Raw genomic sequence first — 72,089 nt, 5'->3', positions numbered from 1 at the left:
AGGAAAATACTTGTACATGTACACATAATCCCATTCCATCCAGTCATCTTCAGCAGGTTACCCTCTCTATCATCTCTACTCACTCATTAATCTTCATTCTCTCTCTGTCTACTGGTTGCTTCCCTACTATTTACGAACACACCCAAGTCTCCCTTATCTTCAAAAAACCCTCACTTGACCAGTTCATTTCTACTAGTCATTATCCTGCTCTTCTTTTCACAGCTAAATTCCTTGAGAAAGCCATCTATGATTAATGCTTCTGCTTCCTTTCTTCTCACACTTTTCTTAATTTTCTGCTGCCTGGCATTCGACTTCATCATTCCACTAAAACTCTTCTCTCAAAAATTACCAGTGATCTCTTAGTTGCCAAATCTAATGGCCTTTTCACAATCTTCTTCCTTCTAGACTTCTTTGTAGTCTCTGACACTATCAATCATCCTCTTCCTGATTCTCTCTTCTTTCTAGGCTTTCATGACACTGCTCTCTCCTGATTCTTGTCTGATTGCTTTTTCTCAGTCTTCTTTGCTGTATCTTCATCCAGGTCATACACACTGATAAGTGTTCCCCAAGGCTCTATTCCAGGCCTTCTCTTCTCCCTCTGTACTATTTATTTCACTTGATGACTTCATCAGCTCTCCTAGATTCCATACACATTTTATGAAGATGATATTTAGCCCTAACTTATCTCCTGATCTTCCAAATCTCTCACTGATTATTGGACAACTTGAGCTAGATGCCCCATAAACATCTTAAACTCAGCTTGTCCAAAATTGAACTCATTATCCCTCCTCCTCAATCTTCCCCTTCATCCTAACTTTCCTATTACTGTTGAGGACACCACCACCCTCCCAGTTGCCCAGGCTTGCAGCCTAGCTGTCAACCTCAACTCATTCTTTCCCACCACCTCACCACATCCAATCTGTTGCCAATTCCTGTTGATTCTACATTCTCAACATTTCTCATATACACCTTCTCTCCTCAGACACTACCACCAGATGCTTATCACATCACACCTGGACTATGGCAATAGCCTGCTAGTTGATCTCCTTGACTCAAGTCTCTCCCCACTCCAGTACATCCTCAACTCAGCTCTCAAAACGATCTTCCTAAACTGCAGGTCTGACCATGTCACTCCCCTTTTTGATAAATTTCAGTGGTTTTCTATAGCCTTCAGAATCTAATGTAAAACCATCTATATGTTTTTTAAAGCCCATTCACAATCTGGCCCAGTGAAACTGGTCTCCTTGCGGTTCCTTGTAGAATACCCTCCATCCTCCAATCTGTGTATTTTCAGTGGCCATGCCCGTGCCTGGGATATTTTCCCTGCTCACCCCTACCTCCCAGCTTCCCTGGTTTCTTCAGATTTCAGCTACAGTTCCACCTTCTCTAGGAAAACTTTTCTGGTTCCTTTTAATGCTAGTTCTTTCTCCCTGAGATTTCCTCCAACTTATCCCATATAAATCTAGTGTTAACATAGTTGTTTGCACATTGTCTGCCCCATTCGACTACAAACTCCTTGAGGGCAAAGATTATATTTTCCTTTCTTTGTATCCTCAGTGTTTGGCACAGTGCTTGACACACAGTTAATGCTTAATATATACTTGCTGACTTGACTTTCGAGCACTTTAAGACTGCAAAGTCCTATATGTGTCTGCTGTGTTATTTGATTCTCCCAACAATCCTGGGAGGTACTTATGAAGAAATGGAGACTGAGAGAGATTAAGAGACCCATTCAGTGTCACACAGCTAGTAAGTGTTTGGCAAAGAGTTCAAATCCAGGTCTTTTTGACTGGAAGTACAACGCTATCCCAGGCCTGCACAACATTGGCTGAAGGGCCACTTGCAGCCTGCCAGAGGATTTCAGGCAGCCCACAAAACATGTAGAGTATGGGGGCAGCTAGGTGCTGCAGTGGATAGAGCACCGGCCCTGGAGCAGGAGGACCTTATTTCAAATCTGGACTCAGACCAAACACTTGACACTAGCTGTGTGACCCTGGGCAAGTCACTTAACCCCAATTGCCTAAAAATAAAAAAAAATGTGGAGGATGTAAAAGAAAGTTAAGATGTAACAAGTGCTTTGTCCATGCCCCACTTAACCTGCCTTCAACTAGTCACTATTGGGCCCGTCATGTAATTTGGCAGATGGATTGTTGCTGCGCACTCAGAACATAGAGTGTTTAATCCAGAGTGGACAAATAGATACTTGTTTACTTACACGAGAGACACAATATTGTGCTTTGTTTGCAGAGAAGTAATAGCTGTTCTGAAGGAATACAATCTTCATCGCCATTTCAAATCAAAATATCCTGACTTAAGCAAACTGGACACCAATGAAAAACAAATCGAAGGTCCAAATTATTGAAAAACCTCAGTGAGAACAATGGTTTTTAAAGAAAGTAAACTTAGAAAACAAGGTGGCTACTAAGGTTGGTTTTCAGATTTCTAAACAAATCGATTTCAAATCTAATTCCGGAGTATGATAAACTGATTGCTGACAAGAAGTGTAATACATCCCATTAACTAACTGTAAATAGTAAGAAAACCTGAAAAATGTATTAAAACTTATAATTAAACATTAATGTGATTCTGTGATAAATAAAAATTTTAAGTAATAAGTGTAATTAATTGATATTAATTGAAATTTCCCTTTTTTAAAATATAGTTTATTTTCAAAATAGTTTAATCATTAATTATACCTTTACTTGGAAAGAGAGCTGCTAAAAACTTATTTGCAGCCCAAAGAAGTTTAGCCTATTTTAATTTTGGTCCCTACCTACTGCCAAGTTGTGCAGGTCTGCTCTATCCACTATGCCACATAATTCACATTTTAGTTGTTGTTCAATTTTTTCAGTCATGTCTGACTCTTCATGACTCCATTTGGGGTTTGCTTGGCAAAGATAACAAAGTGGTTTGCCATTTTCTTCTCCAGCTTATTTTACAGATTAGGAAACTCAGGCAAACTGGGTTAAGTGGTTTGCCTAGAGTCACACAGCTAGTAAGTGTCTGAGGTAGAATTTGAACTCAGGTCTTCCTGACTCCAGGCCTGGTACTCTCTCCATTTCACCACCTAACTGCCCCAGCTGACATTTACATAGTACTTTAAGATTTGCAAAGCCTTCCCCCCACTACAATGTTGTGAGATAGATAATAAAGTATTATTATCCCTATTTCACAGATGAAGAAACTAAAGCCCAGAAAGGTGACTTGCCCAGGATAGTTAGCAAGTAAGGATTTGCAATTAGGTTTTCCGAATCCAAGTTGAATATACTCTCCACTGCAGCATGCTACTGGCAAAGTATGATGAATAAGAAGTGTCTTATGTGTCTTTCTCTAGCTGGATTATAAACTCTGGGAGGATAATGATTATAATTTATCTTACTTTTAAATCTCCCTCAGTATGGCATAAAGTGATAGACAAGTAATGGGTGCTAAATAACTTCCATGTCTCTGGTCCTCAGTTTCCCCATCCACAAAATGAGTTGGATAGACTAGATGATCTCTAAGGTACTTTCTGGCTCTAAATTCCTATGGTTCAATGACCTTGAGGACTGATTTCACAACCTAAACTTAATGGAAAAATACACCATAGCAATAAACATTAAAAGCTGCAAAACTGTTCATGCCCTTTGACCTGTGATCCCACTCACAGGCTTGGACCCTAAGGATATTATTAAAAAGAAAAAGAATTATCTGTAAAAAAAATATATTAGTAGTGGTTTTATTCATAAAAGCAAAAAAACTGGAAACAAGCAGTTTTGGATTGAGGAATGGTTGGACAAACTGCGAAATCCCAATGTAATAAAATATTATTGCTCTGTAGGAAATGGTAAATATGAAAAATTCAGAGAAATATGGGAAGGTGTATGAATTGAAGCAACATGAAGAAAGTTACATTAGAAAAGTATATACAGTGACTATAACTATGTACAAAACTCCTATAATCCCAATAATAATAGCAACACAAACCAGAAAAAACTATATAGAAGATGAAGAAATCAAGAGCTGGCATGGAAGCAAACAGGATGCTATTATTAATTTAGTAAAGATAACGTAAACATTTTTAACAATTTGGAAACGTCTTGAACTATAAGGTTTTGTGTATGGCCAGTTTTCAAAATTGAAAACAAACAAATGTTTATTAAATATATTTGTTTTTCATTGATGATTGCTAAGTTTAGGATTAAAAGATGGGAGAAAAGAGGGAGGGAAGGATGAAGGAAAGGGAAAGAAGGAAGAAGAAAAACATGAGAAAATGAGAGGAAGGGGTGAGAGTAAGGGAGCAAATAGCAAGAGGAGAGGAAAGGAGGAAAAAAGAGAGGAAAGAAGGAAACAGAGGAAAAGAGGAAGGAATAAGATGAAGGGAGGGAAAGAAAATCTGGTGGAAAAGTACCAGGCATTCTAGTTGGACTAACCCCCTTTCCTCCAGAGGGAGATAGGAGGAGAGGGAGACAGAAATAATTAGAGTAACTGGCAAATCTATAGATAAAACCACAGAGCTCCAAAACAATTATACTAATCTATGTGTATGTCTTTTTCTAACTTGCTCATGATTTCTGTGTTCAAAAATGCCTGAGGTTTGCTTTTCTTAAATGGATAGTAAATGGATAAAAGCCACCAACTCATTTTGTTTACTCCTCATTATAAAACAGAGTAATCTCCAATGCTAAGAGCCTCTCTCAGGTCAATGTGCAGTCCTGGCAGAGCGGAGTGGCCCCTGGCTGGGCCTCACAACTCCCACAGGTCCCAAATTAGGATACCTGGGCATCCTATATCACACGCTTACATATCTTCCGTATAGTCTTTACTTTAACATCAATAAATTATAACTATGTAGATGTTATTATATGCTAGATGATATATATATATATATAGATACAGATATATATGTATGTATGTATGTATGTATATACATGCTAGTAAATGTTTAGTGACTGACTCTCAAAAGAAAAAAAGTAGGCTATACCTTTAAGCTTCCTCAGCTTTATAAACATTTTCTTCATTACTTTCTTAAGTCTAGAAATCATCAAAACAATAAATTAACTCCCAATTTAGAACATTCGCCAGTTTCCAAGGCATGAATGTTCACTCTAAAAATTTAACAATCAGGTCTCAAGAGCCAGTGCAAACTAACTTCAGCAAACCCCAGTTTTGTCTCTTTTCTCTAAATTCAAGTCAATTGTTACAGGTGAGAATTATTGGACACTCTTTCTAGTCAGATAATGAAAAAAAGAAAATAGTAGATGGTCTCTTCTTAGCTAACATCCTAGGCTAGGGGCACAAGGCTTCAAAGATAGCAGCATCAGTCAGTCAACAGCATCAAGTGCCCTAACCTTGAGACATTGTGTACTTCATAAAACAAGATGGGAGGGACTGAAAGAAACTCATCAAAAAAAAGGGGGAAAAAAAGAAAAGAAGGAAAACCTCACAATCTAGTTAGATGGAGAGGGCTATGTGCCCGGAGGCTGAGGATTTGAAACCACATGTGTGTCGTTAAGGGTCATGACTCATTAGCTACACTGCCATACCTTGCATCATTTTTTCCACTGGAGAACAGAGAAAGAGAGCAGCCAAGAAGCTTTGGAGGCTGATCTTTATGCATGTTTCACATGCTCTCTCTACATTTCCCCTTTCTTCAACTTTTGCCTTTCTTACATTCTTCATGTATGAGTTTTTGTGAGTTTCAGAACTACTAATTAACAATTTGCCCTAAAGTGGTGGGGAGAACCCTGTAAGAGACCCAATTCCAGAGCTTCCTACATGCCCCACCAGAGCTTTGTCAGCACTTCCAGTAAATGATTCTGAGTCAATGTTACTTAGACAGTACTTTTAGAAGTGCCGGGCTCCAGAATGAAGCTAGTTCGACTGTGAGGTGTGACAAGCTTGCTGCCTGTGTTTCCACAGGTACAGCAAAGCAGAGCAACACCATCTTTCACTCAATAGAGGGTTTGGATTTTTCGGTGCCCTAATTATGGATGAGGATTGGCCTCACTCTTCCACCCCAGAGGATACAACCATTGTCCAAAGACTCAAGCATTAGACTAAGGTAAACATACCTCACCATTTCTCTATATGATTCTGTAACCAAGTAAGTGTATTTTTATTTGGGGAGCATGGTCAAGACATGTGGACTAGAACATGAAGAAAAAACATTTGTTCTGTTAGCTTTCACGTCAAGCTGATTGTTATGGTATTTCTAAGGTCAGCCTCTAACCCTACACTGGCCCAGTTATTTCTAAGATTCAAAAATGTGGTTATGTCACACTGACCAGTATGCTAACCCAACAAAAAGTATTTTCAGAACTCAATTGGCCAGCATTTTAGAGGTCCCAGCAGGCCTTCATAGCTATTGTAGCAGTATCAGGACACATCGGGTATATCACCCTGGCTGCTATTTCACAACTTAGCTATTAGTTCCTCAAACTACTCTTCCCCAACCCACCCCCCGCCATAACATGGGCTTTAAAGGGGTTGTCTTATTGTTTCTACTTAAGGAATGGGTCTCTAATGGTAAAATTCTAGACCCTCAGGTCCCTAGTTAATAGAAATTTATTAGGGCAGGGGTACTTTCTTAGCACCAGTTTAATCATACTGTGCCTGTGGTGCCCATCTATTTTACTTACTCATAAAACCCTCTCTGAATAGGAGAAAGGGTTCTCCTTTGCCATTGGTCTATGTGTCCAATCATGGAGGTGATATCTAAAAATACCTTGATCTTCTCTAGGAAAGACACACTGAGTATAAAGCTAAAGGTGAGTGTATTAAGAGACTGGCTAGTATTTTAAAGTCAAAGTTTAATGGGAAGAATCCCACCATGAGAGCAATTAGTGCCTATGGAATACCAGTTTCAATGCATATTTATGGCACAGTATAATTGGTGACAATGAATCTAGGATATTTCAAAGCATAACGTAAATGAAGCATGGGGCTCATCACCCCAAGACAGTTATAGAAAAGTGAACACTTCCTCAAGAAAAAAGAAGCAAAGGATTGATAGATGTTATTACAGCAAATGATAAATAGTTTAAAATTTTACAGGAATACTTTGGAATAGTCTTCACAAAGCAAGAGAAAAGGCTGAAAATAGGTATATGCCACTGGATTTGTTGAATGTAACCAAAACTGATTTATCTGTGGATGGCACCTCATGAAAACATAAGATCGAAGAGTAGAATCAAAAAATACTCCATGGGCAACATCTGCATGAACTCAACTAACAATATGTTGTCAAAGAACCAGCAAAAAATAGAAATAGTGAGATTTATGATAGAAATTCATAATCAGGTCATTGCCTCTGGAAATGACAAAATGGTTCTCTTTAAGGATCCCAGACTTGTTGACTGATGCAGATTATTCCAAGAAATGGAGAAAAGTGCATAGCACATCACTATAGGTTGCAGAAATGTGGCATCTACTAGATACCTAGAGAGACATGATCAAGCAGTTAGAATTAGACACCAGAAGCTTGATATCCTTTATAAACTGACAAACAGTTTATAGAATCTCCATCCTATAAATACAAACCTCAAAATATCCTTGAAAATTCAACAAATGAATTGTACTAGAACTGTAGTATCATTAAGACAGAACTCTTGCCTTTAACCACTTGAAAATAACATTGATCCATAAAAAATTTAAGAACAATGTTTTTAACACTTGCCACTGTACCAAATATTTTTAATCTCCAAACTATGTGGAATGAAAAGCTTTCAAAATATAGAGACTTAGCAGAAGAAACCATGTGAGAACAGAAGTAGGCACATATAATCCCCATCATCCTTTTTGCTATGGAAGTTGTTCCAAAGATGCTTTCAGTGACCTATGAAAAGTCAGATTACATCCAAATACTCTTATTCAATAACAAAAACAGTCATTTTATCCACCTAATCAATAGTCAGCAGGCCATTAAATATACAAGCATAATAATAGGACAGTAACTTGCCTTTGAATCTTTTTTTATTAGGTGAAGTAAGAGCAATATGAAATAAAAACAATAATAACAGCAACACATGCAATTTTGAATGCAACTATTATTTTCTTTTAAAATGCAAACATCCCTAGAGAAGACAACACATTATTTCTGTAAAGAGATTTCCCTTTAGGAAATTATGTTTCTTATAAGCCTGTGAAACAATTCCACTATGTGGCAACGATCTACCTATCTCCTTACCCCCAGCTATGAAAGTTGCAATAAGGGGAGGAGGGAATGAACAACACTAAGGGGAAGTTAGAAGAGAAAGGGGCAAAGCAAAAGTAACGGGAATAAATACCTGCCTTTTCCTTTAACAAAGGACAGTTCTCAGAAGCTCTGCATTTCCTGAGCCTGAAGCATCATGTGGATCATACACAAGCCAGATTGACACAAATGGAGAAGGTGGCTCACTAGAACATCTGTACATTGCCCTCTCTGCACTCATATATCCATGATTCTATTTCACTCCCTACTTCCCAAGTGGATTACCACAACAACCTTCTAACTGGTCCACCTCCTTTAAGTCTTCCCTACTCTAATTCATCCTCCACTCAGCTGCTAAGGTGATTTGTCATCCCCCACTCGTGGTGTTCCAATTGGTCCTGATTACCACCAGCATCAAACGTGAACTTCTCTAGTATTTAAACTTCTTTGCAACCTGGACCTTTCCTACTTTCCAATCTTTGTATATTTTGCTCCCTTTAATTCACTCTACAATCCAGCTATACTTGGCCTATTTCAATTCCTTGAACATGACACTCTATCTCTCATCCCCTCCCATTTCATTGGCTTCTCCCCACACTTGGAATGCTCTGCCCCCTCATTTCCTCGTCTTAGTTTCTCTGACTTCCTTTAAGATGCAAATCAAAGTCAGCTTTCTGCAGGAGACCTTTCCCAGTCCCCCACAGCTGCTAATTACCATCCATCTACTCTCTCTCTCTGTCTCTCTGTCTCTCTGTCTCTCTCTGTCTCTCTGTCTCTCTCTCTAGATGGAGAGACAGACAGACAGAGAGAGACAGACAGACAGAGAGACAGAGAGATTTACCTAGTTATTTATATGTTGCCTCCATTAGAATACATACTCCTTGAGGGCAGGGACTAGGGTTTCTTTTTTTGTTTTTTGTTTCTTTATATCCCCAGAAATTAGCATAGTGCCAGTCACACAGTAAGCCTGAATTTGTTGACTCACTGACTGACTAATTTGAAATAATTTGTCCTTTTGTTGATATGGCAAAAGAAGTATGAGTGGGAACTCATAAATTGTGGCTTTGTGTGAAGGTTGACTGAAAGTGTTCTTTGAATCTAATAGCTTTCAGGAGGCCTTTGATTTGAAGTGGGGGTGGGGGACAGCAAATATCAGAATCACCTTAATGGGAATGTTTGTCATATTGTTTTCCTCCATCAGGGCAGTTTGATACAAAGAGGAGGTAGAAGAGGAAGATGTAGCTGTTAAAGAGGAATGAGAAAGGAAGTAGAAAGAGTGGAAAGTCCAAGAAAAAGAGGACATACTGCCTCCACTACCATTTTGCCTAACATGGGCCCCCATTGGGTTTCAACATCCTAGTTAGTGAGTCACAGTATAGCTGTCTCAGCTCTCTCAACCTGGGAAGCCTCAGCACCCAAATCTTAGCCATCCTTCCTCTCTCTCCCTACCACTACCACCATTCTTCAGTTCCGATTTCTCTCTTCTGTGGAGATAAGGAAGACCCAGGGCCTCTTGGTGTGTTTTACATCAAAGTCTGGTGAAGGGTTCTGACAGTCTGGACATCAATGATGTAAATAAACCATTAATCATTCTGTCATTCTATCGAACCCACTCTTTCCAAAGGTCATGAGCTCTCTCCAGGTCACTAATATAAACCACATCTTCCCTTGGCCAATGGAGAACGAGAAGGCAGGGCTAGTGTCAGAGCCCTCTAAGCCTGGCTTACTCCCTGTCTGGATGACACTCCATTACTTTCCTCCTAACAGCATAGGTCATTGTTATGGTCCCCATAGATTGTAAATGGTCAATTAAAAGAGAGGTGGTTGAAATGAATTTTTAAAATGAAGCCACAGCTCTGGCAGCTGCTTCCATTACCTCTAAAGTCTCTTGTCTCCATATTACCTACAATACTAAATGAAAATGAAGAGAGAGAGGCCATGAGGAAACATTAATGACTTTGCCACTGACCAAAATAATCTCTATCTGGCGGATCCAAAAGTCCAAGTTCCAGGAATGAGAGCCCAGAGGAAAAAAAAATGCATGTAATGCCATTCAAGCACAGACCCTTCTGCTTTATAAAATCTGATCCCTGGCAGGATTATGTACTCTAGGAAACAATTTTCTGGATAGCATGCAGAGCTGGAAGTCCCACCTCCTAGATTTTCATAATAGAAGCCTGAGGCTAGAGAGGTAAAGCCAAATGGCCAAGGTCACACAGTTAATAAATAGCTGAATTAGAGTTCACACCCAGGTTTTCTGATTCCAAACTCAGTGCTCTTTCCACTATATTATGTAGTGGGACACCCATTTATTAAATACAAACCACATTGGTAGCACTGTGTTGGGTACTGTTGAACAGAAGAAAAAGTATATAGAAGACACAGTCCCTAGCCTTCAAAGGCAAAGTAATAATAATAATAATAATAATATTAATAATACCACTTCATTTAGCACTTATATAGTGTTCTAAAGTTTGCAAAGTGCTTTACATAGGTTAACTCATTTTATCGTCACATTAACCCTGTGAGGTGGGTGCTGTTATTATCATGATTTTACAGATGAGGAAACAAAGGCACAGGTTAAATGACTTGTCCAGGGTCACTCAGCTAGGAAGTGTCAGAAGTAAAATTCAAACTCAGGCCTTCTTACTAGAAATCTCACATTCTGTCCATCATGCCACTTAGTTGCTTTAAAATCTAGTAGAAATTACAGCAGAAATATGAAAAGTACAATTGGAAATTATAAATAAGCTAAAGAAAATATGGCACCAACCACATCTGAGTGCTGAGTAACAGACAATTCAACAAGGGGTTATTAAGTTGGTATTATGTGCCAGGCACAGTGCTAGATTCTGGGAATACAAAGACAAAAGTGAAATCATTCCTGTCTTCAAGAAGTTTGCATTCTACTGAGGGAGTGGAAATGCAACATGGAAATAGGAAAGCAAAACGCAAAGTAATTTCAAGAGGTGGAGAATATGAATGACTAGGGAGATCAGAAAAAGCCTTGTGTAGGAGATGACACCTAATATGAATCTTGAAAGAAGCTAGGGCTTATAAGATCGACTGCTGAGGACAGAATGCATGGGGAACACCCTGTGTGTAAAGGCACCAAGAAAGAAGATGGAATGCTACTTACAATAAACAGAAAACAGTGCAATTTGAGTGTATTATAAGGAGTAATATGGAAAAAGCTGGCTGGAGCCAGATTGTTTAGGGACTTAAATACCAAAAGAAGGAATTTGTGTTTTATGATAGAACTAATGGGAAGCCACTGAAAAGTCTTGAGCAGAGGAGTGATATAGCCAGACTTGTAATTTGGGAAAATTATTTTGGTAACTGTGTAGAGGATGTATTTACAAGGGAAGAGACTGGTAGCAGAGAGATCAATTAGGCAGCTTTTGCAATAATTTAGGTTAGGAGTGATGAGAGATCAGACCAGTGCCTTGTGAGCTGAGAGAAGGGATGGAGACAAGGAATGTTGTGGAGGTACAGTCGCCAAGACTTTTCAGTTGCTTGGGCTGAAAGGCAGTGAGGCAGAGTGAAATGTCAAGGGTGACTCTGAGGTTGCAAACCTGAATGACTGGAAGGGTGGTAATGCCTTGATGGAAATAAGAAAGTTAAGAAGAGGAATGGGCTTAGGGTAAAAGAAAATGAGTTTTGTTTAGATGCTTTGAGTTTGAGATGCCTATGGGAGGACGTCAGGTAGAGATATCCAGCAGGCAGTTGGTGATAGATTTGGAAGTCATTTGCATAGAAATGATTACTGAATCCTTAGGAGCCGACAAGATTGCTGAGAGAGAAGATATGGAAAAAAAGCTCAAGCCAGGGTTTGGGGACATACCAGCAGATAGGGGGCGAAACATGGTTGATGATAAGCAAAAGCATTAATGAAGAAGTAGTAGGGAAGGTAGTGAGAGAAACTGGAGAGAACTGCATCATGAAGCTCCTAAGAGAAGTATATCCAGGAGGAAGAGGTTGCCAAAACCACCAAAAACATCAGAGAGGCAAAAAAGATGAGGATTGGGAAAAGGTCATTACATTTAACAGTGAAGGGATTATTGCTCATTTAGGAGAAAGCAATTTCAGTGGAATGGTGGGGTTCCAAGGGATTGAGAAGTGAGTGGGAGGTAGAGAAGGGACAAGGAGTTGAGATCTCAGCTTCTGGCTTAGTTATAAAAGAATAGAGAGGTCTAGGACAACAGGTTGAGAGGACAAAGGGCTTTTTTTTTTTAAAGGATGGGAGCAATCTGGGAATATTTGTAAGCAGCATGGAGGAAGCGTCTAGGATAAGGAGAGATTGAAGATCAGAGAGGAGAATGATAAAAGGGGGTAAACCTATGGAGAAGAGGGAATGGGATCAAAAGATCAGGTCCAAGAGTTGGCCTCTGAAAAGAAAAGGATCACATTTTTATCAGAGATAGGAGCCAAGGAAAATGGAATTTGGGATTGGGATTATAGAAAAGTGTTTTGCTATGTAGAATACGAGGATAGAGAGAGAGCTTGGAACACAAGGTTTCTGCTTTTTTTTTTCCTTTTTTTTTCAGGAAAGGAGGAGGGGAATTCCTTTCCTAAGAGGGAGAAGTGTGGTGGTATAGGAGACTTGAAGAGAGAAATAAGGGTTTGAAACAACTCCTGGGGGAAAGAGGAGGGGTAGCATGATGGGAAAGTCCATCAGGGAAGAGTAGAAAAATTGCCACAGAGCAGTACTGCTGAAATTAAGATTATGAAACATAAATTTCTACCAGACCAAGTCAGCAGGACCGTGTGAGCCCTCCAGTGGTGTTCAGTAGCACAGGCGGAGGAGTACGGAAGGCAAATATAAAGGGGGAACGTAGTAGGCTTAGACGAGGCATGAACAGCAAGGACAAGAGAGAAAGGAAATCTGTGGTGTAAAATGGTGTTTTGTTGAATCAGTCAATTATAGGGCCAAGATCTCAAGGGTAGGAAAGTAGATCCAGAGGAGAGGAGTTGAACTGGGTATATTGGAGGGATGGAGACCCAGGAGGTAGTGAAAAGTGAGAGGAAGAGGTTTAGGAGTAGGGTAGAGAAAGGAATGAAAGGATAAGAGGCTGTAGTCAGATGGAAGAATTTCAGAATTGTAGATCACGGAGGCAGAGAAGCTATAATTGATGAGATAAAGGATATAAATGGGGACAGCTAGATGGTGCAGTGGATTGAGCACCAGTCCTGAAGTCAGGAGGACCTGAGTTCAAATCCGGCCTCAGACACACAATATTTCCTCTGTGTGACTCAGGGCAAGTCACTTAACCAGAATTGACTCACCAAAAAAAAAAAAAAGGATACAAACATTGCTGTCTATGGCAAAGGTTGAGTGAAGGCATGGGCCATTGGATCTGGAGTAGGCTGATGAACTTGGAAGCCAGAGAGTTTGAAAGACCCTTGATAAATTATAGTCCCCAAGTAGGAGGGAAGGGGTGGGGCAGAGAAGAAAAGTATACAGTAGGTCAGCTGCTGAACTCCTCAGAAAAAAAGAATGACCTGGGAGGGAGATAGAAAAATTCAAGCAGCATTTGGATAAGGTGATATGACTGGATGGGGGAAACTTCAGAGGAATCACAATTGCTAAGTGATGGCATCCTGAGAGGAGAACGTAGTACTAGAGAAAGTGGCCAGGTATGTATTGTCTACTTTTCATAGACTTCTGTGAGTAAAAGAAGATGTAAGGAGTATGAGATAAAAAAGATCTATGATCATGGGAAATTCATCCACAACAGCATTTATTTCAAACCTTACCACCTTCAGTGTCATCTTTGATATCTCACTCTCATGCACCTCTCTATATCCAGTCTGTGGTCAACTCCTGTCATTTCTACATCACAACTTCTCATAGATGCTGTTCTCTCCACTTACATTGCCACTACGCTGGTCCAGGACTTCATTATGTCATGCCTAGACTATTGCAGGAGCCTTCTAATTGGCCTCCCTGCCTCAAGTCTCTCTCCACTCTACTCCATCCTTTCCTCAGCTGTGCCAAAGTCTGTCCTAAAACACAGGCCTAATCATGTCACTTTCCTACTCAATAAACTCCATTGGCTTCCTATTACCTTCAGGACCAAATATACATTCCTCAGTTTGGCTTTTAAAGCCCTTCCCGGTCCTTCTTACTTTTCCAGTACTCTTCCACTTTAATCCCCACCATCCACTCTACAATCCACCCTACTTGCTGTTCCTTCTACCCCACATAGCATCTCCATCTAGTTTAGAAACAGATTACCTGGCTAGAGACTGAAACATGGACACTGAGACCTTGGAGCAAGTACGGCTAACAAATAAGAAGACAGATTAGGAACTCTGGAGACTAGAAGTCACCAAACCAAGGTTAGGAACAAAGGAGAGGGTGGTCAGGCTTTTGAGTAAAGATCTGGAACCCTGGAGGTCCTGGGGATAATTGCTCTTCAGGCTCACACAATGGAAAGGGTTTGGCCTAGGAAGACAGGTCACCAACTAAGATTTCCTGAAGATTTTACCAAATACCTTACTATACCTTTATCTTCCCACTGGATCCCAGACTAACCCTTGTTTGCTCATCCCATCTACATCCCCTTAGAGTTCTGATAGATTGATGAGAGAGGAGGCACAGATGTTTTCAGGATCCTAAAATAATATTGCTAGGCTGGTCCAGCAAAAGACTTGCATATAATCTCTACTTGGAGCTAAGCATTTAGAGATCACCCATCCCCAAACCTAGTCCAATAAATCTCACTACCCCTCCAGAAACTGTAGTCTGTTTAGTAATCTAGCCCTTGGAAAGGTAATACATATGTGCTGGCTCAAATGGGAAAACTGTTTGACAGGTCCGATAATAACCTATTTGTCATTTTCACTTAGCTTTCTGGAGTGCTGACAGAGCTCTGAACTGCAAAAGGACTTCCAGCTGAAGTTTGGAAGAAATAAGAGCCAAAACAAAATCTGGATTATAATTACCTACAAAGTGAAATTTGGTGGTTATTTTCTAAGGAAATAGAATAAAAAATGTCACATGCAGGAGAACATCAGACATGAAAGGAAAATGCGAAATTCACATGCCTTTCCTGTTTTCCCATGTGCAATGACCAACAAATCAACGTGCTTCCTAACATTTTTGGTAATAAACTTTACTTCCTTGAAAACAAGAGTATGCACATTAAATTAGTCAATGACATCAATTTTGACCAATATCTGGAGAGGCAGCATGGTATGAAGATACTGTTGGCCCTGGCATCAAAATTCACTGGATTCAAAACCATTTCTGACTTCTACCAACCATGCGACCACCAGAAAGCCACTGAATCTCTCTGCCTCAGCTTCCTCATCTCTAAATGAGGCTAACGATCCTTGCACTACCTGCCTCAGAGGGTTGTAAGAAATGTGCTTTGCCAACCTGAAAGTATGGAAGAAGCAGAAATGACAAATATCTTGAAAACTAAGCTCAGCTAGAAAGGTGGCTGGATTTTGTTTAAGACCTGGGTTTTAGAATTGAAAGGGATCTTAGAGCTAAGTTTTCCCATTTGAGTCAGCACATATGTATTACCTTTCCAAGGGCTAGATCACTAAACAGAATACAGTGTCTGGGTTTTTAACCTTTTATGTATCCTGGACACCTTCGAGTTTGGGCTCAAGACAACCAACCTTCATTCCTCTCCTGGCTTTGCTTGTTCTCCAGCTTTGATCCCTCCCCTGCCCAATCTCTTTTCAATAATGGCCTGCCCCCATTAGAATGTAAGCTCCATGAAGTCAGTGCCTATCCTTTTTTCTTGTTGTTTGTGTCTGCAGTGTTTAACAGAGTGCCTGACACGTAAGTGCTTGATAAACCCTTGATGCCTGACTCCTCAGAATAATGTTTTAAAACACATAATATAAGATATATGGGCTTACAAATAAGCCAATTATGTTAAAATATAGTTACCAAAATGGTAACAGGGGTAGCTAGGTGGCACAGTAGATAGAGCACTGGCCTTGGAGTCAGGAGGACCAGACACTTGACACTTACCACCTGTGTGACTCTGGACAAGTCACTTAACCCCCCAATTGCCTTACCAAAAAAAAAAAAATTCATGGACCCCAGAAACCTTTGGTTTAATCTAACCAGCTCATTTTACATATGGGGGAGGGGGGGCCAGAGACATTACCTCCCGCAAGGTCACATGGGTAGGATTTAAGAGTTGACCAGTCAATCATTCAGCATTTATTAAATACCTACTGTGTGGCAAGTACTTTTTTTAAGTGCTGAAGATGCAAGGAAAGGGAAAAACTCAAACAACCCCAGCTCTCAAGCAGCTCACAATCTAGTAAGAGAGACAATATGCAAAAAACTATGTACAAACAGGAAATACATAACCTAAACTGGGGACGGTATCAAGGAAGGCAGTAAGAATTCTGGGCTTTTAATGCCCAAACCAGGCTTATTTTATTAAAGCCACGCTGCTTCCTGTAGAGGTCTACATTTGTCACTTACCATCTATGTGACCTTGGACCAATCACTTTTTCTCTCAGGGCCTCAATTTCCTCCTCTATATAATAAAGATAATATTTCTTTTTTTAAAATTTTTTTTTGAAGATAATAATATTTCTCTCACCATTGTGAGGCTCAAATGGGAGAACTTATAAGAATATTTTATAAACTGTTGAGTCCCCTACAGATGTAACTAATTGTTAAGTCATTAGGAACAAGTAAAAGAAAATTAAGATTTCAGCAGAAAGTCCTCCCTGTTGGGCCACTATGATTGGGCTAATTGCAGTCAAAGTTAGTCCAGAATCAAGAACACGACCAGGAAAATATCAAGCAAAGAAGTAATGTGGAATCAGGGTCGTGGTACCAGGCTATGTGAAGTCAAAACGCAAAAACACCAGAGAATGGAGGCAAGGGGGGTTGAAGATGTGTCCAGGTTCAAGACTCACAGACTAGAATGGGTGAAATTGAGGGGGCAGATCACCAGTAGAGAGAGAAGTGCCAAGAGGTCTTAGATGGATTGTAGTCCATCCTGTTCCACCTGTGTAGTCCCTCTGCTTACACATACACGGTCCTGGCTTAAATCTGGAAATATTAGGTTGGAAAGTCCTAGCTTTCCATCAGTCTGAGAAGTCTGGGGGTTCACAGTTTACTTAAGAAGCAACAAATTAAACCTCTAGTTTAAGGCTAGCATGGTATTGGGCTCCACGGCACAAACGGTATGGTAACAACAGAGTGATTCTGTCTTCATACTTAAGATTGTGTTCATTAGAACGCTGTGGGTTATTTTATTCTCTACAGCAGCAAAAACTGTGAAGAGAGTGCTAGATATGGAGTCAGAGAACCCAGGTTCAAATCCCATCCCTTGCTGGGCAGTGACTTCACCTCCCTAGGCTTCTGTTTCCTCCTGTGTAAAATGAGGGGGCCGGATGAGATGGCCTGAGGTCCCCTCAAGCTCTAGATCAGAGACTTGATGGTTCTGTGCTTAACCTACTGCAAGGGGGTAGCGTCTCAGCTCTGTCACTTACTCTGGGATCTTGGACCAAAAATTAAACCTCTCCAGGTCTCAGTTTCTTCGTCTGTCAAACAATGTGACTTCTCAGTTTCTTTCTGCTTTGAATCAATGATCCCATGATCAACAGAAACACTGAAGAGGTGCAGTAGAAAATAAAAAAAACTTAAAGAGATAAGGTAACTTGGACTGATATGTGAAGGAATAAGATCCTAGATTTTGAGTTGGAAGAGGCCACAGATGCCACATTATACAGGTAAGTCCTTTCATCATCCTCTGAAGTTCAGTCATGGCATGGGGATGGCATTGGATTTTCAAAGTCAATGCCAGCCAAGAACAGATTCTGGGAGGTCCTACCAAGCTAGAAAATTCCCAAGAACAGGTCCCCATGATAAATTCCAAGTCTTTTTGTCTGAGTGCCCCTCTAAATAAGTTCACAAGCTCATCACAAAGGTAGCCACAGACTGATGAATATTTTGGCCATAGCAACTCTCCCTGAACCATTTTCCAAGTTGTAGAAGGGTTGTGATCTGCATCAGTGGAAGGAAGACCTACCCTGATGAAATCACAGATCTTTGAAGTACTGAAGACCATTAGTCACTTGTCTCTAATCACATTGAGATTGAGATCAAAGAGAACAGAAGTATAACGCATCACTATCGCCGTAGACAGAACTGGGCAAGTCCTCAGTGGAATCCCTCGTATAATATCCAGACTCCACTTGAAGAATTTCTAGGGATGGGGAACTTACTACCTCCAGAAGCAACCCATTTCACTTTCAGACAGTTCCAATCATTATTATGTAATGGTAATTATGATGCTTTTCAGCTTTCAATCTATAATCTCTTCTCATCTTATCATGATCCAAAATCCTCATTTTTGCAATTTCCACCCATAGCCCCTGGTTCTGTCTTTTGGGGCCAAGCAGAACACAGCCTGATCTCTCTTCCATGTGACCACCTTTCAAATACTTTGAAGGCAGCTAACATATCCCCTCCTCACCTCCCCCAATCCTTCCCTTGTCCGGGCTGAACATGAGTCTCATGATTACTACAGACCTCATTGGCTGCGTTCAATTCTCATCCATCAGTCATTTATTCAAGATAGTGGCCAAAGTAAGATCGTATGACAAGACAATTTAGCATTAGTCTAGTGCCCTATGTGTTGACCAATACATTTAAAACTTGTAGAAAGGGCTGACCCATACCACCATGCACTCACCGTGTGACTGCATCTCCTTACAACTCTGTCCATAGGCCTAGCATAATGACAATTGTTTGGCTTGCTAATAGTTGCATTCGCATTTTAGCTGTGGTTTGCTCTGGCACCTCTGCATTTTTCCTGTCTGTAGCGCTACCTTCTGACCACAGTGAATGTCAAATTCACTTCTCTCCATGAGGGGCAACTAGCCACAGAATGGGAAGGGAAGCAAGAGTGGAAAGGGCCATCTCTTGGAGCTTCATACACTAGAGAAAATTTAACTTCTTGGCTTCTTTGTATGAACTAGGATTGCAGGACTGGTGTGGAGCCAGTCAGTAGCATGGGCTTGCGACTCCTTGTCACAATCCTTTCCAATTTATGACCTACTACAATCTCAGACGGCAATATTTTGTCGTTTGGGGCAGGGAGAATAGTGAGGTCAGATCAGGATGATTAAGGGAGACATTTCTGGGAAACTACAATACATTTTTCCTTTTGGAGGAGAGAAGGGAATAATGGGATTATTATTTTATTTCTATGTCTATCGAACAAAGGGAGAATGTGGACCAGAATTAAAGCTGCCATTATTATTATAGAGAAGAGCTTCTTTCCAATGCAGCAGAAGCCCCCTGAATGGAAAAGACTTGGGGGAGGGAAGTCTATTTGTTCCTTTAATTTGGCTTTGGGGAGTACCCTCACTATTTATTGTTATTATTCTTTGTGTAAAGGGCAAAAACCTGCTGGGTGTTACATGCAAGGTCATGTTTCGCTGGCTTGACACAAAAGCCATTGGAATCTCCTTTCATATGGTTACTGTCAGAAATACAGTTTTTCTGGCAGTTTAGGCTTGGTAGGTACGTGTTCAAGCAAAGGCAATTCATCATGTGTGGATACAGTACCCAAGTGCCTTGAGCTTGACCACTGAAAACTGAATTAAAGAAAGGGCTGAAGCCCTTATCCAACATTAGGGAATTCTCACTGTTTCTGAACAAAGGAAAGACATTGTATCACTACTAGCTGGTGTCTAAACTCAAAAAGCCAACCCCTCACCTCTGGGCATTTGCACAGATAGCCCCTCATGCTTAGAACATACTCCCTTTTCTTCTCCATCTCTCAACATCATTTCTGCCGTGAAGCCTTTCCTGATCCCCTTAATGGTTTCCCTCTCCTCAAATTTTCCTAGAGCATTGTCTAAATTGAATTCCTTCAAAGGAGTTACTTATCAGCCTTGACCTTGGCTAAATTCATCCCTGTGCCTATACTACAGAGATTTTCTCATTCTTTGTACCCTAGTGCATGGCACTGTTCTTTAACCTTTCTTTGGAACTCCAGCACTTAGCTTAGAGCAGTGTTTGTGCACAGTAGGCACTTGATAAATGCTTGCTGCCTGGTTTGTTGAATTGAAACCCCTTCAACTATTATCAAATGAGGACATCTTTTTTTCTTTAGTTTTGTCTCAGTATTTGACTCTGACCTCTTCTGTTGGTAAGTCTCATCGCTACCATTATATTATCCAAAAAGATGGTTTTGTTTTGTTTTGTTTATTGCTTGTTAGAATGTACACCACAGGCTAATCCTTCAGCAACTCCACAACCCCTCAGGCCCACCAAAATAGGGCAGACATTGATAGAGTTCCTATCCATATCCCCCTAGGGGTGGCTCATGTTATTTTGACTAGAGAGGTTGTTTTAAAACATTTTCACTCTCTATTTCTAGTGCTGTCCCAATCCTATCTACCTGAGCTGTGCGTGCAGTTGTAATTGGTAACTTCACTCACTCACTGTCTCTTATGTTCATGATTTCTTGGCCTATACCAAGTGACAAATGACTCTCCAAAGCCCTGAGCTAACACTTGATGTACCCCCAATGTATCCTAACTCATGGGTCAGACCTCAGTGACTCCTAAGGCCCTGACAAGCTGGTGACTGATTCCTGTTTGGCCCTCATGCTTGAATTGGGCTCGCTGTGGAGTTTGCCTGGTCGCTGTCAGCTACAGGTTGAACTAATTCACTGTGCATGTGCACAGGGCCCTAGCGGAGAGGAAGGGAGGTGATTTCTTACAGCTGCTCTACATGTGTTGCAGCTAAAGCTGCCATCTTAGCAAAGGACTATCTCAGTACTGTTCGTTTCAAGCTAATTCCTAAATGAAGATTTTCCTCTCTATTTGAAAAAGGCAAAATGAAGTTTGGAATTTACTTTCTTACCCTGGGACTCTCAGACTTGCATAATGCTGTGTTAGATTCCAAAGCCACAGGAAAGGAATTGCTTTGGTAGAAATTTTCTTTGAAACCTTTGTTTGCCAGGCTCGGACATGTCATGGCTAACGTCCATTAGCAATCAACAAATTAGGAATTGCATCTGTTTTCTATTTTCACCCTAATAGTTTGTTTATTTAATTTGTGTTTGATACACTCACATTAGGGACTGTTAGCACTTCACCAGATTTCTCTGGAACTTGTTGGCAGGTTTTACCAAGGTGGAAAAGCTTTCGGTACAGGGCTAGCACTATACATCTGTTGGCAGAGGACAACTTAATTGAATTCAGAGAGGATAATTGCCTGGTTGGCAATGGGATGATACATCTTCTTGGCCACAGAAACTCTCACAGATCAAGTCATAGAGAAATTGTGACCTGTATAAATAGAGGGAATACCTACATTGTCAAAATAATAGATCCTAGATGTATGGCAATATAAACATGTCAAGATGATGTTTATTGAAGGGTTATTTTTGCTCTGTGCTAATTGTATTTGAAACACACTTCTACGTTTCTAACAGCCATTATAGAGAGCTGTTGTCATTAATTAAGTAAACAAAGAGAGTCACTGCTGTATAAGGGAAAGAGGATTGGTTTATGGGTTAAGAAATCCGGGTTCGTTAGTCCACTAACTCGGGTAAGTATTTCACTTTGTGCCTCATTTATCTACTTTAAAATGAGAGAATTGGACCAGATGGTCTCTAAAGTCCCTTCCAGTTCTAAAATTCCTTAATTGAAACCATTAGGTTCATTACAAAAATGTGAACACAGGCACAGTTTACTAATTTGCTAATCATGGATGGTCATTAACCATTTGAAGACTTTAGCTATAACACATGTTAGCATATAGAGTGTTGATCTTCATTTAGAAAGAAAATGCTGTCTCGCTATTGTAGGTGAAAAAGACCGTGATGCTGCCCTCACATATGGGAGGACTGATTGTCCCTTAGAACTTGGCTTTCCAGCAGTTCTTTGCAGGACCCCTTATTGTCTGCACATAGGGTGGAGGATATACATGACCCAACAGTTCCCAGGGTGTGGAAATAGCAGCACACTGGTCTGGGCAGTGATGGCTTCATGATGTCTCCATTCTTCTTGTCCTGCTAAAATGATACAGGAGGTTCTCAGAACCTAACACCAAGGACTGGGAATAACTAGCAGGAAGAAGCCCTGATTTTTTAAAATTATTTATTTAATTTTTCATATAAAGCAAGCATTTCCATAACATAGCATAATTTTAAAAAGATGATTACACATAAAACTGCAAATCTATTATGTACAACTTGCTAATCACTCTAGATATATAATAAAGTTATCATGTAAATTTCTTTTTTTCTTCTCTCCATCCCTCCGCTGCCCTAGAGATAGCTACCTTTAGATACAAATGTGTATGTATATGTAAAATCATTCCAGACATACTTTTATTTATCATTTCTTTCTCTATATACAGATAGTGTCTTCATATGTCCTTTGTAGAAGGAAAGAAAAAGCCCTAAGGTAATGTCAACAGCACTAGGCTTAAGAGACAAATGTTCTGGTTTCAAGTCTGCCATTCACTAGCTGTAGGACTTTGGACAAGTCACAAAATAACCAAATGTCATGCTAGCAAGTGACCACGGAAGTCATCCTGCCCGCCTGAACAGGAGTCCCTTGCAGTGATCCCAAGTGGTCATCCAGCCTCTTCATGAAGACCTCCAGTGATGAAGAACCACCTCCCAAGACAGCCCCTTCCACTTTTGGACACTTTCGTTAGGAATTTTTTCTGAGGCTGAAATCTGCCTCTTTTGCAACCTCCACCTTTTGCTCTTAATTCTGCCCTTTGTGGTCAGGCCGGCAAGTCTAATCAAAGAGACATCCTATTACCCCTTTAGTCTCTTCTCTCCAGACTAAAACTTCTACAGTTTGTTCAACCAACCTTTGTTTGGCATGATACTTAGCCTTCTGCATCCTGGTCACTCTACACTTGATATTCTCTAATTACTGTAATTCCCAGAACACCCAGAACTCAACCCAGCATTACCAGAGCTGAGGGCAGCTGGGCTGTCACCCCCTTTGTCCTGGGTGACATGTATTAGCTTTGGAGGCTCTCATGCCACATTGTTGATTCAGCTAAAATCTCCCAATTCTTTTTCATATGACTTTGCAATGCCTCTTGTAATCATGCAATTGATTTTTTTTTTGAGCCCAAGTATAGGGTCTTAATGCAGTTTTAGTTTCAAACTCTTAATGCAGTTTTAAGCTTTAAATGCTATTATAATATAATAATTTAATAGCTATTATACTTAATAACTATTAAAGCTTTAAACTGCACTAAGACTTTTGGGACATCTTGTATAGGATATCATTTGTCTTTAATATTTTGTCTAACTAGTCATTTATAGGTAATTTAAACTCTCAGAGACCTAATATTCTTATCCATAAAGTGGTTTGGTGTTAATAACATCTTCTGTCTATGCAACATGCTAAGAACATTAGGAATATCAAATGAGACCATGTATTTGAAATTGCTTTGATTACTGTAAAGTATAATGCATTATAAGGGGCATTGATATTATTTCTACTATTGATAGTATGTATGTGTGTGTATATATATATGTGTATATATATATATATCACTAGCCTCTTAAATTTACTGTTAAAAATTGCCAAGAGATTTCAGACTGAGTGAATTTTTTTACCCCACCCCAACCCTCCTCTCCTTCTGCTATACCTCCCCAATGGATTGCTTATCTTTATCACCCTCTGACCCTGCTTTCCAATAAACTCCTCTTGCTCTCCAACTGCTTCTATCTGATTAAACCTAGATGAAGGAATTGTTTATCATTGTGTATCATCAGCAAAGACATTGTTCAACCATGTTGTTTTGATGGAAGAGTTATTGAATAATATCATTCTAAAGCCTCTGTTCCCCTTCCTCTCCACTTTCATGTGTGCCGTAGAAAAGCTTTTAACTGATCCTAAATTAGGAGATTCCAGGAAGGAATCAACACTTGAACTTTGCATTTTAAACTCTGGACTGTCTGGGACAGACAACCAGGTGCACTTGTTTACAAAAGTGACGAGCCATCATCAAATGGGGTTGTGCATTTGTGTGGGTTGGTGAGTGGGAAGGCTGAAGGAAAAACAGATTCCCTTTGTCTCCAAAAGGGCCTTTCAATACTGTCCAGACAGTTACTGAATAATCTGTTGGTTCTCAGAGGTGCCAGTCCCTTCTGGCAGAAGAAGAACAAAATTATCTTAGGGAATGGAGAACAGAGTTCTAGCTCTGCAGAGACAAAACACTGGTTTCAAATTCCATGTTAGACTTAAATGCCCTGGGTTCAAATCCCAGCTCCACTGGTTCTGTGACCTTAGGTAAGTCATTTAATCTTCTGAGCCTCTGTTTTTCCTCATCCATAAAGTGAGGGGGGAGGGGAAGGGATTTGTTTTTCAGCTGATGATGCCTTTTCAAAAATTAACCATATGTTAAAGTATGAAAATTTCATAAACCAATGTAGAAATGCCAAAATAGCAAACATTCTTTACTGGTCACAATGCAATAAAAAAAAAACATAATCAATAAAGAAAACTTAGTAGGCAGAGCCAAGATGGCAGACTAAAAGCAGTGACTTGCCTGAGCTGTCCTCCAAACACCTCCAAATACCTGTAAAAAATGGCTCTAAACAAATTCTAGAGCAGCAGAACCCACAAAAAGACAGAGTGAAACAAATTTCCAGCCCAAGACAACCTGGATGGTTGGTTGGAAAGGTCTATTGCACTGAGCTGGGAGAGGAACACAGTTCAGCATGGGTGCTTAGATAAAGACCAGGTCTCAGCAAACCTGGAGCAGGCCTCAGGGGAATGAATCATTGACAGCTGTGGTGGTTTCCAGACTTCTCAACCCACAAACACCAAAGACAATTTAGAAGGTCAATAGGAAAAGTCTGTGACCATGGTGAGAGTGAAACTCGATCCCACCTCCAGTCCCTGCACAGCCCCGGGGTGGTGGCTGCTTCCAGACCTCCTGGCCCACAGACTGAAGGGGAATCGAGTGGCTGATCAGAGAGAGGTTTCAGGGATCTCTTTGCTGGTGCTGAGGCAGGATTCTCTTGCTTTGCCCGTGTTTGGATCTGGGACACAGTTCTAGGTGGCAGTCCTGGGGTGAGGAGAAACGCTGGCATGGTGGAGCTTGTAGTGCGCTCCTCACAGTTTTAAGGCTGAAAAGAGTACTTGTGGTTACTCATAGACCAGAGTACAGGCCAGGAAAGGGGTAAACACCTCACCCTTGATCATATCATCTTGGAAGAAAGGAAAATTTACAGGTCCCTAGAAATATCTCTGAAAACAGCTGCACAAACCCCCCAAAGCTTGGGACAGTACATTCTCCACACTGGAAGCAGACCCCTACCTTAACAAAGAGTTTGTAACTCAGGTAATTGACTGGGATCATGAGCAAACTGCACAAAAAAAGTAAAACCATAGAATCTTTCTTTGGTGACAAAGAAGATCAAAACATACAACCAGAAGAAGACAACAAAGTCAAAGCTGCTACATCTAAAGCCTCCAAGAAAAATATGAATTGGTCCCAGGCCATGGAAGAGCTCAAAAAGGATTTTGAGAAGCAAGTAAGAGAAGTAGAAGAAAAGCTGGGAAGAGAAATGATGCAAGAAAATCATGAAAAACAAGTCAACAGCTTGCTGAAGGAGAAACCAAAAAATACTGAAGAAAATAACACCTTAAAAAATAGCCTAACCCAAATGGCAGCAGAGGTCCAAAAAGCCAATGAGGAGAAGAATGTCTTAAAAAGCAGAATTGGCCAAATGGAAAAGGAAATCCAAAAGCTCACTGAAGAAAACACTTCCTTAAAAATTAGAATGGAGCAAATGGAAGCTAGTGACTTTATGAGAAATCAAGACATTGTAAAACAAAACCAAAATAATGAGAAAAAATAGAAGACATTGGAAAAACAATTGACCTGGAAAATAGATCCAGGAGAGATAATTTAAAAATTATTGAACTATCTGAAAGCCATGATCAAAAAAAGAGCCTTGACATCATCTTTCAAAAAATTATCAAGGAAAACTGCCCTGATATTCTAGAACCAGAGGGCAAAATAGAAATTGAAAGAATCCACCAACCACCTCCTGAAAGAGATCCCCAAAGGAAAACTCCTAGGAATATTGTAGCCAAATTCCAGAGTTCCCAGGTAAAGGAGAAAATATTGCAAAGCAGCCAGAAAGAAACAATTCAAGTATTGTGGAAACACAATCAGGATAACACAAGATTTAGCAGCTTCCACATTAAGGGACTGGAGGGCTTGGAATATAATATTCTGGAGGGCAAAGGAGATAGGATTACAACCAAGAATCACCTACCCAGCAAAACTGAGTATAATCCTTCAGAGGAATAAATGGATATTCAGTGAAATAGAGGACTTTTAAGCATTCTTGATGAAAAGACCAGAGCTGAATAGAAAATTTGACCCTTCAAATACAAGACTCAAGAGAAGCATGAAGAGGTAAACAGGAAAGAGAAATCATAAGGGACTTAATAAGGTTGAACTGTTTACATTCCTGCATGGAAAGATGATATTTGTAACTCATGAGACCTTTGACAGTATTAGGGTAGTTGGAGGGAAAAATTATATATATGTGTAGATAGACAGATACATAGATAGAGGTCACAGGATGAGTTAAAAATGAAGGGGAGATAAAAAAAATTTTAATTTAAAAAAAGAAAATGAAGGGGTGATATCTGGAGAATAAAATTACGGGGTGAGAGGATTATACTGGGAGGAGAAAGGAAGAGGTAGAATGGGGTAAATTATCTCACATAAAACAGACAAGAAAATGCTTTTACAGTGGAGGGGAAGTGGTGGAAAGTGAGAGGGAATGAGTGAATCTTATTCTCATCAGATTTGGCTTAAGGAGGAAATAACATACACACTCAATTGGGTATGGAAATCTATCTTACCCTACAAGAAAATGGCAAGGAAGGGGATAAGAGAACATGAGGATGATAGAGGCAAGGACAGATTGGGGGAGGGAGTAATCAGAAGCAACACTTCTGAAGAGGAACAAGGTCAAAAGAAACAATAGAATAAACGGGGGGCAGGATAGGATGAAGGGAAATACAGTTAGTTTTTCACAACGTGACTATTCTGGAAGTGTTTTGCATGACTACACATGTATAACCTGTATGCAGTTGCTTGCCTTCTCAATGAGAGTGGCTGGGGAGGGAGGGAGGGAGGAAATTTGGAACTCAAAGTTTTAAAAACAAATGTTTAAAAATTGTTTTCACATGCAACTGGAAAATAAGATATACAGGCAATGGGGTATAGAAATCTATCCTGCCCTACAGGAAAATAGAAGGGGAAAGGGATAACAGAAGGTGGGGGAGATAGAAGGGAGGACAGATTAGGGGAAGGAATATTCAGAATGTATGCCATCTTAGAGTGGGGGAGGGACGAGACGGGGAGAAAATCTGGATCTCAAAATCTTGTAGAAGTGAATGTTGAAAACTAAAAATAAATAAATTTAAAATTTTTTTTAATTAAAAAAAGAAAACTTGAAGAAAATATTGAAACTTAATGGAGAATAATTTAATCCTAAAGAATTGGGAAGTCTGGGGCAAATCATAGAATCAATAGATGATTTCATCAAAGAATGCAATAAAAATGAGTCAACACACTGAAATTATGGGGATATAGCAGGTCTTAAAGCAAAGCAGTTCTTTGGGGAGCAGTTCTTAAAGGAAATTTTATATCACTAAATCTTTTCAACAATAAAAGAGAAAAAATAAATCAACAAATTGATTATACATCTAAAAATTTTAGGAAGTCAAGGAAAAACCTCAGAAGCACAAAAGTAGACATTCTGAAAATCAAACAAAAAGGAAAAAATGGTTTAAAATGTTAATTGATGATACTAGGAACTATTTTTTAAAACTAATAAAAATAGATAAGCTATTAGATAATCTCATCCAAAAAAAGAGAGAGGAAAATCAACTTGATAATATTTTTAAAAATAAAAAAGGAACTCACAACAAAAAAAGAAAAAATAAAGAAAATTATTAGAAAATGTGTTGCCTGATTACATGACAATAAAATACTAATAAAATATTTTAATATTTATAAAAATATGTACCTAGACTAACAAAACAAGAAATAGACATTTTAAATAACTCAATGTCAGGAAAAAGAAATTGAATAAGCCATAAAAGATTTTCCAAAGGTTAAAAAAAGGACCAGATGGATTTACAGGTGAATTATGTTGAGTATTCAAAAAACAATTTTAAAATTACATAAATCATTTACAAAATTATTTGAGAGGAAGTATCTTCCCAAACTCATTTTATGAGATAAATTGGTTCTTATACACAAAACAAGGAGAGAAAGAAAACTATATCTCTAATGAATATTAATGAGAAAAATTGAATAATATGTTAGCAAAGAGGCTATGAAAACTTATTAAAAAAACTATTCATTATGATCAGGTTGGAATTATACCAAGATTCAGTGTTGGTTCAAAGTTAGGAAAAATCTAAATATAGTAGACTATATTAATAAAAAAAATTCAAATAACAAAATTATATCACTTTTTCTAGTAAAAGCTTTTGAAAAAAATAACCCCCTTGTATGTTAAAAAGTGGGGGGGGGCATTCCTCAATATGGTAAATAGTATCTATCTAAAATTACAAGCTAATATTCTGTATAATAAACGCTAGAAATCTTTCCAATAAGATTAGATGTGTGTCCACTGTCACCAGTATTATCTGACACTGTTCTGGAAATTCTATCAAAAGCAATAATAAGAAAAAGAAATAAAGGTAATAAGCATGGGCAAAGATAAAAACAAAATTATGACTTTTTTTGCAGCTGACATCATGATTTACTTAGAGAACTCTAAAGTGAACTAAACAATTAATTGAAACAATAACCAGTAGAGTAACAAGATACAAAATAAACCCATTCAAATCATCAGCTTTTCTGCATATTACTCATAAAACCTAGGATAACTATAGAACACATAGAGAAGATTATAAGGGGGGAAATAGATAATTTTGATTATGTAAAATTGAAAATTTTTTGTAAGAACAAAATCAATGTAGTTAGAATTAGATGGGAAACAGTTAACTGGGGGGAAATCTTTGCAGTAAATTTCTTTGACAGTGGTCTTATATCCAAGATATATGCGGAATTGATATAAATAAATAAGAACAAAAGCCATCACCCAAGAGAAGAATGATTCAAGGATATGACAAGGCAGTGCTTAGAATAAGAAAGGGAAGCTATTTTAAAATCAATGTGTATGTGTGGCTGTCTCAATATGGCTGCCTTTCCTCCTACGTGGAGATTTTTAAAAGGGCTAGGGCAGCTAGGTGGTGAAGTGGATAAAATGCCAGGCCTGGAGTCAGGAAGACCTGAGTTCAAATCCAGTCTCAGCACTTACTAGCTGTGTGACCCTGGGCGAGTCATTTAACCCTATTTGCCTCAGTTCCTCATCTGTAAAATAGGCTGAAGAAGGAAACAACAAACTGCTCCAGTGTCTTTGCTAAGAAAACTCCAAATGGGGTCACAAAGAGTCAGATACAACTGAAACAACTGAACAACAACAACAACAACATCAAAACCACCAGCAGTCTAGCTAGGGAAAGAAAAGGTAGGGACCAGAATCACCAAGTCTGGATAATTTCTCCTCCAGTCTCTAAGAGACTCTTCAAGAGGTTTATCAGGTTAGAATTATGTATACTCTGTGTCAAATATCTCTAGTATAGGGATATGGTTTGAGGATGTTCAGAAGGAAATCCTTTTCCATGATAGCTACCAAGAGGAAAAGGAAGCCTTTAGCTTACCTCCCCTAGTTTAACCCCTTCCTACCAAATGCTGGTTAAATAAAAGATAATTCTAGCTGTGTGACCCTGGGCAAGTCACTTAACCCCAATTACTTAAAAAAATAAAAAATAAAAGACCATTATAATTGTTGTTATTAGTTGTGTCTGACTCTCCATGACCCCATTAGGGATTTTCTTGGCAAAGGTACTGGAATGGTTTGCCATTTCCTTCTCCAGCTCATTTTACAGATAAGGAAACTGAGCCAAACAGGGTGAACTGACTTGCCCAGGGTCCCATAGCTAGTAAGTGTCTGAGGTCAGATTTCAACTCATGAAGATGAGTCTTCCTGATTCCACGCCTCATGCTCTCATTATACCACCTAGCTGTCCCACCGTCATGATTACTGAATAGTAAATACACCCATTTATTCAAGCAAAATAGTAAATAGAAGTTGGAAAAATTACTCACATTGAAATAGAGCAAAGAAACATACCAGAGCTTTTCAGCAGGGAATGAGAAAAAGAAAGAACAATCTCATGCCAGTGAAGTCTTGAGTTGTAAACACTAAAGGTCAAGGGACACAACCTCTCTTCACATGTTCATGGCTCTGGGGTTCCAGTTTGGTATTCAAGATTAATTGCTTCATCTCTCTCTGTGTCTGTCTGTCTATCTGTCTCTCCCTTTCCTATACCAATATCTCCTTAGAGTTCCCCACTTTATTGGTTTCTGCAACCAACTGAAATAAGTCTGCTATTTGGCTATACAATGCCACTTTCAATATTTTCTCAACTATTTAAGAACTATATCTTCCCTTGTAGAACTATATCTTCCCTTCCCTATGTAGAATACAGAATGTCTCATTCTGTACCTCCAATTATCTTCTCTCTGCCAAGAGGTAGAAAACACGATTAAACATTAGTCTTCTAGAGCTATGACTGGTTATTACATTGATTATATTTCTTAGGAGCTGTCCCTTCTCCACTTTGCCTGTGTGGGAGTGGGTGTTACACTATCACCATATTGAAAATGTTCCATATTTTAAATGTTCTAAATAATAATAATAGAATACAAACTAAAATAACTCTGAGGTTCTACCTCATACTCATTATTAAATCAGGGGGTATGAGACATCAAATATGGCTAATGTGTGATTTATTTTATATGACTAAGTTGTTACAAGGAAAAGTAAGAGAGCTTTGGAGGTGAGGAGGGTTAGAAGAAGGTAGAGGGGAGTTAGTGACAGGGTTACTTTAAAAGGGGGAGAAGAAAGGAAAAGAGTATTAATGAACCACTAAAAATAAAGAGGAGAAAGCAGAAGAAAATTCAGGAGAGGATGCAGATAAGCAGGAAAGTACTGGAACTACTTGTTAAATTTCAAATATTTAAAAAAAAACACCACCAAGCTGTATGTGGTAAAGAGTCACAATTTCATGCAGTCCTTTTTTCCTTTTATTCTTTTTTTCTTTCTTTAGTAAAAATTAAGAGGAAATGGAACTTGTGGCATTACGGTTTAGATATCACCTGTGAGAAGATTGATGGCAGTTTAACTGTCATTCTGGAGATCCTGTTAATGTCATAGCTTTAGAGACTAATCAATGAGAAGATTGTGAGAACTTTTTAGCTGAGAGAACATATGAGACAGAGTTAAGAGGCTGACAATATCTTTCTTAAGAAATTGAATGCATTATCTCTTATCTTGCAAAGAAATATTATAAAGATAATATCTGAAAGGGCAGCTAGGTGGTGCAGTGGATAGAGCTCCAACCTTGGAGTCAGGAGGACCTGAGTTCAAATCCAGCCTCACATGCTTGACCCTGGCTGTGTGACCCTGGGCAAGTCACTTAACCCCAATTGCTTCACGAAACACACAGACACACACACACACACACACACACACACACACACAAAATAATATCTGAGAATAACATTTTAATGAACTGTCACCTTGAGAAAGATGAATGGTGAGACTGTGTCCAGAGTTGATGGTTATAGGTGTCTCTGGCAGTGATCTTTCTCACTGTGATATATTGTTGAAATCTTAAGTATGTCTTTGTATTATTTGCTACACTATTCATAAATTATATAGTCAATAACATTGATGTTTATTTAAGCCTATGAAACTATGAGGTTTTGATGCAGGAAGAGAAGGGAAAAGCAGTTTCTCCTCTTGTTATTGTTCAGTCATTTCAGTCAGGTCCGATTCTCCACGATGCCATTTGGAGTTTTCTTGGCAAAGACACTGGCATGGTTTGCATTTCCTTCTCCAGCTCATTTTACAGATGAGGAACTGAGACAAACAGGTTAAGTGACTTTTCTAGAGTCACACAGCTAATAAGTGTCTAAGGCCAAATCTGAGCTCAGGGAGATAAATATTCTGACTCCAGGCCTGGCACTCTATCCACCGCACCACCAACTGACCCCATTTTATCTAATGTTTAATGAAATAGACTTTGGGTTTATAGCTATTTGGTTAATTAATGAGCATGTGTATTTCTGTTAATTTATGAATAAGTATCAGAATATATCCTCTTGATAACCTAGTACCTGGGATAAGAATTAAGAGGAAAACTATGCAAGTTGCTATTAAAGAGAGGGGTGGTCACCCCACCTAAGCTACCTGTGGAATGGTTCCTAAAACCTGTTACGCGTAGTTGCCACCAAGGCTTATAGTTTGTTAGCATGACAAGAAATGGTAGGACATTGGAGTGGGATAGCACAAATTGGATGGTGCCTAGGGCCTTTCTTTGGAACAGCACCAAGCAGATAATCCTTAAGAAGAGCAAGCACCCATGTGCCTCAAATTGGCTGTTATGTTGTTGTATAGAACTGTTAAGGGAGAATGCAGGAGCTAGAACCAGGAGGGGCTTGGAGAAACAATGCCATGGTAGTTGCAGTAGACTGGAACTCCTGGGTAATTTTCTCCTTTTGTCTCTCCATCTGTGTGTACAGTTTGTAACTAATCCTCTGGGAGAAGAGGCTAGGTGCATCTCTCTCTCTCTCTCTCTCACATACACACACACACACACACACACACACACACACACACACACACACACACACAAAGAGTGGATTGTCAAGTTTGATTCTAATCTATAACTCGTCTGTTTGAGACTTTGTGTTGTGTTGTTCCACAGTCCATATCATGGCTATAACATTAGGGAACTTGAGTGGTAATAGCCAGGGTCCCATAGTTAGTATAGAGCCACACAACTGACCGTGCTGAGTATATGTACTCCTTTCTCACTGGGCATGCTTACCAGGATACCAGGACCTAAGTATTAGAGTCTGTGACCTGAGTATCCTTTCTTCCAGATATTAGGAAGATAATATTTGAGCAGAGAATTTCAGCTGTCATCCTGAGAAAGTCAATTGAGGCAATATTTCCAGAGCTGAGAGTTAAAGGTGACTGGCTATATTTCTCACTGTCATACATTAATTGGAATATTTAATATGTCTTTGTTATTATTAGCTACACTATTGATACAGTATTTAATCAGTAATATTGAAGTTTGCCTTTTTCTCTTCTCAGAGTCCAAGACCATGCTGGCTTTCCCTTTGTAATACAATATGATAATAAAACAATATGATATGATACAACATGATATGGTGCAATACAATACAATGTAATTCAATACAGTACAAAAAACTATAAATATTCAAAATGGTATCATGGCTAAAAAAAAAAAAGATTACAGCCAGAGTCACCTCTATTCTTCCTTTCTGGAAACAGTCTTACCACTCAGTTCTCTCAGGATATGGCTAAAGTCTCTTCTCAAGGCTCCAAAGTCTAGTCTTTCTTACCTAGTCTCTTCTCACTGACATTATCTACAACTCATTCTCCATATATCTTGTTTACAAATAGTTGTTTGCATCTTGTCTCCCTCATCAGATCCTTGAAGGCAGGCACTGTTTTTGCCTTTGTATTCCCAGAACTTAGTACGGTTCCTGGCAGATGGTTTTGGTTTAATAAATGCAAGTTGACTTGCCTTGACTCTTATCCTGTGCCCACCCCAAGGTCACCAAGTAAAGACCTCATGGTACAGAAGCTGAGAACATGAGTAGTAAGAGCTGAAATAGTGGGGAAATTTTTTCATCTAGTTTACTGAGACTTGAGCTGATCCTTGCAAGTGACCTCCTGAGTTAACTCCTTTAATCTCCAGTACTCCTGGGATGCAGCTCTACTTTTGACTCAGCAGGGTTCCTCCTCTCTCCTGAATAATCCACTCCACTTCATCTTTCCTGTTATTTTCCATATTTTGTATTTCCCATTGAAATGACTAGACTAGACACCGCTCAGTGGCACTCTTGGTGGCATTTAGCTGAGTGTGGTCAAGCAGCAAGAGCAAACATCGTCTGGCAAATAGGAAGCCAGCCCAAGAATACCAAGTATCTCATCCAAGCAACAGACATCCACATTATAATATTATTTCTGGAGCTTTTAGTTTTTATTTAAAACACAAACCAAAAATGGAAAAAGCAGTATTAGCTAGTAAATCATTTGCATCCTAACCTCCCTCTCCATAATAAATATGTACTCTGATCCAGTAGGGCTTTCAACCATAATTCTTCAAAACTGCTCTTGTATCTCCTGATGAACTCTGTAAGCCAGCCCTCTACACATAAGCCAAATTCCATTATAATGACTGTCATCACAATGATAATCTCTTTATAACAAGAAAACGTCCAAGTCCCACACTGAATAGAAATAGATGCAATAAAGTTCCAATACATTGAAAGAAACTGCAGGATAAGGGTAATATAATATGGTCAAAAGTATACTGGATGAAATAAGACTCAGAAGATGTGGATTTTGACCCAGACTCTTCTATCTAATAGCAACGTAACCCTGGTCAAATCACTTAACTGTGCCTTGGAGTTCTTCTCATTTGCAAAACCAAGATATTAATACCTGTTCTGTCAGATTTTTGTTATAAGGATCAAATCATATATGTTAAATTTAGTAAACTTTAAATCACTATACAATATCATTTTTAATATAAAGCAAAGGGATTTGATCTATATATAACCCTTTAGCTCTACAATATAAAAAAAATTTTACTTTCTCAGAATATGTTTCTATCAATTTCAGTTCAATTCCATAAGCATTTATTAAGCATCTATTATCTGCCAGGCACTGTACTAATCATTAGAGAGTCTTTTAGCAGCCTCTGGGAGGACCCAAAACATGGGCTGAGAGAGCCCATAAGTCTCCTTGTAGTAGGGCTGTATACCCAACAAAAGGTACACATTTGGCTGACTATATATTTGTTTACTTCTATTCCAGAGGGTCAGTAAAAGAAATGTTCTACAGATTAGATTTAAAGTTTGAAATAAATAGTGAGGAGTTGAGAATGACACACAGGTTGTAAGTGTGAGTGACTGAGAGGATGGTGGTACCTCAACAATAATAAGGAAGTTTCCAAGGGAAGAGAGTTTTGGGGAAAAGATAATGAGTTCAGTTTTGGAGATGTTGAGTTCAAGACATTTATGGGACATTCGGTTTGAGATATCTAATAGACAGTTGGAGAGGCTAGTCTGGAGGCTAGAAGACAGGTTATGCTTGGATAAATAGATCTGAAAATCATCAGCATGAAGATTGAATCTCAATAACTGAATCCATGGGAGCTAATGAGTTCACAAAGTGAAACAATATAGAGGGAGATGAGAAAAGTACCTAAGGCAGAGTCCTATGGGACACCCACATTTATAAGGCATGACTTAGATGAAAATCTAGGAAAGGAGATAAAGTGGTCAGACAGGTAGGAGGAGAATCAGGAGAGAGCAGTGTCATGGAAACCTAACAAGGAGAGTATCAAGGAAGAAAGGGTGACCAACAGTATCAGAAGTTGCAGAGAGATCAAGAAGGAAGAGTCTTGAGAAAAGGATCATTGGTAACTTTGGAGAGAGCAATTTTAGTTGAATGATGAGTTCAGAAGCCATACTGCAGAGAATTTAAAAGAGAGAGGAAAAGAAATGGAGGCACCAATTACAGATAGCCTTCTCAATGAATTTAGCCATAAAAAGGATGTGAGACATGAGGACAGCAGTTATGGGGCATAGCTATGGGCCAATGGAAAGGAAATCATAGCTTTCAGACCAATGCAGCTTGAACCGCGGGGGTGGGTAGAATCCCTTTTTGAGTTAAGGCATCTGGATGACTTAGTGGGAAAGAAAGAGCTTTGAAGAATGCCAGGACCATCAAAGTGCTCTGTGGCTGCCTGCCAAAGAAAGGTCTTCCCATGTGTTCAACATGTAGAGGACTGTGGTCAGGCATGGATCATTTTAGTTACCCTACACATGGTGGCCTGTACATGATCACTATGACCATGAAAGTCTAAACATGGTCTACACATGACCACCCCTAAACATGTCTGCTCTCAAGAATACCATCTTTTAACACAAAGGATAAATATGTCTATATGCAGCATAAAAGCATAATAGGCACTCTATTAGAAGGCCCTGCTCAATGAACAAGAAGCCAGCTGCACTAATCGGTTAAAGGGTCTGGGTTTAACTCAGGGACCAATAAGGCTCCTAGTGACTTCTAAAAGGAGCAGGTCCACACACTCAGCCTACCAGTCTCTCGCCCATCTTTGCCTCAAATGCAGGCATATTTTTGCCTGCAGTGTCATCCCCTTGCTGTATGGATTTGCATCTTTCCTTGACAATGAATAAAAACCAGGGAGTATTTAAACCTGATACAGTTAGAAGACGGTGTTCCAAAAGGATAACTGGGCTAACACTCAGAATGGGCTTTTAGTCCTGGTTCTGTGGCTGTCTCTCTGTGTGACCTTGGGCAAGCCTTTTAACCCCTTTGACCTTCATTTTCCTTGACCCTTAAATGAGGGAGTTGAAGGAAAAGCTTGTCCCTGAGGTCTCTCTAAGCATTAACATTCTATGATCCCATGTCTGTAAAATGTGAATTGAGCTTAGTGTCCCTTTCTCTCACTCCCCAGCCCTCCTTCCCTGGAATAAAATGTTCTCTAACCTCTAAAAGTTTTCTGTGCCCACTACCAAAAGACTGGAAGGAAAAATCCCTCATGGGCTCAAACTCTTGCCATTATTCAAACACAAACATTGTTTAAATAGGAAATGTTATTGTATATTCTGCTTTCAAAGTGGACTTTATCCCATCCAGATGTTGTTGCTTATATTACTGTCTTCATACAGAGCAACACTGCCGAGTACCTATCCTTTAAGTCACTTTCCTGTTACTCACCACTCAACTTGTCTCCCCAAAAAAAGAGCCTGTTTTTGATATGAAACACTAGTTCCTCGAAGAAGAGCACCTTTTGTCTCTGATGAACTTTTTCCTCATTTACTTCACCCTGCAAAAAAAAAAAGACACCTACCAAAGGACTTCTCTGGAACCACTTATATATATTCCCTTAAAACAGTCACCTTTTTTGAAAAAAGAGAATATAGGAACTTACAAAACAATGAAGAATACTCAAACATTCTTCTTTGTGGGGTCCAGGGTGCTGAATTAGACTCCAGACCATATTGCCTTGTTGTTTTGACAAAGTAAGGAACGTTTAAGCCACCTGCTCATTAAGGAGTCCTACGTCTGGTTTTGTATGGGCAGCAGGATTGGAGGCCACTGGAGAATAAAGGGCCTATGAATAGTGATGCTGCCAAGTCATATGGCCTTAAGCACTTCTCTCCTATACTGTGCCACCATCCTTAATTTATTCAATGAGGCCGTGTTGTCTTTCTTCCTCCTGTAGGTTAGGAAAACACTTACAGTAGGACCTTGAGGAAAAAGTGAGTCCTCTTTTCCCATCTCTTTGGATGGACTATATCGTGCCAAAGGGAGTGTCCTCACTAATAGGGGAAGCTGGAACTGTGCCAAGGAACATTCTATGTACAGATAACACTCTACAGAACGGCCTTACCACCTCTGGTTTCCATGATACTATTTTCTCCTTTTACCTGTCCAGATTCTAACCATTAAAGTCAGTCCAAGGGTGGTGGGGGCATTGTTTCTTAAGGCCTGGGATAAAATAAATGTTACCTAGGAGTAGAAGAGGGACCTCTCTTAATAACAGATCTGTTTATCAGAGTCTTAGCCATCAATTACAGGCTACCCTGACTTTTAGAGGGTGATAGACAGGATAACTAAGCTTCAATGGGACAGGAGGCCTGAGAGGGAGTGGAGAAAGGGGATTGGGCAATCATAAGCATTGATTAGGAAGTTAGATTCCCCAAAAGACACTCTTAGGGAAGATTATTCTTTCAGGCCAAATCTTTTGACAGTAGAAATCTTGGTTCCCCTAAATGGCTGGAAAACAAGGTTCTTTATGGGAAAGAGAAAAGAATACTTTTTGAATATTCTCTGTTTCTTCCTTTAAGGCAGGAATTCTTAATCTGGGGCACATGGAAAGATTTTAGGGGGTCTATGAGCTTATATGGGAGAAAATTAAATCTGTATTTCAATATAATTACTTTCCTTTGTTATCCTATGTATTTTATTTCATGCATTTAAAACCCTTATTCTGATAAGGATCCATAGGCTTCAGCAGACTACCAAAGGGGCTCATGATGCAAAGAAAGCTAAGAATCCCTGCTCTATTAAACAGAGGCAAATGCTTTCTTGTAATTAATAAACAATAAACAACAGCAGGATCTTATGTTGTCTGGACCTTTCAATCAACAAAGTGACTGTAAAAATATGATCTGTGGTTGAGAATCATTTACAAAGGTCTGCTGTTTTTTCCTCATATACTCAATTTTATAAAAGAAAAAATAAGCATCTGTGATAATAGTTATTATACTCTAGACAACCTTTCTAAGATAGTAATGTTGTCTGAGATTTTTCCATTCTTTTGCTATCCTCTCTTCTCCGAAACACCTTGCAAAGCAATCTAACAAAAGAATCAGTGCCGGTTAAGTGCTCCCCATTGGTTTTAACCTTAAGCTTAGAACCATAACAAGGGCAGGGTAAGCAAGAACTTGTCCTAGTGGATGTACTTTCTACCTCCAGCGGTTTTAACAAAGTCTCTACCATAACACCTTGTATATACCATCGCCGGCTCTGCTCACTCACCTGATCACCATCTTCTTCACAGAATAGGGTAGACACTGGGGAATGGACTCGCCTTCCCCTAGCTTGACTGTACCCAGATGTAAGTGGCTCACACCACAGAGCCATGAAGGTAAAGAGTCAGAGCACAATAGTTGCAATGGGAAAACAAAGCCTGTCAGCAGCACAAGTGAGCTCTTTAAATGGTCCCAACCTGCTTCCTTCCCTATTGGAAATTCCCAGATTCTCTCCCTAAGGGCTTTATGTGCTGAAATCTTAGGTAGCTTCCTGATATTGTAATTTTCCCCTTTCCCATTCCCACACATTTGCTTGAGCTGTTAGAATTGCTAGTTCCAGCTGTTAAAGAATATGGCACTGAAGGCCTAATGTACTAAAGGAGGAAGACTGGATGTTTGTCATACCCTTACAATCAGATTGAGAACTAGGCAGGTCATTCTTGGTAATGAGTGAAATGCAGCTGCTTAAGATGTAATATAATTAATTCATGGAATCATAGCCAAATTTACAAGGTTAGGAGTTAGATGGCTCTTTTCCATGGTCTACGATAGCACGCTAACAGTTAACATGCCAGTGTGGGAGGTATACACTGTAGAATGCATGTGCTATTGCCTTGTGTCCAAATGACCCATTTCTTCTCAAAATGATTTCCTTTAAAAACTTTCCAAACTTAGCTGAACATCTGTGGCCCCATTGGACCTATTTTTTCTAAAAATTTGTTTTGTTTTGTTTTACCCCATTGACTATCAAACCTGAGATGCTGTCTGAAGACTAAAGCTTCAAGTGGAAAGAAGGGGGGTGTTTCTAGGACATAAATTTACGTTAAGTAAAAGAAAAGCAAAAAGCAACTTGTTTCTACAACCATTGACAATGGCCGGAGTATACTCCAAAAGAGAGACCTTTTTGCATGTCCTGTCACCAAGGTTCAATAGCTCATTCCCTCTTGGAAAGAGATCTCATCCATCCAGGAGGTCCTTGCTTCTCCGGCTTCATTTATCTGGTAAATTGAAAGGTCTAGGGGGAAAAGCATTGTCAAAGGCCAACATTAGATGTTGTTTTGCTTGACTGTGCATATTTGTGTTAAAAAGGATTTTGTTTTTCTTTTTCCAGTTGGGGGAGAGTGCAGAGTACAGAGGGAGAGAAAATAGATATTTGTTCACTGCAAAAAGAAATAAAATTTTAAAAAGCGCTAACAATCGAATTCTACAAGAAGTTCTGTGAGCTAGAGAAGTTCCTCATCACGTTCTTCCTCACTCCTTGACAATTCAGTGACTCCAAGACCCAGAGACTGTTCTTAAATAATTTTATTGTTAGATTCAAACATTCATTTTGTATAGAATTTTGAAGAAAAAAGACCCTGAAATGTCATCTTTATATTAGCCCCCTACTAAAATAAATGACAACATAGAACTCTCTAAGATAGAGAGTTGTCCGCATCTAACCTGTTTTAAAATCTATTTCTAGGGGCAGCAAGGTGCTGCAGTGGGTAGAGTACCAGACCTGAAGTCAGGAGGACCTGAGTTCAAATCCAACCTCAGACCAAACACTTGACACTTACTAGCTGTGTGACCCTGGGCAAGTCACTTAACCCCAATTGCCCCCCCAAAAAGAAAAAAATATTAAAATCTATTTCTAAGAACTGGAGATATAAAAGGGCCTTTAGAAATCCATTCCAGAATTTAATCACCTCAAAAATTAAAATGTCATCCCTTCTAATTTAAATCATTTTTAGGCACCTGTGAGCCTTTAAGTTTTTGCTCTGTTCACTTTGGGGATACTGAAGCCAAATCTCAGTATCTTGAAGGGTCATTATCTGCCTTTGGAGAAACAGTGTTTAGGAATGGGCTCTTAGAATGGTGAAACTTGGTGAGAAGCAGATCCATGGAAGTCACTGCAACCATTTAGACACTTGGCAATGCTTCTTATCTTAAGGCAGCTAGAGTCAGGAAGACCTGAGTTCAAATCTAGTCTCAGAGGCTAACTGTGTGACCCTGGGTAAGTCATTTAACTTCTGTTTATCTCACTTTCCTCATCTGTAAGATGGGAGTGATAATAACACCTTCCTCCCAAGGTTGTTGTGAGGATCTAATGAGATAATATTGTAAAGTGTTTCCCACAGTGTCCAGTACATAGTGAATACTACATAAATGTTAGCTATTATTATCCTGATATACTGAAAGTATATTGAATTTGGAATCAAAAATCTTGGGCCTGACTCTTGCCTCAGTTTCTTCATCTGTCAAATGAGACTAATAACACCTTCATTACCAACTTCATACGACTTTGAAGAAAATACCCCTGTTAGTCTTCAGCATCATATAATGAGATTCATATAAATTGGACCTTCTACTCCATTCAACTAAACTTCTTCATAGGAATTTTCTTACGTTCCATTTCAGTAGGGTCATTCCTTATCATCTTCATGATCTTATAATACTTGGACTAGTAGATGAAGCAAACTTCCCGGCAGCCAGGACATTAGGAAAGAATTTTAGGTGACAAGAGTTCAGTCTTGGTCTTTTCTGCAGTTTCCAAAAGTACAACTGAAAAAGACATATAGGCATTGATTAGAGAAATGCAAATCAAAACAGCTCTGAGGTACCACATCACACCTATCAGATTGGCCAACATGACAAAACAGGAAGATGATAAACGTTGAAGAAGATGTGGGAATATTGGAACACTAATGTATTGTTGGTGGAGTTGTGAAATGATCCAACCATTTTGGAGAACAATTTGGAACTATGCCCCAAAGGGCTATAAAAATGTGCATACCCTTTGACCCAGCAATAGCACTTCTAGGGCTATATCCCAAAAAGATCATACAAATGGGAAAAGGACCCACATGTACAAAAATATTCATAGCAGCTCTTTTTGTGGTGGCAAAGAATTGGAAATTGAGAGGATGCCCATCAATTGGGGAATGGCTGAGCAAGTTGTGGTATATGAATGTAATGGAATACTATTGTGCTATAAGAAATGATGAACAGGCTGACTTCAGAAAAACCTGGAAAGACTGGTATGGTCTGATGTTGAGTGAAGTGAGCAGAAACAAGAGAATGTTGTACACAATAATACCCACATTGCATGATGACTAATATTGATAAACTTAACCCTTCTCAGCAATACAAGGATCTAAAACATTTCCAGAGGCCTCATGATGTAAAATGCTATCCACATCCAAAGAAAGAACTATGGAAGTTGAACCACTATCTTTTCTTTTTCTCTTCTGTTGAGTTTTGTTTCCTCTTTCTGATGGTTCCTCCTATTGGTTTTAATTTTTACTTACAACTTCACTAATGTGAAAATATGTTTAATAGGAATGTAAATGTATAGCCTATATCAGATTGTGTGCCATCTTGGGGAGGGTGGTAGGGAGGAAGGGGGAGAAAAATTTTAAACTCAAAAGCATATGGAAGTGATTGTTGATAAATCAAAATAAATTAATAAAAAAATAGAAAAAAAAGACATATGGGGAGGTAGAACCAAGATGGCAGAGGAGAGGCAATAACCCAGGTAAACTTTCCTCCAATTCCCCTACAAACTTTGAAATAATGCCTCAAATCAAATTTTGGAGAGGTAGAGCCAACAAAAGGTCAGAGTGGGATGTTTTTCCAGCCTAAGACAACTTAGAAGGTCAGCAGGAGGGGTCTGTGACACCAAGGTGAGGGCTGCCCCAGAGGTACATGTGATGGCAGCACTAACAACTGGCATTGAAGGCTGTTTGACAGCATCAGCAGCAGAAGCTTCAGGAGTTCTCAGCTCAGAGGCAGTAAGGTGGTCAAGACAACTGGCCAGAAAGAGATTACAGGGAACCCTTTGCTGGTACTGGGTGCAGGACCTGACACTAATTGGTAACTCTATTGCCCATACACAGTTCTGGGTCACATTTCCAGGATGGAGAGGAGAGTTTGTGGTCAGTCACAAGGAAGAAGGGGCCCTGGGCACAGTTTCAAGGCAGCGAGGTGTTAGCACTTGCTGCTACAGTAGAGCAGGGAACCCTGTCATAGTTCCAGGGCCAAGAGGAGCACTAGTGCTTGCAGCTTCAGGGGAACAGGTATCCTTCCAGTTAAAGATTAGAGCATAGACCAGGAGAGGAGTAATCATGCCTCTCCACAGATCATACTATCTTGTAAACATGGAAAACTTGCAGAACTAGGTCTGAAAACAGCAGCACAAAAAAGCCTGAAGCTTGGGATGGCACCTCTCCATCCCCAGGTAAATAGAGCCCAATTCTAACATAAAGTTCAAAGTCAAGAAATAAGCTGGAAACATGAGCAAATTACAACAACAAAAACTTGACCATAAAAAGCAACTATGGTAGCAGACATACTCAGAAAAAGATAACAATGTGAAAACAACTACAAAGTCTCAAAGAAAAATGTTAATGGAACCCAAGCCCAACAAGAATTCCTGGAAAAGTTAAAAAAAGATAAGAGTCATAGAGGGGAAAAAATGGGGAAAGAAATTAGTGATGCAAGAAAATTATGAAAAGAGAATTAACAACTTGGTAAAAGAAGGCACCAAAAAAAATACTGAAGAAAACAATGCCTTAAAAACTAGAATTGGCCTAATGGCAAAAAAGAGTCAGAAAAATTCACTGAAGAAAAGAAACCCTTAAAAAGCAGAATTGGCCAAATGGAAGTAAACATACAAAATCTCACTGAAGAAAATAATTCCTTAAAAATTAAAATTAGGCAAGTGATAGATAATGACTTCATAAGACATCAAAGTAAAAAAAAATAGAAGAAAATATAAAATATCTCATCAGAAAAACAACTAACCCAGAAAATAGATTAAGGAGAGATAATTTTAAAATTATTGGACTACCTGAAAGCCATGATCAATAAAAGAGTCTAGATGTCATATTTCAAGAAATTATAAAGGGGAACTGCCCTGATATCTTAGATTGAGTGGGTAAAATAGAAATTGAAAGAATCCACTGATCACCTTCTGAAAGAGATCCTAAAATGACCCAGAATCTTATAGCCACATCTAAGAACTCCCAGAAAGAGGGCCTCATATGTACCAATTAGTGTATGAAGAGGTATCATAGAATAATAGGAAACAAGATTTAGATCTGGTAGGGGTTGTAGAAGTGCTTTAATCCAAACCTCCCATTTTACAGATGAGAAAACTGAGGCCCAGAGAGCTGACTTACCCAAAATCACACAAAGAACAAATGGCAGAATTGAGGCAGCCAGCCAAATAGAGGGGGGGAAATCATCCTGGTCTTTGGCATTTGAAGAGCCAGATCCCCTTCTCCAAGATCTTTATGAAGATCTGTTAATATTTTATTTTCCCCCAGTCACATGTAAAGACAATTTTTAATATTCATTTTTTTAATTTGAATTCCAAATTTTCTCTCTCTCCCCTCCCTGAGACAGTAAGCAATTTGATATAGCTTATATGTGTTCAATCATGTAAAACATATTACCATATTGGTCATGATGTGAAAAAAGACACAGAGGCGGAGGAGGGGTGGGGTATGACAAGAAAAAAGTACAAAAAGTGAAAAATATTATCTTTTGGTCTGGATTCAGACTCCATTAGTTCTTTCTCTGAAAGTGGATAGTATTTTTCATCATGAGTATTTTGGAATTGTCTTGGATCATTGTATTGCTAAGAAGAGCTAAGTCATTCACAGTTTATCACTGTACAGTTATTATGGTTAACATGTTCTCCTAGTTCTGCTCACTTCACTTTGCATCAGAAGAACTATTTTTTACTATTTTATTTTTTCCCAATTACATGTAAAAACAATTTTAACATTCTTTTTTTCCCTAAATTTTGAGTTCCAAATTCTCTCCCTCCACCCCTCATTGAGAAGGCAAGCAGTTTGATATAGATTATACATGTGTAATCATGCAAAACACATTTGCATATGTCATTCTATGAAAGAAAACACAGACAAAAAAAAGAAAAAAGAAAGAAAGTAAAGAAAAAGTATCTTTGATTTGCATTCAGGCTGTACCAGTTCCTTCTCTGGAGATAGATAGCACCTTTCATCATAAGTCCTACAGAATTATCTTGGATCATTGTATTGCTGAGAATAGCTAAGTTATTCATAGTAGATCATCATATAATATTGCTGTCATTGTGTACAATGTTCTCCTGCTTCTGCTCATTTCACTTTGCATCAAGAACTATTTTTTTAAAATGCCAACTAGGAACTCCTGAAGCAGCCTGGCCTCAATATTATACAAGTGGTACCAGTTAATTTCACTCTTGACAGGGATCAGAATGCTTCCCTGTGACCAAGAACCACCGAGAAAAAAGTGTCCAGAGTGACAGGCAGCTCCAGAGTGGGTCCAAATAGAGAGCAACCTGCAACTACTGAGCTACGACTTGGAAATCTGAAGAAGTTTCTTTGACCAAATGACCAGCTCTGGTAAACAGCTGCTAGAAAAGCTCCCCAAGGAATATCGTCCCCATAAAGTACAGTGCTTCAGGAAAGAGCCTCTTAGGCTGAGTGAGAGCACAGTGGAGACAAACTGGAATTCCAAAACAATAACTCGGAAGTGAAAAGTTCTTACAAATCAAAGATGGCCAGTTTCTTGCTTCCTGACTTCCATAGCAACCCCCCCCCTTCCCTTTTATGTTGGGAGCTCTTTGCTTCTGACACAAAAGAATATCAGGCACCCTGAACAGATAATGTTGGAAGTTGCCCAATTCTCTGATCTTATGCAGCTCCCAGAGTATGTCCTCATGCATAGGAGGACAAGTCTTTGCATGACAGTAAAGTCTTTGCCACTGTGACAATGATAAGGCAAAAGGAGTCCCAGAGGTTGAGTCTGAAAGCACCTTGAAGTCAAGTACAGTCAATCCTCAACATTCAAGTTTAACTTTTGTGACTTCAAGAATTTGGGTGATTTCATTAGTAACCTCATTTTTACTTTTGTATTAGCAACCCTGAACATTTGTGTCTATGCACAGTAGAGAAAAAAAAGAGGGGTGTGATGCGCACAAGTTTATGTCCAGAAAAAGGAAGAAAATATTTGTAAAAGTGTTCAAGAATTTGCTCCAGAAAGTGCCAAAGTAACCTTCCTAGTGCAATGAGGGAACTGAAAAAAATGGGAAAGCAGCTCAGTTTGTGGATAAATGAGATGGTGGTCACCCCACCCACTGCTGGGTTCTAAGGCAGCAGAGGGAGTGCCCTGCCTAACGCCTTATTTCCCATAGGTTCAATACATCAGCATATGCATTTTTGACTTTCATATCATTTTCTAGGAACATCCCATCTGTGAAAAGTTGAGGATTGACTGTATCTCAATCTAGTCATGAAAGTCTAGACCAGGTCAGGCCGAAATCTCTTTGAGCATGGAATATGGATCATCTAATAAAAAAAAAAATAAGCATCAGAGCCAATGTCCATACTAAGTCCAGTCTTCACTGGAGTTTTAAAAACACAACAGGATGCTTTACTTTCCATGTTTGAACAAATATTGTCACCCAGAAATGGTCCTGCAAGTCACTGCTTCTGTGTCAGTGAATCCAACAGATAATTGGGAGCTGTCCAGACACCTTTTTACCATTTTCATTTTGTCTCTCATTTTTGTCTCTCACCCCAAAGTCTCTGCTAGTCAACATTCTGCCCTGCCTTTATTTTGCATAGGTTGTTTAAATGAACATAGTGACAATGTTTGTGCCCAGTTACTAATGAGATATTGCTGGGTGAGAGCTCAAAGAATCCAGGCCTGCCGAAGGTCTGGTAATAAATATGGGGGAAGACCTGGCAGGAGACATAAAAGCATGACAAATCATCAAGTAAGTTTATTGGCTTGTACATTTTATTGTGCAATAACATCCCAGCTTCTAGTTTCAGATGTCAGCAGCTGGTGACAAGGCTACTGATTGATGAGTGAGGACGATGACCACGGGCACCATGGCAGAGACCTTTAATGAAGTACAATGGTTTTACCCTGGACAGCTTCAGGATGCCAGGAGGAAAGTGGATGAAAGTATTTGCATAGCCAAGAACTTGAAATAAATGAGTGTCTAGTGACTGAGGAATGGCTAAGTAAACTGTAATACACACACACACACACACACACACACATTAATATAATGGAATATTCTTATGTAGTAAGAAAGGCTAAATGTAAGGAATTCATAGAAACATGGGAAGACTTGAAAGAACTGATGTAGAGTGAAATGAGTAGAAAGAAGAACATTATGCCTAGTAACTCCAGAACTTAAATTAAAAGTTAAAAATTAAATTAAATTAAAAATTAAAAGAACATGAAAAGCAAACCAAGCTTTGAATACTCTTAATAATCAATACTGTTCCTAAAGAACAGATCATGAAACATAGAGAGTATTATTAATTGGAAACAGAAGATCTGGATTTGCACACCATAGATGCTACTTACTCTGTGTGTGACCTTGGGTCTCAGTTTCTTCATCATCAAAAGAGGCAGATTGGATTGTATCAGGGTTTCTTAACCTTTTTGTGTATCATGGACCCCTTTGGCAATGTGATGAAGCCTATGGACTCCTTCTCAGAATAATGTTTTTACACACATAAAATAAAATACACGAGACTACAAAGAAAATCAATTATATTGAAGTATGGTTACCAGAACTTTTTTAAACTTTTTTAAAATTTATATATATATATATTATATATATATATATATATATATAAAATTTTAATTTAATTTAATTTTAAAATGCACAAACCACAGGTAAAGAACCCTAGACTAGCTAATTTTTAAGGTCTTTTTTGGCTGTGAATCTGTGATACTACCATCCTTTTTACAGAAACAGGACTTTCTAAATGAGGCTTTTCCTGATCTGCATAGTTGTTGGTGCCTCCACCCTGTCCCAGATATGATTTTGTCTTTACTTTGAATATATTTTATATCTATTTACAAAGAATATAAGCATCTAGAGGGCAAGGACTGTTTTACTTTTGTCTTTGTATATTTAGAGCCTAACGTGGTATTCACAACAAGGGAGACCCTTAATAAATGCTTGATGGTTGATCAGTTGGTTAATTGGTTTATACAAAACATACAGGGGCAGCTAGATGGCACAGTGGATAGAGCACCAGCCCTGGAGTCAGGAGGACCTGAGTTCAAATACAGCCTCACTAGCTGTGTGACTCTGGGCAAGTCACTTAACCCCCAATTGTCTCATTAAAAAAAAGTTGTATACATTGTCAGATATATTCACCATGTAGGTTGGGTTTTTTTTTTAATCTGTTTTTCTCTGTTACAAGGGATTTTTCATTTCCCGGACACAGGCAAATCCAAAAATGACTATAATTAAAAAACAACAACAACAACAACAACATCATTAACACTTATTTTAAAAAGAAAGCAGTTGTCAACACAATGATCAATCATGATTGCAGAGGACTGATTATGAAGTACCTCCTGACAGAGAGGGGACAGACTAATATTCAGAACAAGACACATATTTTTGGACATGACCAATATGGGGATTTATTTTACTTGACTATGCTTAATTGTTATAAGGGTCTTGTTTTTTCTTTGTTTCTCCCATGGTTTGAAGTGCGGGGAGAAATACTTGTTAATTTTTAAAATAAAATTTAATTTAAAAAAAGGAATTAGCTCATGACCTCTGGCAAAAACAGGAGAGCCTAACAAAGGTTGAATCTAGGAAATCCCTCACAGCTAAGCAAAACTAGTGAATACATTTTAGACAATTCAAAGTCTTATGACTTAGAGGGCCACTAGGTGGCACAGTGGATAGAGTGACAGGCCTGGAGTGAAGAGGGCCTGAGTTCGAATGTGACCTCAGACACTAGCTCTGTGACCCTGAGCAAGTCACTTGACCTTGTCTCAGTTTCCTCATCTATAAAATGAGCTGGAGAAGAAAATGGCAAAGCACTCCAATATCTTTGCCAAGAAAACCCCAAACGGGGCCATGAAGCATTAGACACGACTGAACAACAAAAATTATATGAAACAGAATGAGAGATGGGGCAACTAAGAGCAAAGGAAGAATTCCAGAATTTTCGTGAATTCCTTTGCCCCTCTCTTTTTTCTTAACCTCACTAATTCTATTTTTTTTTGTTTTATCTCTTAGGGTGCTAAAGGGTAATTCCTGGTGATGGTGGCAGTAATAGAAGTAGTCATAGTAGCAGCAAGGATAATAGTAGTAATAGTAGACCTGCAGATCTGTAGTCAGGAAGACCTGAGTTCAGATATGCCTTGAAACACTAGCTTTGCTGCCCTACGTAAAATCGCTTAACCACTCTCAGCCTCAACTTTCTTATCTGTAAATAGAGGTAATAATAATATCTACTTCCCAGGGTTGTTGTGAGAATAAATGAAACAATATTTATAAAGTGCTTTGCAAACCTGAAAGTGCTATCTAAATGCTATTTATTATTATTATTATTATTATTATTATTATTATTATTATTATTTATTATAGTACAGGACCCTAAATATGAACAGACTTTCTAATACCCTTGGAAAGAATTTGTCCTACTTACAAAGTGGAAAGTCTACATCATCTATTTGTTGTATAGAAGTACTCAAGAGGAGGTTTTGTCAGGAAAAATAGACCATCCATAACCTTTAATTTCACACAAGATCCACAACCAGCTTCTCTTCTTATAGCCTCTGAATTATCCTCCCAGACTCTAGTCTTCCCTCCCTCAATTCATCGTTCACAGAGCTGCCAAATTGATATTCTTAAAACTCAGATATGACCATGTCCCTCCAGCCCCGACCCCCGCCACTGAACAATCCCAAGGGGCTCCCTATTGCCTCTGCCTGGCATATAAAGCCTTTTGCAGTCTGGCTCTCATTTCCCTTTCCAGGCACCATATTATTCTCCTTCATTCACTATTTGTTCCAGTCAGACTGGCCTGGTGGCTCTTTCCTACACATGATATCCCATTTCCTTTCTAGATTACCTTTGCCCAAGGGGTCCCCCACATGTGGAATGAGCGCCATCCTCTTTGTAGAATCTCCTGCTCAAAGGCCACCACCTCCATGATACCTCTCTCGGTCCCCCTTAAAACCACCCCCTCCCTTGAAATCTATATTACTTAATAATTTACTTATCTATATGCACGTATCAGGGGCAGCTAGGTGGCTCAGTGGATAGAGTGCTGGGCCTGCAGTAATGAAGACCTGAGTTCAAATCAAGCTTCAGACACTTACTAGCTATGATCTTAGGCAAGTCACTTAAACCTGTTTGCCTCCATTTCCTCATCTATAAAATGAGCTGGAAAGGGAAATGGCAAACTACTTTAGTATCTTTGCCAAGAAAGCCCCAAAACTAAGAGTCAGATATGACTGAAATGACTAAATAACGACGACAAAAAATAAGTGCATCTACCCCTTCAAGAATGAAACTCCTTGAAGATGACTGATTTTAGTCATTATTCCACTAATGCCCTGAATGCACAGTGCCTTGCACATAGTAGGTGATTAATCAATATTTGTTTAATTGGATTAAATTGACTTTGGGATTGCCAGAACCAAATGCCAAGCCTTCACCTTCCAACCCTGGCTATCTGCTTCTCCAACCTGATAGTCTAGCTGAAAAGAAAGAAAAGTAGCTCAGGCAACATCAACATACATCCCAGGGATGAGGGACTTTTGCTAAGGGGTCACTCTGCATGCGACCCTGAAAAAGTTGACCAAGAGGGAACCTGGAGTATAGGGAGTGAAGAGGGGAGGGGGAGGGAAAATGGGGACACATGTGCCTGATACAATCTGCAAGTCCTTCCTTTAGGTGCCTGTCTTTCCCACACTTTCCCCCCTCTCTGTTGACTTTTAAGTTCAAAGTCAAGCTAGCAAATCTGTTTTGGCAGATGGAGAGCCCACTGCTAATGGCTCTGAGAGGGTCTTGGTGAGCCTCACACTGCTTTGCCTTGCTCAGAGAAAAAGGGATCCTGCTGTTTTCCAGGGACACTGGCTGCTTTGTGCTTCCCATTTATTTATCCAATACTGGAGTGCCGTGAGCTGGAACGTGGAAAACCTTTCCGAATACAGAGAGCTCCGAGCCAGGAAGGATTCTGATGGGGGCCACAAATCAGCAGATGCCTTTGGCAGATTCAATATTCCCATGGCAAGGCCAACTAAACAGTCATTACATTTTATAGGTGCCTGCTTTGGTTTTATTCCTCTTCCTCGATCTATCAGCAGGGCCCCATGAGCGGTAAAACTATTGCAGGTCCAACAGAAGTGGGCCTGGGGCCCAGCCCTACTGGCTTGAATGTGGAGGGAGTCCCTTTAAGGAGAAATATGGTAACTGGCTGGCCTGCAATTGCGTTTCCTGGATGAACCCCTGGGATGCTGCATTTGGGATACTATTAGCAGCCATGTGGCAGCCATGCCCTGCTGGGACTGCTGATGATTGAAATGTGTTCAAACAGTGGTCAGGGGAGAGGTGTGAGGATGAAAAGGAAAGAGATAAGTCTTCCATCAAAATGCCTTTGTTTCACTTAAATATCTCTCCAGATAGGATGTCAGGCACAATTTAACGACTCCAATGAGGGAGTAGTTTTAGGTTCTGTTCCCAGTTTTCCTTGTAGTTGAACACTCTGAACTGGCTCTTTTCCCTTGGATATTTCATACCCCGAGTCTATCTCCAATTACAATAAATGAGCTGTTATAGATGGGAACAGTCTGGTGGACTGGCTAGAACCCCAAACAGGAAGTCAAGATCTGGGTGCAAACACCACTTCTAACTCTCACTAGCTGTGGGACCTTGAGCAAGTCCCTTTCCCTCATCGATCCTCAGTTTCCTCATCTGTAAAGAAAAAAAGGGGGGTATATGATAAAAATAAATAAATATAATACCTGTAAGGTCCTAAGGTCTTAAGGTGAGGTTCACATGAAATAACCTATAAAATGCTTTATAGACCTTAACATGATATGTCTATGCCAACCACTCCCATCAAAAGGCTCTCGAGTGTTATACATTGCAAGGTATTATGAGCTTAAAAATGCTTTAAGGGAAAACAAATTTTCCAGTGCCTAAAGTAACTTTAGAGTCTAACATTTCATTGTCTGGATAGTTTTCTTTCCTTTTGAAAGGACAGCAGTATTTCTTATGATTTGTAAATGTCTGTTGCTTCCAATGAGATAATTACTTTTAAAGCAAGAAAGCCATTCTGGGGGCAGCTAGGTGGCGCAGTGGATAGAGCACCAGCCCTGGATTCAGGAGGACCTGAGTTCAAATCCGTCCTCAGACACATAGCACTTACTAGCTGTGTGACCCTGGGCAAGTCACTTAACCCCATTGCCTAGCAAAAAAAAAAAAAAGAGAAAAGAAAGCCATTCTGCATCTGTACTCTCTAGCCAAATAAAACTCATTCATCGAAAACTCTCAAATGCCAAATAAACATCATTGTATTTAATAGCTTTGACAGTACTACTATAAGGGCGGCCCTTCATAATGTCACCATTGGATGTCCAGAACGGTATCAGTGCCAAGAAACACTACATATATATGCGTATACATATATATTTGTGCCAAGAAACATTACATATATATGTATATACATATATATTTGCTTTTTGGTGAGGCAATTGGGGTTAAGTGACTTGCCCAGGGTCACACAGCTAGTAGGTGGCAAATGTCTGAGGCCGCATTTGAACTCAGGTCCTCCTGACTCCAAGGCTGGATCTCTACCCACTGCACCACCGAGCTGTCCCCCATTTTATATATATATAAATTTTATATTTTATATAAATACATACAATAATATATACATATATATATTTTAAGTGGGGATTTGAACACCTGCATGACCTACTTCACAGCAGCATAAGGTGCTGGATTCAAAGTCAGGAATATCTGCTTTCAAATGTCATCTGTGTCATCGAGCCTCTGCAAAATGGGAATAATAATGTCAGTGGTGCCCACCTCATTGGATTATTGTGACACTCAAGTGACAACGTACTTAAAGTACTTTGCCAACTTGAAGGTGCCCTATAAACTAAGTAAGAATAAAAATAGCTTGTGTTTATTAGCCATCATGGTGCAGGAGAAAGAGCATAGGACCTGGAATCAGAAAACCAGCATTCACATTTAGTTCTTATGCTCACCATCTCTGTGACAATGTGAATGTTGCCTAATTTCTCTCAGCACATTTCTTCACTTGTAAAATGGAGAAAATGATAATTTGGGCTACCCTTTTTCATAGGGTTGCTGTGAGGAAAGCCTTCAAGTGTTAATACAGGCTGTCCCAAAAGTCTCAATTCAGTAAGCTTTAATAGTTTATGCTACTAAATGCTGATGATTTAATATCCTAACACTTCACTAAGACTTTTGGGACACTCTGTGTAAATGTGAATTGTCGTTATGAATACAGCGGTGTGGTATGGATGTGTAAGAAGTAGCTGGCTTCAGGCTGAGTCTATATAATGTCAAATATCTTCCCCCACAAAAAAAAATTTGAAAAATTAAGTGTCAGTAATACAGGTATTTTATTGAATAGGCCTTGTGTGCTCAGCCTTGGACAGACTAAACTTGCTAGTCATTCAGTGACTAAATTTTTCACCTTTTAATACGATGTTTGAAGTTGTGTGGGTACAACTCAAAGCAAATGTTTTATTAAAAACACTTAACAGAAGAAAAACAACTCAATGGATTTGTTTTCTGACTTCCTTTTTCAATGAATATTTATCTTATCCTTATCCCTGGTACAGTGGAAAGAATCTTAGGTTTAGATTCAGCAGTTCTGGGTCTAAAAGCTGACTCTGCCACACATTTGCTACATGGCCTCACTTTCCTCATCTGTAAAATGAGGGTGGGTCTAGATGGTCTCTCAGGTTCCTTCTAGCTACAAAAGCTGTGATCCTAGGAACTTCAGTTTCTATCATTTGTCAAGAGTTTATTACTGAGGAATAGCCACTAATTTCTCCTGCATTGATGAGAGGAATCTAGAGACAGAGCTGAGGGAAACTTTAGAAATGGCAATGTGCACAGAAAGCATTTTCTGTGGGAAAGAACTTCAATGTGGACTGGTCCATTATCTGAACTTGATCGTACTTAGAATATAATTAGGTCCATTTCCATGGCTTAGACTAAACTATATTTAATTCTTGACCTTAAATCTTTCCTCTTTAACCAGAATGTAAACTTTTTGAAGACAGACACTCAATCCTACTTTTCCATTATCTGCAGTAGTAGCTTGACTTGATTCATATTTATTGATTGACTCATGGCCAGTATGACTCTTAAATCTTTCAGATATTAATATTTGAGCTGTATCCTAAAAGAGCTGAAAGGCCTCTGAACTTGCTTTTAGTGCTATTGATTTCCCTATCCTCCTCTAATCTTTATCATGAAACACACACACACACACACACACACACACACACACACACACACACACACATACATTCCTCCCAGAGCTTAGAAAGATGTCTCATTGCATGCTCTTTAAAGTCTTCCCTTTGACTTCAATTCTGTTGGGACCAACGGGTGACTTCAGACCACAGAGACCCGGCTTAGGCTTTTACTTCCCTTAGGGAGATTACATGACTGTAATCCAACCAAATGAGGTTGTTGGTTTTTCTTCCCTTGATACTCATAAAGGCTAGATTCCAAATAAACCTATATGACAAGTAAATGGTCTCTAGTTTGGGATAAAACTTTCCTAATTCAAATGAGCAAGGAAGAAAAAACAACTTTTTGGAGAATTCTACAGGAAAGAAATAATTTAAAATAATATTTTAGCCACAGGGCAATGAGGAAAGATTGTCATGTTGATTTTTTTGAAGTGATCTAATTATCAAAACACAATAAGTCTATAAATATTTCATGAGATTCTTAAACCAATGGAGGGACTATTTCTAGTATAGGAGCAGGAAAATGCCCCTTTTGTTACTAACAACATTTCTCATTCGATGCAAATGTCCAGTAATATACTTTATTCAAATACATAAGAAAGTCACTGACGTATATGTTCCCTCTAATAATGCAGCACTACATCACAAAAACTGAACTGATTATATTTGAACAGAAGTGTATTATTTTTAGATCCCTTCCTTTTTCATATGTTACATGAAGAATATGATTGGAGGCAGTACGATGTGGTGCATGGAATTCTGGACTGGGAGTCAGAAAAGCCCGACTTCAAATCCAGCTGTGTGACCGTGGACAAGTTACTTAATTTCTTTGAGGCTCAGTTTCATTATCTGCAAGATGGGAATAATAATCCTAGTAGTATCTAACTATCTGATACCGTTATTTTTGAGACTCATGTGAGATGTTGTGTGGAAAATACCGCATATTTTATTATTTATCAACAACGTGGGAAGGTTTCATCAAGTCACTAGGACGGAAGCAGTCTCTCAGATTTTTGGTGACCAATTGTGGATTGGAAATCTCCAACACGTGCAGTTTTTCCTCCAACATTCAATTTTCTCCTTAGGAATTCAAACTGAGAAGGGGGCGGGGATGGAGACTGCTCTCAAACAATCCAGCACACGCTCTGCTTTGTATCCATTTTAATGGATTGTACCAAGCAATCAATATTTAAGTGGTTTTTTAAAGGCAAGTTAGTTACTCTTTTTTGAGCGAAAATGTTTATTCATCAAAATCAGGATGTTTCATGGATGTTTAAACTGAGGAGACATCAGAGTCATGCAGAGGAGACCGCTGTAAATCCAGCTCGGGCTGATGTTTATTCAACCAGTTATTCCCTTTCTTACCTCAGATCCATTCTTTCCGAGAGAAGCCGCAAATACCCATAACGGCCAAAAGAGGGCACTGTTTGCCACCTCTTTTAAGCCCAGGCCCTAAGATTTGCCCTTTATTGCAGGGGAGGGGAGAACACCAGAGCTCACTTGGATTTCATAACACAGGAAATGGAACTTATGCGCTCTGGAGTAGATTAGATATCGAGCTCCCCAGTTACCACAAAATAGCAATGCATTTTAAAATGCCATGTTTCTTTAGAGGAAAGCCACAGACAAAGGGTTTTCTTTCCTTCCTTCCTTCCTTCCTTTTTCTTTCTTTCTTTCTTTCTTTCTTTCTTTCTTTCTTTCTTTCTTTCTTTCTTTCTTTCTTTCTTTCTTTCTTTCTTTCTTTCTTTCTTTCTTTCTTCCTTCCTTCCTTCCTTCCTTCCTTCCTTCCTTCCTTCCTTTCTCTTCCTCCATCTCTTTCTTTCTTTGTTTCTTTCACTCATCATTTTGGCTAAACCCTCCGGTAGGGGGGGTGGTGGAAGAAGTTTATAAGTTTAAAATTCTACTCTGTGTGTCCTCAGATTCCTTTACCAGCATGAGGAACCAGATTTTGCTCTTTGCTGTGTGGATAGTGATTCCAGAGACTCTGAAATGGGCCATAGAGATGACATAAAACTAGGCCCCAATAATCAGCAAGCACTGATTAAGTACCTTTTGTTTGCCAGGCACACTGATTGGGATGCAAAGACAAAAAGAAAAAAAGAAGAAAAGAAAGAAAGAAAGAAAGAAAGAAAGAAAGAAAGAAAAAAGAAAGAAAGAAAGAAAGAAAGAAAGAAAGAAAGAAAGAAAGAGAAACAGTCCCTTCTTTTAAAGAGTTTATATACATATCTAAATCTATACAAAGTGAAAACATAAATACAAGATAATTTGGGGTATGGGGGAAGCACTAGAAGCTGGAACTAAATCTTCTGTCCCGGCTGGGATCATAACAGACTTGACCTGACCTTTCAGATTACTGCTACATTGCCTAGTAAATGAATGCAGACCTAGGAACTTGGTGCACACCTGGACACATTCCTCCCCTCCACTCCTGCCCCCCAGTCAGGACAATTTCAAGGAGGCGCTCCATATGTTCTTAACTTAATGTAGCTTCACAAAATCAAAGATTTAGGGCTGGAAGGGGCCCAAGAGATCATTGAGTACAACCTTGTTGTTTTTTCTTCCTCAGAAAATTATACTAACACCCAGAGAAGTTACAGGACTTGCTTAATTTACAGAGCCATTGAAATAACGGGCTTGGATGATTGACTTAGATGTTATCCAGTAAACCTTCCAAAATCATAGAATTTTAACAGAAAAAGAAACCTTAGAGAATCAGCCTCTTCTTTTCAGGCAGGATGGCACCCAAGTCATCCCAAGGCTGGCCTATTCTTGATGGACTAGTTGACACAGCTGGAACAGTTCAGCCCTTCAGAGCCTGGAAGCATGGCCTCAAGTCCTAGCCCATCATTTAAAAGCCATTTGACCTCATGCAGATCACTTAATCTCTCTGAGCTTCATTTTCCTCAACAGGGAAAAGAAAGAGTTGGGCCAGATCATAACTGTCCCTTTCAGCTCTCTCTATGATACTCTACCAGCTTGCCTACCAGCTTACCTAACGAAATCTATTAACCTTTTGTTAAATCCAATCACGTAGCATTGAATTGTTGAGTTGTATCTGTATGCTGAGTATTGATGTACCTTGCTTTAAGGAAATCCAGTATATGAACATTTAGATTCCCATCTTCCCCCAAAGGATAAACTTGAGGAAGTAAAGGAATAATTGTTTCCTTTGCAGAAAGGAGTCTTCACTTCACAAAATTATTCTACACTGATCTCTCTTAATAGCTTTAAAATAGGACAAATAAGACATAATTAAAAGAAAATGACTTCAAAAGACTTAAGAACTCTGATAAATGCAATGACCAATCTTCAGAAGATTAATGAGGAACCATGACTTCCACCTCTTGGCAAAAAGCTGATGAACTAGATGTGCAGAATGAGGCACACATTTTCAATAGTGCCCAGTGTGTGGATTTAGTCTGCCTGACTATACTTAAGTTGTTGCAAGGGAGGAATTTTGTTATTGTTGGAAGTGGTGAATGAGACGAATGTGAGAAATCATTCATTTGGACTCCTACTCTATTCCAATCAATATTAATCAGTTCAATATTCTATATAAATCATTTAGGGATAAATAGGCTCTTATAGTGGGGCTCAAACTTTAATGTAATGTTCACTACTTGTTTACCAATCTATGAGGCTCAATTGTACAACCTCGAGAATGCTGACAAACACATCCCCATTCTGTTTTACTCAAATTCCATGTCCAAACTCAGTATATATGGAATGCCTTGATGCTTTGGAAAGTCCTCCAATTTATTTTTGTACCTGTGGACCATCCTCTCTTGTCCAACACAAGCATGTGACCATCTTATGACCCCTTTCGTCAGTGGAGATTCCCCATGCTTTACCCAACCTATGATCCTGCTGATAGGTCATTTTTGGCCCTCAAGAGCAAGGTCTATAATCCAGTGAGAGTCTGTATTTTGCCATGCCTCTTTTGCATATTTGCATATTTGCCTCTTCTGTATTTTGCAAACTCTACAAAAACAAGGTCCCAGAAGCAGCAGGCATCTCAGATAGTGAGGAAGAACTGAGGTACACTTCATTGGAGGGGACCATGGACACTTTTAAAAAGTGCCATTGGCTCAGAGTTCTGCCTCAGTCTCTTTTATCGTGGGTTGGACAACTTTAATCTCCACAAAGAGAGAATGTGTAGATGCTATTAATGCTGTGAAAAGGAGAGAAGAGAAGAGAAAAGAAAAGAAAAGAAAAAAAACATCAGGGAAACCAAAAATATACAAGAAAAGACCCAAAGAAAGTTCAGAAGGGCAGTTTTAGTCTTATCACTTTCAATTTAATACATATTTTTAAACAAATTGTACTAATAGTTCACAAATTCATAGAAATCTTCTCTTTTTTATATATTGAAATGCACTTTTTTTGATGTTTAAGTCTCTAATAAAAATTTTTTTAAACTGGATATTATTTTAAACATTAGATTTACATGGACTTCAGTTTCTTATCTCTAAAATAAGGAAATTGGCTCAGGAATATGTACTTGGCCCTGTGTTGTTCATTATTTTTGTTTATGACTGAGATGGAGAAATTTTAAGTGACACAAAACTGGGAAGGATACTAACACATCAGCTAAGAGAATCATGAGAAAATATAGGCTAACTTGATGGAATTTAATAGGGGTAGTAGCTAGAAAAGGAGATGTAATTCACCAAGCCAGCATAACTTCATCATGGACAGGTCATGTTGGACTAATCTTATTTCTTTTTGTGCCAGGGTTACTAGACTAGATCAAGAGGGTGTGGCATATAGGGTTTGCCTAGATTTTAGCAAAATATTTCAAACCCTCTTGTGAACAAGAGGGAAATAAGTGAGCTAGACTTTTCATGAAATTAGATGGAATCAAACCTAATTTAATACTTAGAATAGGACAATAGTCATAGTCAGTGCAATGTCAACCTAGAAGAAGACCTCCATAGCAGTTCTCTAGGGAATCTGTGCTTGGAACTACTTTTTTTTAAATTTTATCAATGGATTGTATAAAAGCAAGGATGGAATGCTTACCAAATCTACAGATGGCACAAAGCTGGCAGTGGTTATCAGGATGAATAAGAGAAGCAGGATCAAAAACAATCTTGACAGGAACAATGGGCCATATCTAATAAGATTTAATAGGGATAAATAAATTTAATTGGGATAAATATAAAATGCTATACTTAGAAGTTCAAAAAATTGACCTCACATATCCAATATGGAGGATTTAACTAGGCATACATCTGGAACAAAGATCTGAAAGGTTTAGTGGAGCATAAGGTTAATATGAGTCCCACTGTGTGATATGGCAGTAACAGTAACAATAAAAAAAGCTAATTTGATCTTGGTTTGCATCACAGAGGTAGAGTATCCAGCACTAGGGAGGCAATAATTCCCACTGTACTCTGTTCCAGTCAGGCTACATATGGAGTGTTGTGTTCGATTCTAGGTGGCACATTTTAGGAAGAACTTTGAGTATGTTGGATATTGAGTATGTCAGGAGGATAAAGGGACTTGAGATCATGCCATTAGAGGATTGATTAAAGGAATTGTAGATGTTTAACCTGATAGATGTGTTCAAATATTAGAAAAGCCATCTTATGGAAGAGACATTAGACTTTTTCTATTTGACTCCAAGTAGCAGAACTATAAGTGAAGAGTTTCAGAGAGTTTCAGAGAGGTAGACTTTGACTGAGTTTAAAGAAAACCTTCAAACATAGTTATCTAAAAATGAAATGATCCACCTTAGAAGTAGTGAGCTCCCCATCACTGGGGGTTGTGGGATTCCTTCCTTCATGCATCCCTGGATAGCTCCTTGTTGGGGATATTTTAGAAGGAATTCTTAGGGTCATAAATCCAGCTGGAAGGGTCTTCAAAGATCCGCTAGGCCAACCCTCTCATTTTATAAGTGATAAGACAGGAGCCCAGGAAGATCAGGTGACTTGCCCAAAGCACCAGAAGCACGATGTGAACACATGATTCCAAAGCCAGAGCCTTTCCACTGGACCATGTTAGAGGTGGGGGTTAAAGTTGGAACAGACAGCCTCTGAAGTCCCTTCTAACATTAAAATTCTGTGACTGGGTGATGTCAAAAGCTCCTTCTACTTTTAAATCCAGTGACCATACAGATTTTCAATAGAATGCTGTGATAAGTAAGATATTTTAAAAGTTCATGGTTTTTCATTAAGAGGAGAAATGAAAAAATTATTTGAATGGAAGATTGTCTCAGTAGCTGGAACCAGTGTTACTGCTGTCTTCCCCCTCTTTAGAAATAATACTCTAAAACAGAGGTGTTAAACATATAACCAACATTTAGTCCACAATATTCTTGAGTGGGCCTGAACAAGATTAAAATATAATTGGGAAACATTTAACAAAATAAATAAAAATGCAATAAAACATAAATTATTATAATATGTGGTTTCCTAAGTCAATATGCAGCCCATAGGGACCCTTATGTATGGTTTAGTTGGCCCATTTCTATTTGCAGTTGACATCACTGCTCTAAACTTCTTTGGAAATATAAATGTTTTCCCTCATATTCCTTCCCTTATGCATTTTCCTTTCTCATAGCATGGCAGGAAGGAACTCCCATGGTCTACCATAATTCTTTCAAATCACTTTACCCTCCTATGAATGTTATTTCAACAACAAGGAACCCACTTGAATATGCAGTTATGGAATATAGTTCAAAAGATCATTTTCCATAGGGAGAGTACAATCTGTGAGTTTAGGAATGTCCTCAGGAGCACTTCTATTAGGGATTCCATAGCTCCAAGTGGTGTTGGTCCGCCCCTCTCCCCCCTGCCCCCGCCCCAGTAACTAGATCAACTAGGAATGCCCTTCTCGACCTCTCTCTTTCAGAGACACATAAGTAACTAAAGTTAGCAATACACAGTTATCCTCTAGTTCCAGGGGTGTTGCTTCAACTCTAGTTTGCCTGATCACTTTGAGACAGAAAACAAGTTAAAAGGGATGGGTAACAATACAGAAATGGCAGATTCAGTCAATTGCTGAGTCCTCTTGACCCTACCCCTACAGGCATCTGTCCCCTTCTCTCCACACACACAGCCACCACTGTGGTTCAGTGCATCATCACCGCTCCTGGGGACTCTTACGATAGACTTTTAATTTTTCTTCTAACTTCCAGGGTCTTCTCTTTCTGTTCCATCCTTTACTAAGTTAACAAATTGTTATTCCTAAAGCACAGGCCCAGTCATATAACATCTGCTCAGGAAGCTTCATTAGCTCCCAATTATTACCAAGACAAAATGAAAAGTCCAAAGGCATTTTAAAGCCCCTCACAATCTTGGTCCTACCTATGTTTTGGGCTTATTATCTTCTACTCTCCTTCCTGCATTCTACATTCAAGCCAAACAGGCTTACTTGTTCCTTATCTAAGTCATTCCATCATTTCTTGCCATGATTTTGCACAGGTCATCCTCCATTCATGGAATGCACTCCCTCCTCACCTCTATCTCACAGAATCCCTAGATTCCTTCATGCCCAGTTTAAATGCCATCCAATGCATAAGACCTATCCTGATTTTCTCCGCCATCCCAGTTGCTGATGTTTTCCCCTCAGAAGCTACTTTGGGTTCATATTACATATATTTTTATAACTATTTATCTGTGTTCATGTCATTTTCCCAATAGGATATAAATTCCTTAAAGAATTTAGGAAAGGTTTGGATCAGCCACCATTGGAAATGTATCAATAAACAATGAATAAAATGATTGTTATGGAATAGTAAGAAACAATGAATAAAAGGATTGCTATGGAATAGTAAGAACTCAACTGATAGTAGAAAAGCATGAATTTATAGCAAATCAACAGAGTTGTGTGACTTCCTTGTTGTAGACCTGAAGCAAAACTGGAGAAGGCAAATGGGGCAGGGGGAATTATTAAAGGTTGGGGATTAGTATGATAGGAAAAGGTGAAAGGTCAAGAGGGCAGGGATTCTAGGGTAGTAGCAATTGCATTGTTGAAATGGTTGACCCATAGGGTCAAGACTGCTAGGGGAGGCAAGTGAAACTAGAACAAGGGTGATTAACTGGGAAAAGAAAGAAGAGTTGGGAGACTAGGAGGGTCACACTGAGAACAGAGAGCAGGTTCAATGGACATGAGCATATGGACAAGAGACCGGTCAGAAAGGGGAATTTCAGAGTTCAAGACCTTGAAGGCAGTGCTCTTTCAAGTGATGGTGAGATCTAAGTTGTAGCTGAAGTTAGAGTAAAAATGGCTGTCGATGGAATTAAAGAATTATCAGGTCAAGGTAATAGAAGGGTCATTAGTATGAATGATGGCAGTTACCAAAGATAATGGCAGGGAGTACAGCAAAATTTTTAAAAAGACACTAATTTTAGAAGACCCTAAATTATAAAGACTTGACATTTGCTTTTCCATGGTAATGAGAATGGGATATCAGGTCAATTAATTAGTAGTCACTGGCAAAAATGAGGGCAGCTAGGTGGTACAGTGGATAGAGTGCCAGGCCTGGAGTCAGGAAGATTCATCTCCCTGAGTTCAAATCTAGCTTTAGACACTTATTAGCTGTGTAACACTGGGCAAGTCATTTCACCCTGTTTGTCTCAGTTCCTCGTCTGTCAAATGAACCACTCTAGTATCTTTGCCAAGAAAACCTCAAATGGGGTTGGTTAGGAGTCAGACATGATTGAAATGACTGAACAAAAATGACAAGCAAATATGAAGAAAATATCCATCAAAATAGTAAAGGAATTACTATGATGTCCAGAGAAAAAGCAACCATAGAAATAGAATTTTAGAAATGGAAAAGAATCCAGAAACTATCTTGATTAACTTATTCCTTTTTCAGATAAGGAACCTGAAACCCAATGATATGAAGTGATTTAACCAAAGCAAAACACATATTTAGTGGCAGAACCAAGACCGAAATCCAAAGGTCCTGATGACTAGCCCAGGGTTTTTTATTTTTCTTATTTTTTTTTTAGCTAGGCAATGGGGTTAAGTGACTTGCCCAGGGTCACACAGCTAGTAAGTGGTATTATGTGCCTGAGGCAGGATTTGAACTCAGGTCCTCCTGAATCCAGGGCCAGTGCTCTATCCACTACACCACCTAGCTGCCCCTAGTCCAGGGTTTTTTGTGAGTCAATTTGATAATTCATTATTTCTAAGCATTTAAAGCCATGTTCAAAGTTCATTTTTTTATTTTAATGAATATGACTCTACAAAATAGAATATATTTTAAAATATTATAAATTATATAATTTATATTATATAAATTATAAAATATAAAACAAAAAGTGTTCACTGGCATATTGGGGGGCATGCCAGATTTAAATCATGTCAGACTAAGGTTCTTTTCCCAGTTAATCACCTGTTCTAGTTTCACTTGCCTCCCCTAGCCGTCTTGACCCTATAGGTCAACCATTTCAACAATGCAGTTGCTACCACCCTAGAATGCAAAAGTTAAAGGAGAAATGTTTGACTTTGGATTTCAGGGGTGGCAGGAAAGGACCAAATCAGGTATAAGTCCTGACTTTTCAGATCTGGCCTATAGGAGGGAAATGGAATGACCCAGGAACACATCCAGGTAACTAAGAAATTAAATTAACCCTGAGCCCTCAGCAGGTAGGACTGGTTTAACACCATCTGGTGGCAACCTAAGGACATTTCTCCCACATGCTAACTTGGTATCCACTTTGGTTTCATTGATAATCCTCGCCAATTCTCTTGTTTACCAGGAAAGATAGCATGGCTTAGTCAAAAGGACATAAGATTTTGAATCAAAGGACCTGAATTACAACATTTCCAATCTTTGGCAACTCACTTAACTTCTCTCATGCAGTATCCCTCCAGAATAATGTAATCTCCTGGAGAGAAGAGACTGTATTTTTTTTTCCTTTAATTTTTATTTTTGGCAGCCTTTTGGACAGTTCCTCACACACAGTAGAGCTTAAATGGTGGATGGTTTGGACTAAATTGAATTGTGCCTTGGTCTCCTCATCTGAAAAATTAACTGTTGTGATAGGCAATCTCAAAGATCCCACTAAAATTCTGAAATACTCTGGTCTTCTGCTCATCCAGTAACAACAAATGACATGACAAGCTCATCCAATCACATTTTCCCATTATTTGCCTTAACTAGTGAACATAAGAACACAGAGTTAGAGTTGGAAGGGACATTAGAGGCTTTGCAGTCCAACCTCCTCCTTATACAAGATAAAGAATTGAGGTCCAGAAAGTAAGTGACTTGCTCAAGACAATATAGGTAATCATCACCATCATCAGTGTCAGCATCACTAATATTTATACGTGCAATAAAGTTTGCAAAATACATTGCATACATTATCTTATTTGATGATAAGTAGGAGAGCTAGGATTTGAACCCAAGTCCTCCGGCCTCAAATCCAGAGCTCATTCCATTGTACTATACTACCTCTGAAACAATAAATAGTGCTAATATTTCAGTGTCTTCAAATTAAATTTCAGAGCTAATTGTCTCACTGGAAGCAATGAAAGAAGCTCACTCTTCTCCTATTGGCTTAACTGTAGAAACATTAACTTACACTGGCCCAATTACATCACCTGAAACATAAATGAAGCAAAACAATGATGTCTTAACATGTCTTCCTCTCCCACCATGGTTCTATGAAAACTTGAGCATCACTCCTACTCTGCAATGGCATGCTGGGTAGCGATATTTCATTGACAGAGATCTGAGAAACTATTACTCAGAGGAGACATAGGTGAGTAAGTTCTACCCATGATACTAAGGAGGAGAGGAAAAATGCACACACTGAAGGAGACTCCAAGTCTTGAGTCCTTTGAATTGGTGTTGTTGTTCTAACAAGTTGCTCAACTCCACCTTACCTCAGAGATAGGGTGCCCAACACCTAAATGCCCAGTGCAGTCTCCCATGCCAGCTGTCAATAATGCCCTTTGATGAACAGAAGGACACTTGGGGAAGTACTAACCAACTGATCTAACAGAAGAGGCACCAGTTTATAGAGAAGGTAATAGAGGAAGGAGTGAGCAGAATTGTCCCTCTCTACAGGGCTCAAGAAAAAGGCAATGCGTTCTAGCCCTATACTTGCAGGTGTTGCCACAGTAGATGACTAAGCTACTCCAGAATTTTGCCTTCAAACTAACTATGACAGTTCCTTTGACCAGAGAAAAACAATGATTTGTGGATCCCTGAGCCTGAGGTGTCAGTAGGAGAATATTTGAAAGAAAAATATACCACATCGTAGAACAATGAATCAATCTTTCCTCTCTGACATCTTTACCTCAAGTAGTTCATATTTGAATGATTTACATTGATGCAAACATAATTAAGCAATATGACTTAGTGATAACAGATTTAGATATGGAATGGACCTCATTTTATAGCTGAGGAAACTAAGACCCAGTGAGGTAAGTCACACAGGTAATAAAAAAAAAAGCAAATATATTTCTGTATAAAAACCTATTTTCAGTATGTCTAGGTAGAATACAACATCATTCTAATTCATCTGTCAGAGTGGGTGGATGGATATGAATGTGACACAATAGTAGGTCTAATAATTTCAACACTAAGAAATTTTAACCCACCATTACTGAATAGGAATGTTAAGCTGCAGGTGGGAGATTTTTTTTTAAAGTGCCAGTTCTGCAATTTCTGTAATTCTGAGTTTCTCTATAATTGTCTTCCTTTTCACAGCCTCTTTGTAAACGCAGGTCCTCTACCCTCTTCAGAGCCTGTTAACACCGATGCTTCAGATAGGCAGTTATTACCAGAATGACAGCCTTAGAGGTCCAGTTTTTATTAAGCCCCTACTATGAGCAAGGAAGTGAAGGTGAATAGAAGGCTGATCTTGGGAGTATGGTACATACTAGCTGAGGGACCCTAGGGGAATCACTTAGCCTCTCACTGCCTCAGACAATTCTAATGCCTTCTCTCTAGTAATTATTTCCTCTTTATCCTGTAAAAAGCTTGCTTGTATATAGCTTTGCATGTTTTCTTCCACATTATTAGAATGTAAGCTCCTTGAGAGCAGCAATTGTCCTTTATATCCCCAGTGCTCAGCAGAGTGCCTGGCACATAGTAGGTGCTTAATAAGTGTTTATTGACTTGACTGACTCTAATGCTATAAAATACTACTGCTATAAGGACTTCATCCCTGAAGGGAGTTTCCTCACCGGGAGTTGTCCCACACTGTTGAAATCAGGAATTCAAGTTCCTCCCTGCCTCCCCCAAAAGAATAAAGTACTTCACCAGACCCTAGAGATACAGGCAAAATAGAGTAACAGTCCCTACCCTCAAGGAGTTTATATGCTGCTTGGATTTTCTGTTATGAGAATCAGAGAAAATATGAGTCACCTCCCTAATGTCTTTCCTGTGGTTTTTTAAGGAGCATCTTTTCTCACTGGAAAATGATTGAGTTTATAATCCTTGTGACTGTATAATGAGCCTGCTGGCGTGAGTTAAAATACAGTCCTACCCCTTCTGACCCAGCAGGCAGACTGAAACAATAGTACCCGAAAGGTATGGGCTTCCTTTCCAGCTCAGGAGGCACAGTCTCATTGGAAGGCCTAATTATAGCTATTTGAATGCTAACAGTGTTTACCCAGTAATTGCTATTTGTCCCAGGTCAAGGGCTTGGGCAGTTCAACTGGCTTAGTTAGTCGAATCAGTCATACCTGCTGTTCTACTCATTTGCACTGTTGTAAAGAGTAAGCACAGGACTGGAAGATTTGAATATTCAAAGAATTCAATTGTCTCATGATTAATCAACTTAATTAATGTGATTAAGCATTTGTGGTTGTGTAAGGGGTTAAGTAGATAGAGTAAAGGGGATATTTACAAAGCTATCAGCAAGGAAGGATGGAACTTCTGCAAGCTGGTACTTGGCTTCCCTTTGGGAATCTAAGGATTTGAGAGGGTTCCTAGGAGGACTGAAACCGAAGAATGAATTTCATAATTGGATAAATGGAGCACTGGGAGTGCAGGCAGGGAAATGAACTCTACTGAAGAAGCTAGGAACATAGAACATGCAAACACTTTCCTAAGACACTTGCATTTTTTTTAACTTTATGGATTCATTTGTGCTTTGTGTTGTACATGAAATATTTAAACATAAATTGTGTTTGAAAGAACAAGACCAAAAGGAAGAAGTCTAGAGATAGGGTTAAGAGGGAGAGATAGATTAGAAAGGGGGGCAGGGAGAGGAGAGAGACAAAAGATCGGTTAGATATCACAAAAATCCTAGAAGATTTTATTCTATTTAATATATTCAGCTATGTATAATACCTTATATTTTTGTCATTGTGTTAAAAGTTATTTTAATGATAATAAATAAAACATTTCTACTGGACAGGCAGCCTTTTTTTCCCTGATGATCTATTATACAGATGTGAGGTACTTCCTGCTACTAAATGCAACTATATTTCTGTGTTTGATTGAGGTAAAGGTATTGAGCACCAGTAGGGTAAGAGCTCGTCTTTTGTAAAAATTTCTAATACTTCTTCAATACATTGTGCTAAATAACAAATAACAATATCTCTTGCATGGTCTCAGCTTTGAAAAACATGTAAGTTACCATTGCTTTTAGGTACATTTGCCCTTACTGCCACATGATGTAACAGCAAATCTCATTCATGTTTGAATGAGGCTCATAGAGAAAAGTGGTCATTGGAAAAGCCTTGAATGATCATCTAATTTGGCCCCTCTCTCCTAGAATGCATAGAAGCTATGCTTAGCAGAGTGCCTGGCATGTAGTAGGTGCTTAATAAATGTTTATTAATTGATTGATGTTTCATTAAAATATTGCTATTGTTCTTCTTCTCCTATTTGCTGTTCCTCGGCCTCATCATGTAATTTCTCTCCTCCATGATTTTGCACAGACTGCCTCCCATTCCTATAATGGATCTCCTTCCTCACTTCTGACTCTTAGAATCCCTTAGCTTCCTTCAAGGCTAAGCTCAAGTACCAACTTCTACCAGAAAACATCGCTAGTGTTTTTTTTTTGGTGTTCTCTCCTTCCTGAAATTATCTTGTTTTACTTGAAATAGAGTTAAAGAGAGAATCCCTGACTACTGGAATGCCCCCCCCTCTCCCCAGTTCCCTTGATGAAATTACAGGATGTGTGGGGCCAGGAGTAGATCCAATGAGATATAAGGGGATGCCCCTCTCAGACCTTGAGTGGTCAAATTTGTCAGCTGTGAAAGTACACTTCTTTTATATACTAAAGTAACCATCTGGCTGTTTCACTTTTAGATGCTGGGTGTTCATTTGAATATAAAATGGTCAGGAAATGGGGTTGGAAATTTGCAAAGAAAGATGACCCTGCCCCAGGGTTCTTTTCTCCATCCATTCATGGACATGAGGGAATAGCATGTTCTGAGAAACTAAAAGCAGAAGAACAAAACATTCTGTCATTCTAGCTATAGTTAGTCAAGACAAGACCCCCCCCCCCATGGAGGAAGGATGCCAGAGCTGGCCTCTTGCAGCAGAAGCCCACAGCTGTAGAAGACATGTGCTTACATGCAACCAGAAAGGAGAATTCAAGGACATTGCCTCTTGAATTCCCATCTTTTGTGCAAAGGTGGAGAGATTCCAAATCCCCCAGACAACATAATTCTTTAATTCTGGAAGAGAAGGGAGATTTCAGGGGCAGCACCAACTTTTAGAGTTGCCTCATGGGTGACTCCAAGTTTCAGATTTCCAGGTATTAGATCTTTGAGAGCAGGAGTGCTTCACATTGAGCTCTGTGAACTTTGTAATCTATGTGTCTTATTTAATGTGTTTAAAAATATTGTTGTAGGGGCAGCTAGGTGGCACAGTGGATAGAGCACCAGCCTTGGAGTCAGGAGGACCTTAGTTCAAATCCAGCCTCAGACACTTGACACTTACTAAGTGACCCTGGGCAAGTCACTTAACCCAATCGCCTAGCAAACAATAAATAAATAAATAAAAACATTGCTCTAAAAGAGGGTTTATAAGCTTATTAATTATAGTTAAAGTTTCATCTTATGATTGTAAGTATAAGTTGAAGTTTTTTGTGTTTGTGTGTGTGTGTGTATGTGTGTGTGTGTGTGTGTGTGTGTGTGTAGTTCCCTCTGTTACTTAAAACCATAATTAATGTGGTATGATAGCACTTTGCCCCAGCCCACTGACATGGTGAATAAGTGTTCCATGTCTTCTCCTTAGAGGTCCTCTAGCCCCAAGTTGCCATTCCCTAGGCCCTCTTGCTATAGTAATCCTCTCCTGGAGTCTTCCCTGAAGGAAGAGAAGATACTAAAGGCATGGGAAAACAACAATACCTCAAACCTTATTAATATCAGATAAAAGTAATTGACAACATATTCAACTACTATCCCTGTATGCTTCCTGTTCAGGTAGTAAAAGAAAATGGGAAGGCTTTCCTAATCAATATTCCACAATAGCCTACATCTTTACCACAACACAATTGGCTGAAGGATTTAGAGAATACAAGTTCTTGGGCTGTACAAAAAAAGACATCAGGCCAGATTTAGCCCTCAGACCCCAGTCTGCAAATCCTGTCTCCAAACCAGGGATTCTTAACCCTTTTTTATGTCATAGAGCTCTTTGGCAGGCTGATGAATCCTATAGATCCTTCTCAAAATAGTTGAGTTCTCCTACTTCTCTAGTTTTCAAGTGCATAAGATGAAATACTTAGGATTATAAAAAGTGAATTATATTGAAACAGTTATCAAAGTATTCTAAAGTTCACAGATGCCAGAGGTAAGAACTTGGTCTAAACACACTTCTGAATAGCCTCGCTACCTCATCATCCAGACCCAGAGCCCTGCATTTTGATAGTTTGGGACACCAAACTCTAAGTCCTGGATTTTTTTTCCTCTCTCCCTCCCTATTTTACATTTTGAAATTTATCTTTACAGGCTCTTATTTTCTCTTCCTTCTACTTTCTTCTCCTAACTGAACAAAAAAGAAACCAAAAATAAAACAACCCTCCCAACAAACACGCATAGTCCAGCAAAACAAATTCCTGTATTGGCCAAAAATCCATGTCTCGTTCTAGATTTTAAGTCCATCACCTCTTTAGAAGAAGGGGATTGATACAATTATCATCAGCACTCTGGATTTGTGGTTTATGATTGCATTAATCAGAACTATAAAGTCTTGCAGAGTTGTTGATGTTGTTTTCATTGTGTAAGTTTTTCTAGTTCTGATCACTTTGATCTCCATCAGTTCACAGAGGTCTTCCTGTTTTCTCTGAAATTGTCCATTTCATCATTTCTTAGGACACAATATTCTATTACATCCATATACCATAATTTGTTCAGCCATTCTTAGTTCCCATTCTACAAATAGAGCTGTCAGAAATATTTTGTACATATATGTACTTTTCCTCTTTATTTCATCTCTTTGGGATAGAGACCTAATAGTGGTATAGTTGGGTCAAAAAGTATGCACAGTTTAACTTTTAGGAGACAGTTCCAAATTGTTTTCCAGAATGTTTGGACAATTCAGAGCTCCACTAATAATGGATTAGTGTGCCCATTTTCCCAAAGCCCCTCCAATATTTGTCATTTTCCTCTTTTGTCATCTTTGCCAATCTGATGGGTATGAGGCAGAACCTCCGAATAACTTTAGTTTGCATTTCTCTAATTAATTATTAGTGATTTAGAGCATTTTTTCAGATGGCTAATAACAGTTTGTGTTTCTTCCTTTGAAAGCTTCCTGTTTATTATCTTCTTTGACTATTTAATCAATTCTTTATGTATCTTGGATATGAGACCTTTCTCAGAAAAATAGACTGCTCAAAGTTTTTTAACTTTATGTAATTAAAATTTCATCTGTTTTATCCTCTGTGATCCTCTATATTGTTTGTTTGATCATGAATTCTTCATTTGTCCATAAATTTGAAGGGTAATCTCTTTCTCACTCTTCTGATTTGTTTATGATGCCATTTTTATATCTAAATCATGTATTCATTTTTGAATTTATCTTACAATGTGAGATATCTCAACAAAATTTCAGCCAAACTAATTTTAAGTTTTCCTAACAGTTTTGGTCAAACAGTAGCTTCTTCCCCCAGGACTAGGTTCTGGATTTATCAGGTACTGTACTATTGTGTCCACTTGCTTTTGCGTGATATGTGTCTAATTTATTCCACTGATCAACCTCGTCATTTTTAAACCAGTACCAAATCATTTTAATAATTACTGCTTTGAGGTATGGTTTGAGAGAGCACACTGATAGATTCCCTTCCTTGATACTTTTTTTTTTCATGATTACATTTGGGATTCTTGACCTTTGGTTCCTACACATGAATTTCATTTTTAATTTTTCCCCTAAATGTACAGTTATCCCTTCTACATCATGACTTTCCCCATCATGGTTTCGATATATCACAAGTTGACATAAGAAATTAAGTGGACACTTTGGGGGAGTTTTGTAGAAGCTGTGGACAACATGTGAAGGCCAGTAGATGACACAGAAAAAATTTAGAAACTCAAAAATACATAAAGTATATGTATTGTATTGCATAGTTCAACATATTTTCTCTTTTAATACCATAATAATTCAGACTTCTCTGGTACAAAGGGAGGGCCAAAATTTTCTAGAAGGGGGGAGGGAAAGAAGGGGACTCCATGACCCTAACACCTGCAATGTGGAAGGGATAACTGTATAAAATAACCTAGTAGTAGTTTTATTGGTACTGCACTAAAAAAAAAATAAGCCAATTTAGGTAGTATTGTAACTTTAATTATATCAATTTGACCTATCCATGAGCAATTAGTATTTCTCCAATTACTTAGGTATCTATTTCCACAACCAAAAAAATGTTTTATAGTTGGATTCATATAATTCATAGACATTTCATAGTATAAGTCCTGTATTTTAAAAAGCCG

General features: G+C 38.9%; 1 long non-coding RNA gene across 1 annotated transcript; it reads right to left on the bottom strand.

Annotated features, from left to right (window-relative positions):
• Nucleotides 1–23,690: 23,690 nt before the first annotated feature.
• LOC144455232 (uncharacterized) lies at nt 23,691–39,084 on the bottom strand. The gene is made up of 3 exons (XR_013483947.1): nt 38,953–39,084; nt 37,126–37,234; nt 23,691–25,290 (listed from the first exon to the last, which is right to left on the bottom strand). It is a non-coding gene; the product is annotated as an uncharacterized LOC144455232 (long non-coding RNA).
• Nucleotides 39,085–72,089: the final 33,005 nt, after the last annotated feature.

This window comes from Phascolarctos cinereus, unplaced genomic scaffold (genome assembly GCF_003287225.1).
Source record: "Phascolarctos cinereus isolate Bilbo 61053 unplaced genomic scaffold, phaCin_HiC Scaffold_9;HRSCAF=440, whole genome shotgun sequence".
Classification (NCBI taxonomy): domain Eukaryota; kingdom Metazoa; phylum Chordata; class Mammalia; order Diprotodontia; family Phascolarctidae; genus Phascolarctos; species Phascolarctos cinereus.
The sequence above is the reverse complement of the archived record's forward strand: the minus strand, read 5'-3'. Positions and strand labels throughout refer to the sequence as shown.